The 72,089-nt window shown below is 40.2% G+C and overlaps 1 protein-coding gene across 1 annotated transcript; it reads right to left on the reverse strand.

Annotated features, from left to right (window-relative positions):
- Positions 1-17,469: 17,469 nt before the first annotated feature.
- DIRAS2 (DIRAS family GTPase 2) lies at positions 17,470-50,764 on the reverse strand. Its single transcript, XM_004048239.5, has 2 exons — positions 50,406-50,764; positions 17,470-21,505 (listed from the first exon to the last, which is right to left on the reverse strand). Exon 2 carries the CDS (start codon positions 21,467-21,469, stop codon positions 20,870-20,872), a length of 600 nt encoding a protein of 199 aa, XP_004048287.1. The 5' UTR covers positions 21,470-21,505; positions 50,406-50,764; the 3' UTR covers positions 17,470-20,869.
- Between the last annotated feature and the right edge of the window lie 21,325 nt (positions 50,765-72,089).

A 72,089-nucleotide genomic window follows, 5' to 3' on the forward strand; every position in this document is an offset into this window, starting at 1 on the left:
CACCCTGGTTATGCCTCAGTGCTACCACCTCCCCCAGCACCCTCCTTCATCCCTTCTGACCACAGGAGCCCAGGTTCAGTCTTCTATTTTTTATTTATATTTTTATTTTTTTTGAGACAAGGTCTCACTTTGTCACCCAGACTATAGTGCAGTGGCATGAACACAGCTCACTGCAGCCTCAACCTCCCTGGCTCAAGCAATCCTCCCACCTCAGCCTCCTGAGTAGCTGACACTACAGGCATGCATCACCACGCCCAGCTAAGTTTTGCATTTTTTGTAGAGATGGAGTGTGACTATGTTGCCCAGACTTATCTCAAACTCCAGAGCTCAAGCTATCCACCTGCCTCTGCCTCTCAGTGTTGGGATTACAGGGATGAGTTGCCATGCCCAACCAAGACTCAATCTTCTTGCCTTTCATTCATAACACGGGCATCATCCACTCTAACCCTGGGGGTTCCTCCACCTAAACTGTGTGTAGAATGGGACAGATGCCCATAGATCCATTTCTTAACTAGATCCACAGAATTTGATGAAGCGAAGATTCACAGTTCACAAACAACTCCTCTCTATTTTCTGTAGGTTCCTCTGTTGCCTACCTGTTGTCATTCCCTTATTATTATTATTTGTATTTACTACAACTTCTTTGAAATAGAAAGTGAAGATACTCATTTTGAGTGATGTAAAAAGAAAAATTCATTTTCTATAAAACTCAAAGGTGGTTTTCACTTGCCATTGAAACCTCCTAACTACTATAGCTGAAGCTTGCTTTTCACCTTTGCAGCCATATCATATTTCTCAAGGAGCTCACCAATTCCTATCATATTTACTGACTACATTCTATAAGAAACTAATATTAATAAGGAATTTCCAGTCAGATATTCATGGTGCTATCAGTCCACCATGTTATTAATATCTTTCAAACTGGGCGGATTATTTTGGTATTTTGTGCTCCTATCTACCTGTTTTTTCCACATAGGTGGAACTTGCATTTATGAAGAAGTGTGGGTACTATTGCCATGGTTGAGCGTGTTTTTGCAGCTTGCAGAGGATGACTGTATGCAATACAACGTATCACTAGTACCATTCTCTTTTTAAATCAAGTTTCTTTTTTCTGTACTTGATTTCTGACTGGTTTCCATTTCCCACTTTTTATTTTTTTGTTTGTTTGTTTTGGAGGTTGCAAGAGGTAGAAATACAAGTATTGTCAAATTTTGCCAGGGTTTCCATGGCTGCTAACTGCATTCATGTTTTTTTCTTGATACTGCATAATAAAGTAGATATGATGTACATAATTTCAAATGCCATCTAATTATGTTTCCCCATAGAGTTAGACAATGTGGAGGCTAAGTAAGTCTCTTTTCATTCAGATGATCTAGAATTCTTTTTCTTAAAAATGGTCCCCCTTTCCTCCAACCAATCACCATGGCAACAAGTTCCAATATCTAGAATTCACTCTCCGCCTGGATGCTGCTCCAGCCTTGGATGCACCCTGGGACCTCATTAAAACCACCTACCCTTGCCTCACCTTTCCCACCTTAGCTGGTGCTTTTATTAACAGGAAATTAAAATATCTTTCCTCTATCTAACTCATATAGGGATATTTCTGCCTCCAAAATCTTATGCAATGGGACTTCCTTCAGCAAGCTCTTCTGATGAGACTTTGATTATGATGTTATCTAAATACACAGCCAGTTGGATGCTGCATGAAATTGAACATAATTGAACAAAATAACTGGTGAATGTAGACCAAAATGGCAGGGGTGATTGGCTATGCAGACAGCATCTTACCCAAATGGTACATGGTCTCATTTTCTACTCTCAGTAGAGAGGTTTTTTTGTCCTCCTTTGAAAGTGCATATTCTCAGTAAAAACTATGAATTCTATGAGGATGGAATCCACCAATAAAAGGATTAATTCCAGTTTCCCATTGTATTTTCACTGACTTTCAATGGAGACCCTGTACCCAGCTAGAATGCTGGATGTTTGGGTGATCATTAGTGCTAATCATAGCTATTTCCTTCTTCACTGGCTTCCTCCCTCTAGGAACATGGTGGGACTGTATTTTCTGGCTCCTTTGAGCTTGGGCAAAGACATGTGACTAATTCTGGCCAATTACTTATGGACAGAAACAATGTGTGTCATTTCATTCCAGAGAATAAAGGCTACATTAGCATCTTAGATCCTGTTGGAGGAGTGCCCCAGCTAAGGAACAGAGGAAAAGCAGCAGGACAAGAAATGAAATTTTGTTGTTTTTAGGCACTGATATTTGGGGGTGTTTGTTATCACCATATAACATAGCCTATGCTGACTGGTATGATAAGGAAGTTCAGTTCTTCAGAACTATTTTCAGACTTACTTCCAGAATTGTTTTCTGACACTAGGCAGAGTTAGTTACATTTAATGAGCAGAGGAGAGGCCAGGAGAAGGAATTCATCCAAGTCACATTTAAAGGCAAGAACAACTCCACATTACAGTTACATGAAGTGGGGCAGCCAAGGCCTAAACAGTGCCTTGTGGCTCATGGCACTCATGGGTCCAGTGATCCTCAGCTAGAGTCTCATTTCTTCCTGGAGGATGAGAGAAGTTTGATTCCTATCAGAATTCAAATGGAATCTATTCAATTTGACCAAAAAATGGCACAGATAATTCTGAAACAACACCTACAACATTTCCCCTGCTGTCTCCTGTTGCTGCTTAATGGAGACTATAAACCCAGGTAGAATGCTGGGACGCTGTGTGGCCATTATTTTCTCCACTTGAGTCAATAAATTTTGGTGTTAAATTATATAGCAAAATAGTAAAAATGTACTTCTACTAAGAGACTGATAAGTTCCTTACTGCCATACATAGGGTCAGATTTTCCAATGTGCTAAACTCTCTTAAACTCTCCTGAGACTTCTCTCTAGATAAGTGAATAGGCTTTTTTTCCTTCTCAGATCACTTATGCCATGCTTTGCTCATACTTCATACACAATTAAGATGATGAATCAGTTAGGGTTTATAGAGGGACAGAACAAATTGAATATATCTATATATATAAAATATATAAAGGGGAGTTTATTAATTATTAAGTCACATGATCTCAAGGTCCCACAATAGGCTATCTGCAGGCTGAGGAGGAAGGAGAGCCAGTCTGAGTTCCAAAACCAAAGAACTTGAAGTCCAATGTTCAAGTGCAGGAAGCACCCAGCACAGGAGAAAGATGCAGGCTGGAAGGCTAGGCCAGTCTCTCTTTTCAAGTTTTTCTGCCCACTTATATTCTAGCCTTGCTGGCAGCTGATTAGATGGTGCCCACCCAGATTAAGGGTGGGTCTGCCTTTCCCAGCCCACTAACTCAAATGTTAATCTCTTTTGGCAACACCCTCACAGACACACCCAGGATCAATACTTTGTATCTTTCAATCCAATGAAGTTGACTCTCAGTATTAACCATCACAGATGCTAAATTAATGTCCAAGGCCCAAGGCACTGGGATATCCCAATTGAGTTGTCTCATTCTCAAAAATATGAGTGACATGTAGCTGCTAATCTCTAAGGCCTTTCCCACTCCCCTGCTTCCCTACTTCATCCCCATTCTTGGTAGATGATGGTCTTAACTGAGAGCCTAATCAAACCAAGAATTAAATTTTCCCAGGTTTTCATGTACTTAGGAAGTTTCTAATGTTGGGTGGTGCCTAGGGGAAATTTTGGTGGGGAAATGGAGGGAAGACAGAAGGAGTTGAGCACAGTTGGCCAGGACTGGAGGATCACCTAATGTGGCATCCCACCTTGAAGCTTCCTTGTAGCTATGATACCCTTTGAACCAAGGAAAACTAACTTTCTTTATCATGAGTGAGAAAGAGATGGGGCCCAAATGGCATCTGATACACTTTGCAATAATGCTTCTTGCAGTGACTTGCAGACAGAGATATGCTGTAATAATTGAGCTAGCACATAGCATAATCTGCTGTAGCCGCTGCACAATTGCAGAATCAGACCCATCGGTGCTGTATTTGACCAAGAGCAGCCATGGAGGGAAAAATATCTATTTCCCACTAGACTAATTATGCTAATTTTATATTAATTGATTGAACGGTTTTACTTGAAGCTTCTGTGGAATTTTGTTTTTGTGTTAAAGTTGCATAAAACTATAAGCTGAAGAAGTTCAGCAAGTGCTGCATTTGGACATACTAAGTAACGTTAAGTACACATAATATAGATCTCCACCCAAGGTTCACAATCTTTTTTTTTTTTTCCAAAGTTACCAGTTCATTACTCAAAGTAGAGAAGTGCTGTTTGGGAGGAAATATTTCAGATACTGGGCAGCCGCTGAGGGCAAGGGAATAAGGGGGTGAAGTCCAGAGGCAAGCCCCTTTCTGTGGATGGGGTGGGGTTTCATGAAGAGTTGACGGAGACATTCTGACAAAGGCAGCAACCAAGCCAGGCTAGGAAATGAGGACGCTTTCTATGAAACAATCTCCTTTAGTTGCCCCAATTGTTCAATAATGTCTGATATGGAATCAAAACACAGAGTTGTGTCAGGGATTATGTCAACAATGAAGGGACAAGGCAGTGTTGGCCCCTTCCCCTTTCCTGCCAGAATACCAATTTCACAAGCTGTGGCAATGTGTCCAGCTCACAGCTGACCCTCTCCCTTCCCATTCCTCTACAAATTAAGGCTACAAAGAGTATCTCTGAGTATAAGATTATTTATAGTCTTATAAATAGACTGGTAGGTGGGTGGCCCTGTGAGGCAGTGCTGGGCAGTGAAGGATGAGTGGAGGTTGTTAGGTGGGGCTTCCAGAAAGCTCCAGAAAGCAGAGGAGTTTGACTTGGCTGGCAGGATCTCTTTTCCCCTTTGCCTTTCCTCCCGCTGGCCACCTAGAATATGGCATAGCAATTGGTGCTGCTGCAGCCATTTGCAAGTAACCAGGATGGCGAAGCCTAGAGAAATCCTGAGGACTCCTGGATGCTTCCTGCAGACTTCCTTATGACTCAAGAGGAAAACTGTGCTCAAGCCACTGTCATCGGGGGTTTCTTTCAGATGCAACTGAGCACAAGCCTTCAGGAGAAGGGCACCCCTGCTTGTCATGCATCATACTCATCAGGTGCCGCGTCATGGGGAGGACAGGGCCTATCATGAAGACCTTGGCCCACAGCAAGGTGACCAGGAGCCCCTGGCCAGTCCCGCAGCGGAGGAGGAGGAAGGAGGTCTGTTGACCTCAGGAGGGGCCACCTGGGTCTCCATCAGGAAGAGTGAGCAGGAGCCCACCGCACACCTCTTTTCAAAGAACTCAGAAGGAAAGGGAACCTTAAAGGAAAGGATAAAAATAGCTATTTCAAATTACCTATATTTAGCACCAGTTTGAGTTCTGGGTGAAAGAAAGTAACAGCAGATTTTAAAAGAGAATGTGAACAGAAACAGTGAAAACGTAACCTAAGGAAGAAAACCTATAGCAAAGTCGTTCTAAACTACATATTTCAATTCTCGTTGATTATTAGAAAGCATGATGTTACAATCAGAAAAATAAATAAAGACATAAAGAAATAGTGTTCAGGTTAGAACCAGGCAAGGTGCTGGATACTATCTTGTGCATCCTGCCTGGGAACAGCTCTCACTGAGTGAATATAATCATGTCTGTTACATGTGACTGTTTACCATTGACAACATTGTGCCAAGTCTTTTACCTATGTGTGGTTTCATTTAACCTTAAGAGATATTACCATAATTCCCAGTGACAGTTGAGGAAACTGGGGTGTGGATCTGCCCCCAATCATAGCTCTCGATGACTTTTGACATTGCTATTTTCTATCTACCTAAAAAAGCTGCATCGCCTGCAGCAGAAACAAACAGCCCTACTCTAAAGACACTACAAGGCTTTTTGTTTTAAATGTGATTGTAAAAATCTCAATTAGAGGAGTCTTCAATTAATTGAGGGATCTGAGTAATCTAATTTCCTGGCTTAATTGAGCACTAACCGGAAAAAAAAATTCCCATTAAAATGCACTTTTTAAAGTATATAAAACACTCACTTTCTTGACTTAGTGAACCTGATTTAAACTTTTTTGATAATTAAGTCACTGACAGTGCCTCAGGGTGGCTATACTGACAATCGCTTCTCACCACTCTGTGCTGTATCCGACTGTTAGGTTTTTTCCGCTCTTCTACTAATTAAGGCTACAAAGAGCATCCCTGAGTGTAAGATTATTTCTTTTATATTTCACATTAGTTTCAGATATGCCTAAAGTGGATGCTGGGCCAACAGGGTTATAATTTTTTTTTAATGCTTCCAAAAATGTTCCCAAAATGCAGCACAAATTTTTACCACATTGTTTCCAGGTTATAATTCTTTAAAACTCTTCAAATATAATTTCTAAGGATGAATTTAACAATCAGCTGGTAACTGAGAAGCTGGGAGATCTGCAAGGAAGGTTCTTGTGAGAGGACGATGAAGATGGAGAGCACCGAACCAGGAGAGGAAGGATATGAAGAATGACGGCATCTCAAAGGGGAGGAGTTACATGCTTTGTGCATTGCAAGCAACGGTGTGCTGGTGAAATGTTAACAACCAGTTCTCCAGAGAAGAAAAGGGGAACCCTGATTTGTAGCATTGGCCAAGGTGGAAATAGTCCTGCGACACCCCATTTCAAGTCACAGGATGCAGTTGAAAACCTGCGCACCTTTGGGTTTGTGACCCAGTAGGAACTGTCCTCTAGAACATACTGACTGCAAGGAACCAGGGTACCACTGGGAGGGACAGTGAAATATGCATCCTTGGATGTGGTGTGCTGCCTTCCTCCGCTCGTACCATGCAACAGTCTGGACACTTAAAGGCCCCCTAAACAGAGGTCTCGGGACCTGGATGCACTTGTGGTCTCTCAACCATGGGACAATTGAACAGACCCCACGGGAAAATGTCGTATGCTTGGGGGTAGCAGTGTCCCCAGACACTAGCATGTGCTCTCATCTTTTCATAAGGTTGTCACATCTCATTGCCTAGTCACAGTCTTTTATTGGTCCTATTAATATATGCCTACCAAATTAGAAGCTCCTAAGTCAAAGGAAGAATGGCTCATTATGAGTGACAGTCAGTGGTTGATTATTTTGGCAGGCAGTTCTGGGCACTATGATTAAAAATGGACCCAGAAAGGGGGAAAGACCTCTCAGTGGACCCTATTTTCAGTGTTTACCTAATGGTAGCCAAAGAGCATGACATACCCAAAAGCCAGAGGTTAAAATTTCAATGAAAAGATGGCAGCAAATGGATTCTTATCTAGTCACTTATTTCATTTGGCTTTAGAAAGTGTCTCCTCATGCTCTTTTTTTCAGCGTTTGGATACATTCTTAAATTATTCACAATATGGCATTGCTTTATTTCTCTAACAAATTTGGAAAAATCGTAAAATATTAGGGAAATGCTGATGATTGAACCATTTTACCTTCTCATGAAATCTTGATGTCCTATCTAAGACAGAGATCGGCAGTTTACTAATCATGCTTTTTTATTTTCTGTATTTCTGATGCTTTGATATCTGGATGACCCTGGAGGCATCCTATGCAGATTAGCCTACTTCTAAAAGCAGTAAATGACTCCCTGTGAGCACACCTCGTGTATGCAAACCAACCAACCCAGCGCCCACCTCCTCCCCCACCTTCTCTCTCAGGTTCTCACCATCTAGGCCACCATCTTCCTTTCCTAATCATTCCAGGGCCAGGCACCAGATGTCCAGAGATAGCCCTCCTGTCCCAGAGCCTGCTGAAATTATCCAAGCTAGCCAATCCTAAACCTGCTTGCCCTGACTTGCCTTGCCTTTCCTGCAGAAGCCACATGATAAAGGCTCTTGTGCAGGTTTCTCCCCTCCTCTCTCAGCCTCCTCACTGACCCTTGTACTTCCCCGGGTGGCCCCACCTGGCATTGCATGCCTCCTCCTCTTAGGAACTGTAACAGCTAACTTTTCAAAGGTAGCCCTCTCCTGATCTGTTGGTTTCACCATATCTGAATAATAATAAAACCTACATTTTAAAACAGCCAGTTCCTCTCAATACCCATATTTCTCTTCTTAATAAAAAATCCCCAACTTCTAGATAAGCGTATGACCTCCAAGATAAAAAAAAGACCGAGCCTTTGCTGATTCTCCCTGGCTATTAGCAGTGGCCACGTGAATCAGGTCAGCTGCTTGCTTACAGTGCTCTCCGAAGTGCTGTGGAGGATGCATGCTTTCTTCTGAGTGCCTCCTCTAGCTGCAGAGGATTTGATGGCTGGGGTTCCAGCAGTCATCATGGGCCATTAGGATGCAGCCCACACTCACATCCTAGAACTATCTAGGATGGGGAAGATGAATTATCTAAATAATCTGGATAGCTCATGATTTCGTGGAACCATGGACTCCTTTCATGGAACAAATAATGAAAATCTGTTTTTTAAGTAACTATTATTTGATGTTTTTCTGTTGTACTCAGCTAGACTTCATCACAGATAATGCACTATCCTTAATAGAAGAAAAACCATAATACCTGTCTGTCAAGGTACTCATTGTGTCTCAAAAATATGTCATTTGATCATGCTACTGATATTATCAATAACTAAAAGAAAACAGTTTTACCCATCTGTAACATCAAAACCATGGTAAGTGCCTTTCCCTCCAAGGGTCACCATGCTCAGTGCTGAAAATCAGGGTGCTCAATCAATCCTCTGCCCCTCCACCTGTTTTGCTAAAAATAGCAGACCACAACATGTTGGTGGACATGATTTAGTTATGTTCACAACTTTCACTATTTCCTTGAACAAGAAATAATACATCAAGGGCAGGAGGCATATTGTTAATCAGCAATTGCTCTGCAAAATAAAGCAGCATGTGATCTGGCATTTAAGTAAAATCCTCCCTTTTCATGCCAGTCACCATGAGTCCCCGCTGGACCTGACCCCAGTGTACTTTCTCAGCTCATATCCTCTATTAAAAAATAAACACTAATTAAACAAATAACAATAACGGAACATCTTCTTATATGGCGTGGATTCTCTGTTGACCGCTCATATGTTCCACCAGCATATGATGAGCTGATCCAAGCATGAAACAGAATCAGCTAACACCCTATTGCTGTGCTCTTCCACATTGTGTGCTTTTAATGTTACATGATACCCAACAATAAGTAAAGGAATTTTAACCAAAGACCAATTGTTCTTTCTTTCTGAGAAATTTTGCAAAAAACTTTGAGTTTGGTTTCATAGGTCTCTGTTATATTACTTATGTCTCTTTCTGCTACAAAATATATAACTTTGGGTTATTTTTCTCTTTTAAAAACTCATTTATTTCACACTGCTACAAAATGTATAACTTGGGTTATTTATCTTCTTTTAAAAACTCATTTATTTCAAATTTTGCACAGTATTACTTTGCATTTGTTCTGTTAAAAAATAAGATCTTGATTGGTGTACCAGTAGTGGTAGAAGTTTAATGAATTGATAAACTTTCATAAAGATCAATGCATTGTCCTGAGGAATCCAGACCCAAAATATCAAATCTTCAGATATTTGTCTCTTATCTCCTATACACACTTTTTTTTGGCATGGGGGACATTTAAAATTTTTCTAAATTTTTATTTCAATAGGTTTTGGGGGAACAGATGGTGTTTGGTTAGAAGAATAAGTTCTTTAGTGGTAATTTCTGAAATTTTGGTATACCCATCACCCTAAGCAGTATACACTGTACCCAATGTGTAGTCTTTTATCCTTTAACCCCCTTCCACCCTATCCCCCGAGTCCCCAAAGTCTACTGTGTCATTCTTATGCTTTTGGGTCCTCATAGCTTAGCTCCCACTTAAGAGTGAGAACATACAATGTCTGGTTTTCCATTCTTAAGTTACTTTGCGTAGCATAATGGTCTCCAATTCTATCCGGGTTGCTGCAAATGCCATTATTTTGTTCCTTTTTATGACTGAGTAGTATTTCATGGTGTATATATATACATATATATATATACACATATACATATATACGTATACACACACACACACACACACACATACACATACCACATTTTCTTTATCGACTAATTGATTGATAAGCATTTGGGCTGGTTCCATATTTTTGCAATTGCAAATTGTGCTGCTATAAATATTCATGTGCAGGTATCTTTTTTGTATAATGACTTCTTTTCCTCTGGGTAGATACCCAGAAGTGGGATTGCTGGATCAGATGGTAGATCTACTTTTTGTTCTTTAGGGAATCTCCACACTGTTTTCCACTGTGGTCGTGTACTAGTTTACATTTTTTTGACTTAGAAAATTATCATACTTACAGACTGACAGATGGACTGTAGGCACAGAAAGCTTCACGGTGCTTTATGACATTATAAGTTTAGTATTTTGCTACTATTTTATCTTGACCTTCATGATTCACTGAACCATGAGTTAGGAATATAAAGGAAAAATGCAATTTAACAAACATAAGAAAGTACATGCAACAAACATGAAAATACACTAGCTGTCATGTCAAAACCCTGCTCAATTCAGTAGGGATGGCACCAGGTTCAAGAGACCAAAGAGACCTAGAGCCAGCAAATGAGACATAGGGTTTTATTTGGGGAATTTTAAATACAGGGACAGTCCGGTGGTGGTGGGCTGAACAGGAGAACCACAATCACTGGCAAAAAGCGTGCAGTTGATTGAGCACCCTCACTGGGCACCTTTCCTCAGCAACCTCCATATGACAACCTTCATTTCTTAAATTACTGCTGTCAGGCTGGGCGCAGTGGCTCACACCTATAATTCCAGCACTTTGGGAGACTGAGGTGGGTGGATTTTTTGAGGTCAGGAGTTCGATATCAGCCTGGCCAATATGGTGAAACCCTGTCTCTACTAAAAATACAAAAAAATGGCCAGGTGTAGTGGCACACGCCTGTAAACCCAGCTACTTGGGAGACTGAGGCAGGAAAATAGCTTGAACCTGGGAGATGGAGGCTGCAGTGAGCCAAGATTGTGCCACTGCACTCCCACCTGGGTGACAGAGTGAGACTCTATCTCAAAAGAAAAAGAAAAGGAAAAAGAAAAAGAAAAAAAATTATTTCTGTCAGGTAAGCCTACCATATACTAGCCAAGATGAAATGCACAATGTTAATAGAGTATCTGCCTCAATGACATGACAAAGGTCCCACTGTCTCTGCAAATGCTGTTGACAACACTACTGTTAGGGACTCAATGGAATTTTGATAAATGTCAATTAGTTTTATATTTCACATCTTTAAATTTATAGGAAGAAACAAACTTCACTACATTTTCCTTGGAAACTATGTAAATCCTTACAGACTACTCAATTGCCGAATGTCTTGAACAATACAGACTTACCAGGCAAAGACAAAAAAGTGTAGAACACCTGAGTACTTTTTATCCAATTGACTTTGTTGCATAATTTCTGTAGTCTAATTTATTTCTTGCTAACACTAGTCAGCCTAAACTTGACAATATTCTTTTTTATAACCTGCTAAAAGGAATGGGAAAAAAAAACACTTTATGAGTTTCTGGCATTTCTTAAATTTCTTAAGAACTTCAACCTCCATTGTACTGTATTTATTTACATTGTACAGATTTTAGCAACTTCTCATTTGAATCTTAGAAGGAAAAAGTTGACAAGAAGGAAATGCTAATCTCTGAGACTATAAACAAAGGTAACACATTAGTCAAGATGGGTTGGGTTATGCCCCAGTAACAAACAACTCCAGAATCTTGAAGGCTTAAAACAACAAAGGTTTATTTCTCCCATAGACTTCAAATCTATCGCAGGTTAGCAGGGACCTCTGCTCCCATCTCAGCCTTGCCCTCACTCTGAAAAGCAAGTCAGGAGAGCAACCCCTCTCTGGAACACTGCCTGTTCCTTGGGGAGAGGGCAATGAAATGCTCCAGCTTAAAATCAGGGGCCTCCTTCACTCACAACTCCATGGCAGAAATGGTCAAATCTCACCAACAAGAGGGCCAGGAAGTGCAATCTTACTCTGTGCCCAGAATGGGGAAGAATGGGAAGACCAAGAGAACTGCACAGGTGATTCTCACCGCGAGCCGTCAGGTGGGTTTTGCTGCTCAATCTAGCAAATGTGCATGGGATACTTATTGGTCCAAAGCATAGCTCAGGTTGTTGAGAGGGTTCAATAATGAACTTGGGGGCCGGGCGCTATGGCTCACGCCTGTAATCCCAGCACTTTGGGAGGCCGAGGCAGGCGGATCACGCGGTCAGGAGATTGACACCATCCTGGCTAACACGGTGAAACCCCATCTCCACTAAAAATACAAAAAATTAGCCGGGCGTGGTGGTGGGCACCTGTAGTCCCAGCTACTCGGGAGGCTGAGGCAGGAGAATGGCATGAACCCGGGAGGCGGAGCTTGCAGTGAGCCGAGATCGTGCCACTGCACTCCAGCCTGGGCGACAGAGTGAGACTCCATCTCAAAAAAAAAAAAAAAAAAAAAAAAGAACTTGGGTTAAATTTCAAACAAGTCAGAATTATGAAGAAATCATTTCTGTATAACAAAACGTCCTACAAGCCAGAAACGTCAAGAAAGCAAGACCCAAGAAACATTTCAAAGAGAGAGAAAATCCTTTTTTTTTTTTGACTTAAATGACTGGGAAAAGCATAGAGGGGGCCATTTGAGGGCAGCCTTAGTATAGGAAAGATGTTCATATGCAGGGATGGACAGGGAGACAGAAAGAAGGGATTTCCAAGCAGAGGAAATAACATAATCAAAGCAGTACATTTTGACACATTCACTCTGTAATTATGTGTTGCCAGTTTTACCGTGACAATGATATCTTAAAGCCCATTCTCCAGCCCACTCTGAGTTCCTTATCCTTATGCTAAGATTGAAATGGGGATATTTGAGATATTTTGTAGTATCTAACTTTGGGGGCTGTTTTATTTCTGTTGGGGTGTGTGCATGTCGTGTGTGTGTGCGCGTGTGCGCTTGTGAACATTTGGAGAGGTACTTCTTGAAAGCCAATGTGTACTTTTTATTAAAAGGACTGCAAAAGATATAGTCTTGATTTTTGGCAAGGGCAAATAACACATTTCACATCTACTATGTTGCCCCCTAACAAAGAAACTGCGTAACTTTCATCTTACATTCATGACAAACAGCTCTGTCTCCACTAGGTTTCTTTTCTGAGCTCCCCATCTCTCCTTATAGAAGTTAAGTTGGAGTATGGTGGTTTCCTCTGTTTTCCTACACCTAAGCTAACTCCATGTTGTTTGAGGCAGACTGTGAGGAGTTAGAAGAGCAAACAAATAGTAGCAACAATAATGATAATTATTATCATTGTGACAATAGAATTTATGTTAAAATGTCTTAGGCAGATGCCTGCCTCTTTGGGCCCCTCAGTGACTTGTGATAGACTAGGATAGGCAAAGACCCCTTGTAGTTAAGAAAGGTAAATGGAAATGGAAAAGTGAATGAGGACAATCCAGAGATGTGAAAAAATGAAGGCACGAGAGTTCATGCCCAGATCTGAAGCAGCAACCTTGGCAGGGCAGAGCCAGTGCCGTGGGTTAAAGGAATCCTGTGGATGTGGCCGCAGCAGCAGCCATGGAGTGCTGAATGCAAGGAACTGCGGCCACGGACCCCACATTCAAAGTATCTGGGGCAACAGCAAGTCGGCAAAGCCAAGGCAGAATTGATGGGGGCATAACCTCCTGACAGGTTCATCTTACCCTCTGCCCAGGGACAGCCGATTTATCAAGGGAGGGCAGTTGCAATAGAGAAAGAGCTTAATACACATAGAGATGGCTAAGCGGTAGACTGGAGGTTTTATTATTCCTCAAATGAGCCTCCCTGAAAATTCAGAGGCTATGGTTTTTAAAAGGTAGTTTGGTGGACAGGGTGCTGGAGAATGGGAAGTACTCATGGGTTGGGTTAGGAATGGCATTACAGGGAGTCAAGGCTGTCCTCTTGCGCTGGTCCACAAGACCAGATGAGCCAGTTTACCAATCTGGGTGGCACCAGCTGGTCCATGGGAATGCAGGGTCTGAAAAATATCTTGAACATCAATCTTAGGTTTTGCAGTGGAATTATTATATATAGGAAAAATTGGAGAGGTTAGAAATCTTGTGGCCTTTGGCTGCATGATTTCTGAGCCATAATAATTTCTAATCTTCTGGCACTTTGGGAGGCTGAGGTGGGTGGATAACCTGAGGTCAGGAGTTCGAGACCAGCCTGGCCAACATGGTGAAACCCTGTCTCTACTAAAAATAAAAAAATTATCCGGGTGTGGTGGTGCATGCCTATAATCCCAGCTAATCGGCAGGCTGAGTTAGGAGAATTGCTTGAACCTGGGAGGCGGAGGTTGCAGTGAGTCAAGATCATGCCATTGCACTCCAGCCTGGGCAATAGAGCGAGACTCTGTCTCAAATAATAATAATAATAATTTCTAATCTTGTGGTTAATTTGTTAGTTTTGCAAAAGTCTGGTCTCCAGGCAAGGAGAAGTTTGCTCAAGGAGGAGCTATTATTATCTATGTTTCAAAGTTAAACTATAAATTCATCCCAAAGTTAGTTTGGCCTAAGCCCAGGAATAAATAAGGGCAGCTTGGAGGTTAGAAGCAAGATGGAGTCTCTTAGGTCAGATTTCTTTCACTCATAATTTTCCCATGTCAGATTTTTCTCACTGTCATAATTTTTGCAAAGATGGTTTTAGGGGCACCTGTCTTCAGTATTTGCAGGCATTGAAGAAGATTGAGGAGTTGTTAAGAATAGAGAGTGTGCCATGCTTAGATCAGGAGGGCAAGGAGGGGTGCTCCAGATGGCTGCTGGGGCTCAGACCCACAACCAGGGACATCACTGCCCAAGTAGCCCTGATGGAACTCCCCAGGGTAGAGCATGTGGGCAGATGCTCTATACCTGAATTACAATTTTCTCTCAATGCTAACCTTGGAAAATGTTCTACATAGAGAAAGCCGAGACCCTCAATACCACTGACTGAAAAAAGTCACTAAAGGGGAACTTGATTTAACAAAGCCTACTCCCATCTCCATCCCGCCCCAAGACTTAGGGAGCTGGCAGGCATTCCCAATTAAACCTGGCTAACAGCAGTGATTCTTAAATTGAATTCCATATCAAAATTACCTACTAACACACAGTTTCTGTGAGGGGTAGGCGGTCTGGTTATCAATAGTTTGCAAAACTCCTTTACCAAGCGATTCTCATGTGCAGCAAAGCTAAAGAGCAAGTAGATTACAGCCTTGCATGTCAAAGTGTGGTCTCGGACCAGAAGCAGGGACATCACCTAGGAGCCTGATAGAAATGCAGACTCCCGGGCCCCACTCGGCCCTGCTGCCTCAGAGGCTATGGAATCACAAGACCCTGAAGTACTTCATTTGCACATTAAAGTTTGATAAGCACCAGAATACCCTTTAATGGTACCTAATAGGGTTGGCTGATTGTCATTGTCTCCGTAAATTGGAGCCCTGACTAATGTTGCAATAATGACCTGAAGCTGGGCGGAGGGTTGGAGTAGGGAGGGGCATGCAGACAGCAAGACCTGGAAAGCTGTTGATAAAGAGGCTGGAAGAAGCGGAAGTTTCTGGTGGTTTTTGTACTTGGGTAGTTTGATTTTCACTTTGCCGCCAGCCTTCCAGATAGAATGCTACATAGTCAGCAGATTTTTGTATATTTCCTCTGAAAGCTCAATATATGACAAGCCAGATCTGTGCTTTGTGCTTATCATTAAATTAACCCTCAGGGCCACCACCCTGCAGACGTTAATCATTCCCACTTTGCAGAAGCACTAAGAGGGCAAGAACCTCCCCAGTGTCACTTAGCCATTCCGTCGCAGAGTGAGGATTTTGTTTTTAGTGTTTGATGGATTTTTCCTGCATCATCAAAGTTAAGCTTTATTTCACAATTAGTGTGGAAAAAGAGAAATAAAGACCAAACAGAAGCAGTACTCAGCAACAATGCTAGGGCAGAAACTGTCCCCACAGGGTTGACAAGAATGGCATGCCAGGTTTCGGATAGAAATAGAATAATAATTAAACATTAATCAGGCTGCACTTTGGCCCACTTCCTTGTTGCTAAAAGTCACGTAGCACTAGATCCTGACCATTTGTATCTCTTTGTTCCTGTAGATAAGATTTCTGGCATTAAGGTTATAAGATGGTTTAAGAATTGATCTGCATCCCTGTTGTTCCCATAGACAGGACCTCTGACATTAGAATCATACGGCTTTTGTTCACGGATCGCTTAAGATTTTTTCAGCCCCCAAATTCCAGCACCCAATTTGAAGACCCCACAGAAGGACGGAATCAGCATGAGATTGCAGCTTCTTCATCCTCATCCCACGACTTCACCTCAAACTCTTTGACCAATCAATGATTTCCACACTTCACGCTGTGGCCCACTCCAAAACCCTTAAAATCACTAGCCCCACAGCCCTCTGGGAGATGGATTTGAGGTTTCCTCCTATCTCCTCGGGTGACCCTACAATTAAACCTCTTGCTCTGCTGCAACCCCATGTCTCAGGCATTGGCTTGTCCCAGACTTAACACCATCATTTTGTCAATGAAAAGAATCAGTCTATAAAATTTTTGAAGACATTTATTCTGAACCTAATATGAGTGACTGATGACCCTAGACACAACCCCAGGAGATCCTGAGAACATGTGCCCAAGGTGATCTGCTACAGCTTCATTTTATACGTTTTAGCAAGACATAAGACATCAATCAATACATGTAAGATGTACACTGGTTTGGTCCAGAAAGGTGGGATAACTCAAAGTGGGGGCTTCCAGGTCATAGGTAGATTCAAGAATTTTCTAATTGGCAATTGGTTGAAAGAGTTAGATTATTATCTAAAGACTGGAATCAATAGAAGGGAATGTCTGGATTAAGATAAGGGCTTATGGAAACCAAGGTTCCTATTATGCAGAAAGAATCAATAGAAGGAAATTCCTCCTACCAGACCCAAACAGTCTATCATTCTTCAGATGTTTTAATGTTAATGCTGGCCAGTTGTGCCTGAATTCCAAGAGGAGTAGGATATAATGAGGCGTGTGTGATCCCACTTCCCATCATGGCCTAAACTAGTTTTTGAGTTAACTTTGGAATGCCCTTGGCCAAGGGAAGCATCCATCAGTCAGTTGGGGGGCTTAGAATTTTATATTTGGTTTACAATTTAATAGCCTGGGGTTGTGGAGGAAAGCAGGATTAAAAAAAAAGAGAAGGGAGTTTGTCTTCACTTCTTCTATTTTGACACAAGTAGGGCCCTGCCCTACTCCTTCCCTCTCTCACCTTAACCTGTCTGGATCTTCTGCTTCATTTCCACCCAGTGACAGGGAGCAATGGGAAAGTTTCACGGGACACCCCAGGGTGAGTTACTGTTGCCTATTGCTAGTTCTGCACAGAGCCTGATATCCTCCTATTGTGGTCATAAGCACATAACAGCTGCTGAGGGGTCACCAAGTCAAGGTCATCCTAGACCAGCTAACCCCTTAAGAAATAGCACCACCTTCCAGCCAGGGTGTCATAACTGTAGCTTTATTGTAATATCTCCCATTATTTCCAGAACATCACTGGCAACTAGAAACTTGTATGCAAGGGTGATTTTTATAACCGCAGAGTAAATAAAATATAATAGAGAATAGACTTGTAACAATAAATACACTTTAAATATAAATATACACATTGATATCCCACACATATAAAAGTCATGCTCTGCAAATACTTTGTATACACACTGTCCTTGTGGGGTATGAATTCCAGGATGCGTCTTCAAGGATTTAAATGTGTCCTATTAGTTGTAGATATTTCCAGAGAACTTATGTAGAAGCAACACATTACAAATTTTGGGAAAAAAAATTAAGTATCACAGAGCAATTTTTAAAATATTTAATACATTTTTGTTCTACAAAGAATGAGCATTTCTTAAATATTACAAACAGTGAAACAAATATACTAGCTTACAGATATGTACAATTTATGACTTTATACTTCAAAAATGCAGGAAGATAAATTATATATTTTATATACATGTAATTTTAGATAGAATGAACAATTCAATATTGCTCTTGTGTTGGTCTTGCTGCATTGTATGCATGCCCATGGCTTGTCGCTGGATGGAGGAGGGGCTCGTGGGGATAGAAGGGAAGTCATGGAGCCCCATGCTCATGCCCAGAGCGCCATCTTCAAAGCAATATTTAATTAAATATTAATTCATTCTGCCTGGGTCAAAAACTGCTGTGCCCATATGCAATGTAGGATGTGTTTTCAAGAACCACAGCTACATATTTGGGAATGGAAACAAACAAATGCTTTAAAAAAATCTGATTCTGTGATACTAACTCCTCAAACTCTGAGTCAATTGGGGAGCTCCTAAAAGATGATTTTGAGATAACCATTGATATCCTCAGTTCAGCTCATAGAAAACGATCTCAAAATGAAGACCCATAATTGAGGCTTCAATAGCCTTCCTAGCCTATAAATTCACAGGCAAAATATGAAGGAAAAAAATGTGTCCTGAATGAAATCAGACTTTCAGTAATTACAAACTTCTCATGCTGATGAAGCCCTAAACACTTAAACATGTAGAAACTGATTTGAAAGGGATAAAAGAAATTCTGACTTACAATCAGTAGAAATGGGATGGTTTGCAGGAATATCTCACATTAAAAGCCTTATTAATACTACAGTCAGTGGCAAAGATCGCATTCTACTGTTAACAAAGAACCCAATCAAAATCTATACGTCTATTTTGGCCATGAAGTTCTGTTTCTTCTTCCATTTAACCTATACCCAAATTAAAACTTGATCATCTCTCTCTCAGAATAGAAACAGAAAAAAAACGTCGGGACAAGTTGAAAAACAAATGTTCCAGAAAATCCGCCAACTAAAGATCTCATTGCGAATGCTGTGCAACAGCTTTCTAGAACAGAACAATCCTGCTTGAGGAATTTGAAGGGGGCCACGGGACTGGCCCAAATGCTCTGCACCCCCAGCTGGCTCCCACACCACTTCTCTGCTTTCTCAGCTCAGCATGAGTGTTCTCCCTGTAAAGTCAGGGCGGTTTTGTTCTAGGAGATCATGGAGTCAAGCAGTTCTCAAAGGCACCTCCCACGCTCTAAACACATCCCAAGGGTGAGTTATTGGGAGACCAGAGAGGATGAGATCAGGACAAGGGAACTGAACCAGAAAAGGCTGAAGAAAACTAGGACATATTGAGAGAGCAAGTGTGCTTTGGGGGATGGAGATGGCCACACTGCTGCTGCTGCAAGCCCTGCATAGGAGGGACAGGAGAAACAGCAGTTGCAGGAGGTGGCCTGGTCAAACATCCCCAACTTAAGCCCTCCCTGTGCTGACACTGCCACCCAACAGCCATGCAGCCCCCACCCCCCCAGGCAGGCCCACGTGGGACTGCAGCTTCTTCTGCCTGCCAGGCGGGTGACAGGAAGATTGCTGAGAGGATGATGCCACAGTTGGGGCCAGTAAATGTTCTGCCAACTGAAACAAACAGGAGATCTAACAGGCACTATCAGTGGGAGTTTTCAGGAAGCCAAGTCCAACCAGGCTCTACGATGGCAGAGCAATTAAGCTGAGTGGGCTCTTCCCAGGGCAGAGAAGCCTGCCTGTCTCCAGCCACCATCCTATCCCCAAGCTAACACAGGAAACCTGAAATGGCTGTAATTTGGCTTGAAAGATTAAAGATGCACACAAAATCATTAAGAGAAAAAGATAATTGTTTCTAGAGTGAATACTGTATTGAACAGCTCTTAGAAGACACGTATAATGGAACATGCAAGAGAATTTACTATTATTTAAATGCATTTTCCAGGAACATATTTCCAATACAGATAGATCATCAAAAACACAGTGAATAATTTCTGTTTCAAAGTATTTCATTAAGGTGCAAAGTGTGGCATATACATGTTTGTGACACTACAAAAACGGATGTGCTTCTGGTTGTCTGATGGCCTTTGCTGGCTGCTACCCAGCTGGGTACAGATCGAGTTATTTAAGAGAAGAAAACCACCTTGGAGGAAAAAAACGTCTAAAAATAGTGAGTTTATTTGCTTGTATTTAAAATCTGAGGGCTGAAAGAAGTTATACTCCTCACAGGTCAAAAGAAGAAAATCACATTTCTAAAACCCTCGATGTATAACACACAGGAACATTATTGCGATGTTTTAATACTGTCACGATATCCTCACTTAAAAACTGAAGAACTTCCGACAGAGCAGCACACTATTAGTGCACTTATCCCTGCACATGAAGATAAATACTCTAATAGCTTAAAATGATACTTCCTAACTAGGTCTAGGTAAGGTGAACACATCCCCTCAGGGTAGCAAGGCTCCTAACAGCCCAGGTGGGAATTAAGAACGGACACCCTTTGGGGGAGAGGCTATGTTTTTTAATCCCCTTTAAAAAAGTGTAAAATGGACCAAGTGTGGTCCACTTTGGACCATCTGATCTCACCTCTTCCTGCCCCTCCCCTCCCCTCCCCCAAAGATGTGATTGGCTTCTGTCTGGGGTTGGTGCAGGTAACTCTAGTTTAACACGCTCTCACATGCACGTAGATGACATTTAGTCCTCTCGGTACATGTTGCTTTGTGGGTACCGGTCCTCCCTCCCACCTTCGGGTGTTCATCGCCACCTTCAGCAATTGCTGGCACCTCTCAGTTCCCGGGAATGCTGAGCGTGTTGGTTTTCACTTGAACCGCCTGGCAGATTCTGTGACTCCAGAGTGGGTGGCTTACTGTTGGTGGTGTGAAACGCCCTCTTAAGGACAATAGGACGCATCTCGATTAAATGCAATGTTTAACACGTGGGCATTATACATGCTACCCTGACGACGGTGGGTGTCATTTCGGGGGAGTGAGGTGCCGGGGACACACAGCTGCTCCTCCCGCAGGAAGGGCCTTCACATGATCACGCACTTGCCTTTGAGCTTCTCTTTCCTTTTCTGCTGCTTGCTCTTTTTCCCGTCGATCTGGAGACTCACGGTCCTGCGCTTCTCCAGGTTGAGCAGCTCCTGGAAAAGCTCCTTCACGTTATGGTTGAGCTTGGCTGAGGTCTCCATGAAGGCACACTTCCATGTGCGGGCCAAGGCCTCCGCCTCGCTGCTCTGCACCTCGCGGCTGGGGCTCTCGTCACACTTGTTCCCCACCAGCATGATGGGGATGCTCTCCACGTCCCCTTTGATCTCGCAGATTTGTTCGTAGATGGGCTTGAGCTCCTCCAAGGACTGCCGGCTGGTAATGGAGTACACCAGGATGAAGGCGTGCCCTTTGGAGATGGACAGCCGCTGCATGGCCGGGAACTGGTGGCTCCCCGTCGTGTCAGTGATCTGCAATGTGCATATGCTCTTGTCGCAGCTGATCACTTGCCGGTAGGTGTCTTCCACCGTCGGGATGTAGCTCTCCCGGAATGTGCCTTTCACAAACCTCAACACCAGGGAGCTCTTGCCAACACCGCCAGCCCCAAACACGGCCACCCGGTAATCGTTACTCTGCTCAGGCATGTTGCTGGAGAGCTCCAACTCTCAGCCAGGACGCACCTAGCAAAGGAACCAGATGTTTGAGAGAATTAATAATTAAAATATAAAAACATTAATAAGGATAACTCTACCCTCTTTTGATAGCTTAAAAATGGGAGGTGATAGCATTTAAAAAAGCGACAATTCTAAATCCAATAAATTTGGTCAATCCGCCGTTTTCAAAAGGACAGACGATCTACTCAGGGGCTCACTGGAGCCCATCTGTTTCTCTTTATTGGACCATGACAATGAGCATCTTTGCTCCCACATAGGCCCTAAGCCCAGGGAAAAGATGCAAAGTGAGCCCGAGAGGCAGCACCAAGGAAAGGCAATGAGAAGATAAATTAACTATCCCCAAAAAAACACAGACACACATATGCACACACACACATCACCATCATCAACAGCAGCATATCTTTGCTGTTTTACCTGAAGTACTGAGTACCCAATATACTGGTCATCATAATGTGTGTGTGTGTGAGTGTGTGAATAAATACTGGGAGAAGGAGATGAGTGAGGGAAAAGGATGTTCTAATATTTATTCAGTGTTTATATTAACTCATGAAATCCTCACCACTCTGCAGAAGTTGGTGCCATTAGCTCTGTTGTACAATGATGAAACTGGAAACAAGGAAGAGATCGGGAATGGAATGTCTCTGATGTTACACAGCAATAAGAGGGAAGGCTAGGATACAACCAAAGCATTGTGGATGTCAATGCCCATCCCAAAGGCTGTCTGTAGACAGAGCTGGTCCCAGTGACTTGGGCGTTACTCAGTCCATAGTATAGATTGTCTCCATTAAGCATGAAGAGTTAACTAATAAGTGTGGATAGTCATTTCATTCATCAAAATTAAGATGATTATATAAGCTTTATTTTTAAGAAACATAAGGAATCAGGTATTACCAGGATAGTAGCATAAACTACCTTTTAAGGGTCATTAAAAATGAGGAGAACGCAGCAACTCTTCATCACAAACTTCGCCCCTAGTTTAATATTTATTTTTATTCAGGGATGTGTAGATGTGCCTTCTTAATTTACAACCTATCAAAATTTTTTCATTCTGTACCTTCTTTGGTAAGGAATGACATATAACACCAAATAAAATAGAGAATTACACAATTTGGATACATTTTTAAAACTGAAGTTGATAAGTAACATGGTAATGTGAAGCATGGAATTCATTCTTTTCAGCAAGCAGGCATTGTGCTGACTTTTCACCTTTCTAGTTTTAGGGCAACTTTGGAAAAACAATAAAAAGCTTTACTAAAGAAAATAAGTTTTAGAGTCCAGTAAAAATATTAAACATAACTACCAATGGAAGGAAATGCATTTGTGCAGTGAATATGTTCTCCTGACAGACAGAACACCAGGTCAAAGCCCTGGACTGAGGTATTCCACCTTCTCATTTTGCCTCGCGCGTCTGCCTACAAATCTGCTCAATTCAATACTCAGCTGTTCTTGCATGCACTTTGGAATCCCAAACCCTCCAAGAAGCTAAGGAAACATCAGTGCTAACAGAAAATATAAAAGACTGTTAGGAAGTTCATTAACACCAAAAGATGGCAGAAGAGTCTGCTTAGGAGTTTGATGAAGTTTATTAAATGCTTATGAGATAATTATGATTAATTCAAGGGTGAAGCATTGTGATACATTTTTCCACAATTTTTAAAAAAAAAACTCAATCGTGTCTTTGTTTTCTGTCGCTATAACAGAATACCTCAGATGAAATAATTTTAAAAGCAATCTATTTCTTACAGTTTTGGAGGATGGTAAGTCCAATATGAAGAAGCTGGATCTGGTGAGAGCCTTTTGTTGCCTCATAACATACTGGAGGGCATGGCATGATAAGACAGAGCAAGCATGTCAGCTAGGGTCTCTCTCCTTGTCTTATAAAGCCACTGATGCCATGACAGGCATTGCCCAGCCTCCTCATGACCTCATCTATTCCTAAAAGCCCCACTTCCAAATACCGTGAACATACACATTTGAGGATTACATTTCTAACATATGCACTTTTAGGGAACACATTTAAACCATAGAAAATGGCCAATGGAATCTAATCTTAAGCTTCTTTCTACATCCTCAGAATGAAGCTCTCTTTTTGCTTAGAAGGGAGTTTCCTCACTCGTTTTGCCTTGTATTATGGTTATGTAGCTCCAGACTAGAGCATAAGCATCTAGCTGGAAGAGAACATATCTTAACAAGTTCTGCATCCCAATATATCTCAAAGATCTCTTGGTTCACAGCACATACACTCTTTATGAGTTTGCTGAATATGTGGTCAGCTATGTTAAGGTGTCTCCATTATCAAACTGGCAACGAACACATAGGAAGTAAATGCTAAACATAAAATAAAGTATTCATGGCTACAATTATTCATTTACCCAGAGAAATATCCACTGAGCTTCCACTAAACCAGGCTGTGGACAAGCGGCCAGAAAACAACTGTGCAGAGGACAGACTTAAGGAAGGATCTCTATTCTCATGAAACTCAGAATCAAGTAAAGCAGACATCAATCCAAAAGATAACTTCATAAATATTTAATAAATTATATCATAGCAAGTGCTGCAAAAGAGAGGTCTGAAGGAATTTCATGAAATTTGAGATATCAGGAAGAATTTCACTAAGGAGGTGGCATGGAAGCATGAATCTGAAAGATGAACAGGAGTCAGAAAGTTGAAGGGGTATAAAGTTCAATGTGCACTTATGAGATAGGCCTGGGCCAATAACTCCATAGTGATCTTCAACTCACTAACAAAAACCCAGACTGTAGAGAATCACTTGAACCTGGGAGGTGGAGGTGGCAGTGAGCTGAGATCATGCCACCACACTCCAGCCTGGGTGACAGAGCAAGACTCCATCTCAAAAAAAAAAAAAAAAAATTGTAAACTATTTTCTTCCATGTCAGAACCATTCATTTATTTCACAAGCATTTATAAAATGTCTTCTAGATACTGTGCAAACTCAGTGCTTACCCACCAGCACTCACAGCATTAGAGGGGGGACAAGCATAGGAAAGTATACATTACGCCCCACTTCGCAGATGCTGTGATCTAGTTATCAACAAAGGCAGGATAAGAACCTAGTGGGGAATCTAGCTCTGCCTGGAGCCCTCAGGAAGCATTTCACAGAGGGCTGGAACTTGCCAGATGGCGAAGTGATGAAAGGCATGTTAGTCAGAAGAAAGAACTTCATAGGAAGGAATAAATGGAGGAAATAGAGCTAATGCTCATGCCATGGTAGACAGCTTGTGTAAACTGGCATCCAGGAGTGAATTTGGGGTAGCAAGTGAGTGGTGGCACTCACCATCAATCAAGATAAAAGGCAGAAGAGAGAAGCAGCTTTAGAGAAATGACAGTAAACAACAAGGAGAAAGGAGCTCTGATTGGGTCAGGTTTATGGGACAAATGGGGAGATATCTGGTAGGTGATTGGGATTTAGTGTGAAAGTTCAGCAGAGAGGACTCATCTAGTGATAAATATCTGGATACCATTCATACACAAACAGCACTATAATAAACAAAAATTCTCCAGGGAGAGAGCATGTAGAATGAAAGGAGAATACCACATGCCCAATCTGTTATATGCTACTGAGAGAACTTGGCAAGTTACTTAAACTTTCTGCATTTGAGTTGCCTTAGCTAGGAAATGGATATAATAATGCCACGTTGTTTATGAGACTAATGTGGGGAGTAACACAATGCAATCAAGCACTTGAACAGCTCTCAGCACATAGATTTTTGGCTACATTCAAGAAGGACCATGCAGATAAGGGGTTCATAAAGGAGCAGTATGATGGACAAGGAGAAAAACTCACAAGAGGGCAACTAGCTATTAAACTCATTTAATAAGATTTCAGAATACAACATTCATATAAAGAACCAACTGTATTTCTATACACTCGCAATGAACAATCTGAAAATGAAATTTAAGAAAATAACTCAATTTATAATAGCGTCAAAAAGAGTAAGATACTTAGGAATAAATTTAACAAAAGATGCAAAACATATCTGGAAATTACAAACATGGTTGAAAGAAATTGAAGACATGAATAAATGGAAAAACACCCCATGTCATGTATCAGAGGACTTTTACTGCTAAGATAGCAGTATTTCCAGGAATCACCTACAGATTCAACGCAATTCTTAAAAGCATCCCACTAGCGACTCTGCAGAAACTGACAAACCGATCCCAAAATTTATATAAAAATTCAAGAGACCCAGAATAGTCAAAACAATGTTGAAAAATTACAAGTGAAAAAGCTGGCAGACCCATACTTCCTGATTTCAAACTCACGACGAGGATATAATATATCAAGAAATTGTGGTACTAACACAGGATACACAGATAGACGAACAGAATAGAATTCAGAGTCCAGAAATAAACCCTCATGTTTACAGTCAATTGTTTTTTGACAAGGGTGTCAATAAAATTCAATTCAAAAGGCAGAAGGAATAGTCTTTTCAACAAATGATGCTGAAACTGGTAAAAGAATAAGGGGAGCACCTCTCCCTCACACCATACACAAAACTGACTCAAAATAGATCAAATACCTAAATATAAGAGCTAAAACTATAAAACTCTTAGAAGAAAACATAGGTATAAACCTTGATGACCTTGGAGTAAACAGTGTTTTCTTAGATGTGACACCAAAAGTATGAGCAACAAGATTAAAACTAGGTAAATCTGACTTCATCAAAACTAAAGGACACAATCAAGAAAGAAGTAACCCACAGAATAAGTGAGTATTGTTATAAATCATATATCTGATAAGGGACTAGTTCTGGTACTTACAAAGAACTTCTACAATTCAACAACAACAAAACAACTCAATTAGAAATGGGCAAAAGACTTAAAAAGACATTTCTCAAAAGAAGATATATGAATTTATTGACTATATTTAATAGTCAATAAGAAGATATACAAATAGCCAATAATAAGTCAATAACATGAAAAGATACTCAACATAATAGTCACCAGGGAAGTGCAAATCAAAACTATAACAAGCCTGTAATCCCATCACTTGGGAGGCCGAGGCAGGCAGATCACAAGATCAAGAGATCAAGACCATCCTAGCCAACATGATGAAATCTTGTCTCTAAAAATACAAAAATTAGCTGGGCATGGTGGCGCATGCTTATAGTCCCAGCTACTCAGGAGGCTGAGGCAGGAGAATTGCTTGAACCTGGGGGGCAGAGGTTGCAGTGAGCCAAGATCTCACCACTGCACTCCAGCCTAGCAACAGAGTGAGACTCTGACTCGTCTCAAAAAACAAAACAAAGGCTGGGGGCGGTGGCTCATGCCAGTAATCCCAGCATATTGGGAGATCAAAGTGGGTGGATCACCTGAGGTCAGGAGTTCAAGACCAGCCTGGCCAACATGGTGAAACCCCGTCTCTACTGAAAATACAAAAAAAATTAGCCAGGTATGGTGGCAGGCGCCTGTAATCCCAGTTACTCAGGAGGCTGAGGCAGGAGAATCGCTTGAACCCAGGAGGCAGAGGTTGCAGTGTGCCAAGATCGCGCCATTTCACTACAGCCTGGGTGACAAGAGCGAAACTCCGTCTCAAAAACAAAACAAAACAAAAAAAACTATAAAGTACCGCTTCATACCCACTTGGATGGTTATAATCAACAACAACAAAAAACAAACCCAGAAAATAACAAATGTTGACAAGGCTGTAGGAACATTTGAACCCTTGTGCATTGTGCATTGCTGGCAAAAAATGTAAAATGATATTGCTGTTTTGGAAAAAATTCTAGCAGTTCCTCAAAAGGTTAAACAGAATTATAATATGACCCAGCAATTCCCCTCCTTTGTATATACCCATGATAAATAAAAACACATAGCCACACAAAAATTTATACAATGATACTCATAGCAATATTAAGCATAACAGCCAAAGAGTGGAAACAGCACAAATGTTTGTAACTAATGAATGGATAAGTAAAATGCGATCTACCCATTCCATGAAATATTATTCATCAAGAAAAAGGAACTGGTACATACTGCAACATGGATAAATCCTGAAAATATTATGGCAAGTAAAAGAAGCCAGTAGCAAAAGACCACACATACTGTATGGTTCCATTATATGAAACATTCAGAATTGCAAATATACAGAAAGGGTATTTGTGGTTGCCTAGGGATGGGGTGGGGTAGGGACTGGGGGGAAACAAGAAGTAACTGATAATAGGTACAAGGTTTCTTTGGGGGAAATGAAGTGTTCTAAAACAGTGGTAATGGCTGTACTGTAAAAACCCTGTGAATGTACTAAAAACCGCTGAAATGTACACTTTAATGGGGGAATTATATCTCAATAAAGCTTTTACTTAAAAACGGACAGGAGGAGGGCCAGTAATCCACTGCATATAGTCCATTATCTACTGAAAATGATTCACACATATAGAGCATCAGGTCACAGACCCCAGTATGAGAAATAACCTGTTAAAGGTAACAGACCTCAGCTTTATTCCTACTAGGCAAGTAATTGAAATATCCCAAATATTCACAGTAGAAGATGAACAAACCCTGAAATATTCATACCATGAAAAGCAGTACCCTAAATTAACATATTAATACCTTAAGAAAAAGCAATACAGGCTGGGCACGGTGGCTCATGCCTGTAATCCCAACATTTTGGGAGGCTGAGGCAGGTGGATCACTTGAGACCAGGAGTTCGAGAACAGCCTGCACAACATGGTGAAACCCGTCTCTAGTAAAAATACAAAAAATTACCCAGGCCTTGTTGTGTGCCTGTAATCCCAGTTATTCGGGTGACTGAGGCACGAGAATTGCTTGAACCCAGGAGCAGAGATCACGCCACTGCACTCCAGCCTCTCTGACAGAGTGAGACTCCGCCGTCTCAAAAAAAAAAGAAAGGAAAGAAAAAAAGAGAAAACAATACAAAAAATGATACATGCAACAACCTCTTTGAACCTGACGGTGGCCTGCTGGGTGCTGGAAATATTACATATCTTGATGTGGGTGGTGGTTACACAGATGTTAACATTGTTGTTACATGACCATTATCTAGATTATCCTATCTTATTCATTTAAAATTATCATGAAAATAAAATTTCAAATTTAAAAAATCTTTGAAAACTCAAAAATCCAATAGGATACATTTTCAGATCCCAGTTAGAGGAATAAGAGTGTTGTGAGATCAAGTATGATAGAAATAGAAAGTAAATCTTTGATTTCACAAAGCAGAGGTTAAATAAAGACTGAGAAAATTTTAGTTAAGTGACATTGGGGGGTGTGAAGGGAGTAGAAGTTATGTTACAACAGGCCTGGGAATGATGGAAATGGGAGAGATGGCTAGAAAGACAAGAAATGTAGATTTCTCTTGAAATAAATGTGGAGATTAAGGAAAGGAGAAAGAATGACTAGTATAAGGTAATGCAGGGTTAGAGAGGTAGGAAAGATTCTGTATAGATCTGGTGATGGATAACTGATAGAGCAAATCGTAAGGAAGCAGGAGTCACTGGGGTCTAGGATGCAAATGGCAGGTCCGTCTTCAAGGAGGGGAGGAAAGAGAGAAGAGAGGGCAGGTGTTAGTTCAGAAGCGCAAATTAAAGCTGCCCAGACCAAGCCAAATCACTCAACTCACAAAGAGAGCGTGAGAAAGCCTGATCGCATTTTAATTTTTTTTATAAAAGTACACACTAAAACAACAAAAAAATTGACACCATGTATGTATTTGGTTAAAAAATGTAAGGAGATTATAAAATGTTCTTTTATGCATAGTCAGTCCCCTTCATTCAGGAGCCCCCCAGTTTCTCTTTTCAGAAATAACAACTGTTTAAAAGAATGAGAACTTAGTCATCATCTTCTGATGTCCACAATTATAATTTTAAATCAGGCACTTATTGTTTGAATAAAAGATCTTTGCGTCTTGACTTACTAACTTTGGACCATATCTATCTACAAAATTAACACAATGACATTCCTTCCTCCACTACCCTGATTTTTGTTATAAGAAAAATAAAGTTTGCATCAGCATTTAAGATTTCCAGCTATGTTATTTATAGTTTGTTCAAAATATATATGTGTTCTGTGCTTTGCCACAGCCTGTTTCTAAATCCTACCAAAAGGCCGGGTGCAGTGGCTCATGCCTATAATTCCAGCATTTAGGAGGCTGAGGCAGGAGGATTGCTTGAGGTCAGGAGTTCGAGATCAGCCTGGGAAACATAGCAAGACACCATATGTACAAAAAATACAAAAGTAAGCTAGGCGTGATAGCACACACTTGTGATAGTAGCTACTCAGGAGTTTGAGGCAGGAGGATCTCTTCAGCCCAGGAATGTGAGTTTGCAGTGAGCTGTGATCACACCACTGCACTCCAGCCTGGGCAGCAGAGCAAGACCCTGTCTCAAATAAATAAATACATACATACATACATACATACATTCATACATACATACATACATACCCTATCAATAAAGAACATTAATAGGATTCTGTAACTATTTTTCACTGCAGGAGTAGGTAGTAGGACTGGACCCACTGAGAGAAGGATAATCTTCTTTCATCAAACTTTGCTAATTGAAGAATAATTTTCTATCAGTAACATTTGGATCTTACTTTTTTCTGGAGTTTTTTTTTTCTTTTCCTCTAACTCTTAGCTGCCAATTTTGATATTTCAATTTGTCTCCTTTCAGCCATTTCATGTGCTGGTATAAACAATACTAATAAATTATTTTAGATGGTATTAAAATTTCTGAATTCATGGCCTCTCACTTGATTGATAGAGTCCTGAATGCAGCCCAAGTTCAAATTCTTTCTTCTTCAGACGTTATTTCATTTTTAAGTTTAGCATCCAGGCTTGTTAATGTAAAATCCAAAGCCAGTATGATTATCTTTCCTTTGTAAGAAATTTGTGTTTTTCCTTTCTCTTTGGAAGAGTTAGAGTTTTCTCTCTAACCTTGGAGTTATGAAGATTCACAAGGATCCATTCGAAATTGCTTTTTGAGGGCTGGGCGGGGAGAGATGGGATAAAAACCCAATTTTTCCCAAAGCCTGGGGACACTTTCTTCTATTTTAAAAAATTACAACATTCCAACCCCTATATCTTTTCTCTTTCTGAAACTTCTATTAGATGATAGATTGATTGTACCTATTCTCGATTTCTCCAGCATCTTCTATTTTTAATAACCTTTCTTGTACTCTGATTTTCCCTTTTTCATAGAAGTAGTTTCTTATCTTAGGAAATGTGATACCATGCTGAATTTCAATGAGAATGCTCATTGTCATTGGTTGTGGCTGTTCTCCTCGCTTATCTGAGCTCTCTGGGTCTCTGTGTCTCTGTGTGTTCATTTTAATCCTTCTTTTTCATCTGCTCGTTTCCCCAAATGTCTGCTGGTCTCTGGTTTTCCATTTGATTTATGAAAGAATCATCACATTGGCTGGAAGAGGTAGCTGGAGTGTGAGTACTCTTGAAGATATGCAGTTCTGTTTATCGACAGGCCATCCCCTGAATGGGAAGGCTGGGATGACTTGATACACACCCCTGTTAATTTCCTTTTCTTGAACTTGGTAGCTAAACTGTCTCAACACTCCCTTATACTCCAAAAAAGCTTATACATAGACAGATAGAGGAAGGAAAGGATTAAGAAAATAAAAAAAAAATCCATCCCAAAGTGCATAAAATACAAAAATATATGTCAAGAATTCAAAATGAGGCCTCCTAGGCAGTGAAAATCAGTATTAGGCTTATAGGGCCTAGATTCCGGGAAAATGCATTTTGATTTGCTGAGTGACACAAGTTTCCTATTCAATAATATTTTAGAAGAAACTTGAATTCTTGTGAATGAGATAGAAGCCTGATCTCAGGCAAAACAAACCCACAGCCTTTATCTGTATTATACCCTAAATTAATCCTGCTTCAAAACACAGTTATGGAGCTGGGCATGGTGACACACACCTGTAACTCCAGCTACTTGGGAGGCTGAGGCAGGAGGATTGCTTGAACCCAGCTGCTCAAGACCAACCTAGGTGAGACAATGAGACCCTGTCTAAACAAACAGTCAAAACTGGAGGGAAAATTATAGAATGGAAGAATTCGGATCTTTAAGAGTAAATGTTTGGAAAAGGTTGATAATTTAGTGTACTATTCTGCCCTAAATGTTCTATCTACAGCCTAAGCTAGAAGGTTTACAAAGCCAAAAGGTTTACAAAGCTAAAAGGTTTATACAGATTGTCTCTGCTCAATTACTGACTTGGTTTCCGTGAAATGTTATTAGCTTTAAACAAATCTCATATTTGAAGTTGGTACATGGGAGCCCCTTAAAACTCTTAATAATACAAAGTGAATAATTGTCATTAAGAAACAACAATCAACAAAATGTAAATTCTTTAGGTAGGAAAGTGTACTTTTATATATTTTTAGAATCTTGATTTAAATAAATGTTTACTTTCTTAGCTGAATCTAAAAAATGATAGATTTGTTAGTGGGAAATGTTTGATCATAAAGGAGACTTAAACATCCATGGCTCAACTTTATCCAGAAAAGCAGAATGCTTTTCCAGGAATCTTGTATTGCAGTGTTATAAAGACATCTTCCCTGGCAGTGGGGCAGGTACGGAAGCAAGAGACACATCCAGAGGGTCTCAGCCGCTCATTTCAAGATGCATACTACCTGCAAGAATGAAGTCAGTGGAGATAAATGGGGCACTTCTTGGAATGGCGGGGGATAGCACAAATTATTTTTAAGATTTCATATCCAAGAGGCCAATAAGCCCACAGCTTAAGTATACAAATAAGTTTCACTTATATTTGTCTAGAACAATTTCATTTGGGGAACATATGATGGTCAAAAATTCCAAAAAGCCAAATAAAACATACTTAATGACACTTTTTTTTTTTTTTTTTTGAGATGGAGTCTCACTCTGTCGCCAGGCTGGAGTGCAATGGCACGATCTCGGCTCCCTGCAACCTCTTCAGCCTCCCGGGTTCAAGCAAATCTCCTGCCTCAGCCTCCCGAGTAGCTGGGACTACAGGCGGGCGCCACCACCTACCTCGGCCTCCCAAAGTGTTGGGATTATAGGCGTGAGCCCCCATGCCTGGCCGCTTAATGACACTTTTAAGACTGCCCAGAGCCTAACTATATTTTGGGCATTTTCTGATTTATTCATTTTCTATGTGAGTAAGGAAAACAAAAAGGAAAATCATGTGAATAACAAACAAGATTGTTGTCTTGGTCAAGGGACTGGTGACCAATGACCGATGCAGCATACTAACCTCTGCAGGGAAATAGTTACACAAAGATACAGTCAACTGGAGCACACGAATCTGCATGTATGGAAAATAAAGTATTTGATGCCAGTTATGAGGGCTTGATGCACTACTGTGTGCAGCTCAGACTACTTAATTCACTGTCAGCCCGTGGGCTACCTGTGTATTCTTGGTTAGGTGAATTTCTAGTGTTAGCCACCTAAAAGTTTACAAAATTGGCAAGGTACAAAAAATGATTCTTTCAAACAATCATGAATTATTTTGTTTCTCATGCTTTTGGTGTCATTTGAGAATCCATTACTGAATCCAAGGTCATGAAGATTTACTCCTATGTTTCTCTTAACAGTTTTATGGTTTCAGTTCTTATGTTTAGGTCATTGATCTATTTGAGTTAATTCTTATATATGGTGTGAGATAGGGGTCCAACTTCATTATTTTACATGTAGATATCCATTTATCCCACCACCGTTTGTTGAAGAGATAATTCTTCCCCCATTGAATGGTGTAAGTCCCCTTGTCAAAAATCAGTCAACTATAAAGGTGAGTTTATTTCTGGACTTTCAATTCTATCCCATTGCTCTATATGTCTGTGCATATGCCAGCACCATCCAATTTTGTTTACTGTAACTTTGTAGTAGATTTTGAAATTGAGAAGTATGAGTCTTCAACTTCGTACTTCTTTTTCAAGATCTTTTTATCTATATGAGACCCCTTGTAATTCCATACAAATAGATAAATTCGGCTTCATCAAAATTTTAAAAATTTGTACAACAAAGGGCATTACCAAGAAAATTAAAAGAGATCCTTCTTGGCCGGGTACGGTGACTCACGTCTGTAAGCCCAGCACTTTGGAAGACTGGGGTGGATGGATCATGAGGTCAGGAGATCGAGACCATCCTGGCTAACATGGTGAAACCCCATCTCTACTAAAAATACAAAAAATTAGCCAGGCGTGGTGGTACGTGCCTGTAATCCCAGCTACTCAGGAGGCTGAGTCAGGAGAATCGCTTGAACCCAGGAGGCAGAGGTTGCAGTGAGCCGAGATTGTGCCACTATACTCCAGCCTGGGTGACAGCACAAGACTCTGTCAAAAAAAAAAAAAAAATAGAGAGATCCTATGGAATGGGAGGAAATATATATCTGAAAAGGATGTAGTATACAGAATATATAAAGAAACTCTTACAACTGAACAACAAAAATACAAACAAGCCAACTAAAAAACAAACAAAGAAGTTGGGTGCAGTGGCACATGCCTATAGTCCAAACTACCAGAGAGACTGAGGCAGGAAAATGGTTTGGGCCAGGAGTTCATGTCCAGCCTGGGCACCATAGCAAGACCCCATTTCTTAAAAAAAAAAAAAAGACAAGAAACTTGAATAGATATTTCTCTATAGAATACATACAAATGGCCAACAAGCACATAAAAAGATGTCAACATCATTAGTCATTAGGGAAATGTAAATCAATGAAGTACCACAATGAAGTACCGCTTCACACCCACTAGAATGGCTATTTTTAAAAAACAGAAAATAAAAAGTGTTAGCAAAGGTAGAGAGAAACTGAAACCCTTGTACATTGCTGGTGGTAATCTAAAATGGTACAAAATCTGAGGAAGAAATCAAAGACAGAATTACTGTATGATCCAGCAATTCCACTTTTGCTGGAAAAGAAACGAAAGCGGGGACTCTAATAGATATTTGTGTGCCCATGTTCACACAGCAGTATTACTCACAATAGCCCGAAGGTGGAAGCAACCCAAATGTCCATAGAAAAGATGAATGAATAAACAAAATGCAGTATACATAGACAGGTGATATAGTTTGGATATTTGTCCCTGCCCACATTTTGTGTTGAATTGTAAGCCCCAATGCTGGAGGTGGGGCCCGGTGGGAGGTGTTTGGATCATGGGGGCAGATCCCTTATGGCTTGGTGCTGTGTTTGCAAAGGTGAGTAAGTTCTCACAAGATCTGGTCATTTAAAATTGTGTGGCATTCCTCCTCCCTACACCCCCAACCTGCAACTCTCTATTCCTTCTGCTTTCACCATGTGAAGTGCCTGCTCCCTTTTTGTCTTCTGCCATGATTGTACGCCTCCTGAGGCCTCCCCAGAAGCAGACACCGCTATGGTTCCTGTACAGCCTGCAGAACCATGAGCCAACTAAGCCTCTTTTCTTATAAATTATGAAGTCTCCGGGATTTCTTTATAGCAATGCAAGAATGGACTATGGCAACAGAAATATTATTCAGCCTTAAATGGGAAGGAAACTCTAACACATGCTACAACACGGATGAACCTTGAGGACATTATGCTAAGTGAAATACGCCAGTCAAAAAAGACAAATACTGTATGACTTCACTTATAGTGGGTACATATAGCAGTCAAATTCACAGAGAGAAATAAGAATGGGAGTTGCCAGGGGCTAAGGGAATGGAAGAAGGAGAGTTGTTGTCTCATGAGTATGGAGTTTGGGTTTTGCAAGATGAAAAGATTCGTAGAGATGGATGGTGGTGATGGTTGCATAACAATGTGAATTTACTTACTGCCATTGAATTAATTACGTGCTTGAAAATGATTTAAATGGAAAATTGTATGTTATATATATTTTACCATAATAAAAAGATATGACTGTATGTATAAACATTTTTAGCAATAACCGAACCATGAATTAAAGATAATGTCCATAACGAACATAATTGGCAGTGTTAGCTAGGCAGACAGCTCCTCCTTATTCATCCACACTATACAGTAAAAACAGCAAGGGTCAGGGGTTGTGGGGCAAGGGGAGGGAGAGCATTAGGACAAATACTAATGCATGCCGGGCTTAACACCTAGATGGCAGGTTGATAGGTGCAGCAAACCACCATGGCACGTGTATACCTATGTAGCAAACCTGCACATTCTGCATAAGTAGCCCAGAATTTAAAGTAAAATTTAAAAAAAAGAAAAAGAAAAAAAATTGCAAAGGTCTCATCTAATCCAACAAGATGAACAAAACAAAACTAATATCTTGAGAAGACCAATTAAAATGCACACCTTCATGCTGGCCTTAAGTTCCTACTGTATTACTGACTGTGTGAAGCCATCACTATTAGCCACGGCATCTAACACTCAGCCCCTAGACCTGTGCTGCCCACACAGTGCCACTGGCCCCTTGAAATGCAGCTGGCTGAACTGAAATATGCTGCCCTGGATTTTGAAAACTTAGAATAAAAAGTTGTTTTTAACCTTATTCATAAATTCTGATATTGATTACAAGTTGAAATGATCAGCTTTCATAGATTTGTGAGTATATCAGTACTTTACTGCCAGCCACAGCTGTGATCATCTTGCCATTTCAGACTGGGGAGACTAGGTGGCCATTGTCATTGCTGATCCTGTGAGAATGTAAAACTGGATAATATATGAAATGCAAAATAAAACATAATTTATACACACACACACACACACACACACACACACACGTATATTTTTTTGAGACAAGGTCTCACTCTGTTGCCTAGGCTGGAGTGCAGTGCCTCACTCATGGCTCACTATAGCCTCAATCTCCCGGGCTCAGGTGATCCTCCCACCTTAGCATCCACAGTAGCTGGGACTTACAGGCTCATGCCACCACACCTGGCTAACTTTTTGTATTTTTTGTAGAGACAGGGTTTCATCATGTTGTCCAGTCTGGTCTCGAAATGCTGGGCTCAAGCAATCCACTTCCCTCGGCCTCCCAAAGTGGTGGGATTACAAGTGTGAGCCACCTTGCCCAGCCTAAAAATATATTACTTTTTTTTTTTTTTTGAGACGGAGTCTCGCTCTGTCGCCCAGGCTGGAGTGCAGTGGTGCGATCTCGGCTCACTGCAAGCTCCGCCTCCCGGGTTCACGCCATTCTCCTGCTTCAGCCTCCCGAATAGCTGGGACTACGGGCGTCTGCCACCACGCCCGGCTAATTTTTGTATTTTTAGTAGAGACGGGGTTTCACCGTGTAAGCCAGGATGGTCTGGATCTCCTGACCTCGTGATCTGCCCTCCTCGGCCTCCCAAAGCGTTAGGATTACAGGCGTGAGCCACCACGCCTGGCCAAAAATATATTACTTAAAATTAATTTCATCTTTTTACTTTTTAAAATGTGGTTACTACAAATACAAAATTACATATGTGGTTCACACGGTCGGTACTGCTGGAGAACATAAAAACAAATCTCTATACTTTTTCCAGCACAGTTTAATAACACATAATGCTTAATCCAATGTGTTACAAAATTTAAATAAGCTTGATTTTTAAAAAATGCTTAGAATCCTCTTTTGAGGTTTTCTATTAATAGTGAAAGGCAAAAATCCACGAGCCACTGGAAAAACATTTTCCCGCTGTGGTAAAATATATACAATAATCCACCGGAATGTATGGTACAAACTAAAATTCACTTCCTTCTCAAAATCTTATGGGAAGACATATAGAAAAAAAAAAAAAAAACTGCTGACGGTGTGAAAAAAACCAATACAGTTGTTCCTTGGTATCTGTGAGGGATCGTTTCCAGGACACCTGTGAATACCAAACTTTGTGACACTCAAGTCTCTTATATGTAATGGAGTAGTACTTGCCTATAACCTATGCACATCCTCTTGGATACTTTAAATCAGTTCTAGGTTACTTATCATACCTAATACAACTTAAATGCTATGTAAATAGCTGTTGTGCTGCATCATTTAGGAAATAATGACATGAGAAAGAAAGTCTACATGTTCAGTACGGGCACAACCATCTTTTATTCCCATTTTTTTTTCAACTGATTGAATCTGCAGATGCGGATGCCACAGATACAGAGGGGCCAACCCTATTAGAAGTTACACACAGAGCTTTGCTAAATAGTTAGGCAAAAGTACAAATGTTCCCAATAAACCTCAGCTCATTTATTATTTGCTAGAATGATTCTCTTTCAACAATAAGATACTTTGATACATATATTCTTCTTTCAGTGCTTATTTATGTACTTATCTCTGTTCTTTTTCTCTCTCTCTCTCCTACTCCCTACTCGAATATCAATATCTTTGTCTCAGTCAATAGCAACAGGAAGGCAGGGACTTTTGGTTCATTCTCCAGCACTTCCGTGCCTCTAGCCCAATGTCAGGTACATCAGAAACACTCAGCACATATTGACTATTCGCTGTGGAAATACATTTTTGTGTGTGTGATCCAACAAAGGAAAGTTGTAGCAGCGAAGAGAATTCAACTATAAAAAAGTAAATAAAGTGTTTTGAAAAACTCTGCTTAAAACCACTCAAAGGTTGGCAACAGCAATTGAAATAAAAACTTACACAAAGATATGTGATAACATGATAGAGGTGAGTTTACTGCATCATTTATCACTACACTATTGCAGAAAAGATCTTGAAGCCAAAAGTAGGCAGGAGCTACTGGATAGCATGCACTTGGATATGTTATTTTTCATTTATAAAAATCAGACTTTAAAAATACAATAGAGTCTTTCCAATACTTTACATGGAGATGTGCAGCAACCGTGAAAGTATTTTCTATCACATAATGGTTTGCTAGTTACTCTGTAGCAAAAAAAAAAAAAGAGTTGCAGAACTAATATCAAGGTGCGTATTTTTCTTTTATACAAAAAGCACTGTTTTAAGTTTATTGATGTTTTCTGCTAGGTAGGTCTTCAGTAGCATGCTATATAGCAGAGCAGGTATTTTCCAAAAATATGCATACTTTCTTCATCCCTGTAATTTAAAGGTGAGAGACACAGTACCTGCTTTGGAAACCTAATCATCCTATAGAGACAGCATTTTGGAAAGGGACATATAAAAATGATTCCACCCTTACATGAGATAGCCCACAGCAATGTAAATGTGTTCTTAAAATTAACTCTCCAATCAGCACAATTAAGAACCTGAAAATCAAATTTATAAATTAATTTTAAAGGCTGTCCAGATGCAGGATTTCCTTGAGTGTGGAACCATTTGGCAAAAATACATGAATAAAATATATTTTTTATTACATATCAAAAATATGTAGTGAGTATCAAAGATGATGAGAGACCAGGGAAGGACCCCCTGAAAAGTTGATATGTTAGCAAAAATTTGAGAGAGGTAATGGCATGAACTCTGTGGAAACCTGTGTGTGGGTGGTGGGGTTCTTCTGGCAGAGAGAGCAGCAGGTGCAAACACAGACGCTTGTCCAACATGCTCAAGACACATGGATAAATTCTTGAATGGAGAGAGAAAAGCAGATGAGGTCAGCAAAGTAAAAGGGCCGGGACAGGCAGGTCATGTAGAGCTTTGTAAGCACAGGGAAAAGGTCAACTTTTATTCTAAGAAGAACAGGAGACAGCTGGAGGGTTTTGAGCAGAGAAGTGATAGGGTGGGACCTCCATTGTAAAAGTACCCCTTTGAGGGCCTGCAGGCCAAGGGTCAGGAGTGGAGGCAGGATTCCAGTCAGAAGTCTCCAGCAACAATCTTGATACGTGCCAAGGGTGGCTTGTACTAGGGTAGAGGCAGCAGGAGAGGTAGATCAGCACCATCACTGCAACTAGCTCGCCCGTGAGAGAGCCCACACCCTATCTTTGCTACTCTTCCTTCGCTGCTACTCTACTCACTCAGTCAGTGGGGGCATCTGAGATGCCATATCATTCATATACCTGCACCCTCAACTGCAAACCCATGGCCAGGGCCTCTCCCTAAAACTGCCGGCTCATACACCCCTCTCCTGCCTCAACATCTCCCCCTGGGTGCCATGCACACATCCCAAATAGGACATGTGCAAGTCTAAACACCCTGTAACACCCCAAACTGCTCCCCTATAGTTTTCTTTGCCTCAGTCAGTAGCAACATTATCCCTCCAGTCACCCAGGCCAAGAACCTTGAAGTCCTCCTTACCTCCTCTTGTTCTCTTATACTTCAAGTCCACTCATCAGCAACATTTGTCAGTGATATCTTCCAAACTCTTCCAGACCCCACCATGAATCACTTTCTCCATTGTTAGCAGGCTCTCCAGGCATTATCATCACTTACCTGCATGACTGCAGCAGCCTGCTGGGTGATCAGTTTGCCTCAGGCCCTGAGCCTCTCCAGTCAATTCTCCACTCAGGCTGCAGGACACGTCATTCCTATGCTCAAAACCCTCCATCATTGGCCGTGTCTCCCTGACAGTAACAGCTAAGGGGCTCTGCTCCACACCTTACCCTCATTCCCACCATTATCCCCCAGCTCACTCAATTCCAGCCACACTATATCCTTGCTCCTGGACTCACCTGGCATGCTTCTGCCTCAGGACCTTTGCCCTGGCTGCTCCCACTACCCAGACCCTCTTCCCCCAGGTAATCAAAGGCCTCACTCTCTTGCCTCCCACAGGCCTGTGTTAAAATATCACCGGCTCAATGAGAATTTCCCTGACCACCCTATCTCAATTTTCAACCCTATCTTCAACCCAGTAGTCTGTGGCATCTTCCCACTTTATTTTCTCCAGCTTACATTTGCTTTAGAACATAGTATGTAATTTCCTTTTTAAAAAATTTCTGTTTACTTCCACTATATTAAATGCTCCTTAAGGGCTTTTTGTCTGTTCCATTCATTCCTGTCTCTCAGTACTTGAACACTGCCTGGCCCATAAGAAGTGTGCAAGAAGCATTTGTTCAGTCCATGCATGAATCTGTGTTTTGCTTCTAATGAGCACACTGGGAAGGGCAGGCTAAGCAACTTGCGTTAGGCAAGAACAGCGTAAGCAAAGATCTCTGGCTTCACCTCTACTTTGCTGTAACATGTGTTTCTGTGGGCTGGGCAGGATCTCAGATGGGGCTTCCAGGCTGCAACCACAGAACACTAGTGCAGAACATGCGGCTATTTCACTGACAGGGCAGTGCTGCTACTTGGTGATATCCATGGCTCTCTGTTGTAGACGGATTAATGAAGCCAGACCAAGACCACGTGCCCCAGGCAGGCCCTGGGGAAGGAGACAGCACGGAGCCTTTCACATACTGGAAGGAGAGTGCCACCGTGGGTTGCCAGGGGAAAGCCATGTGAGGCGAGTCTGGAAAAGAGGCCACGCTGACATCACATGTGGCTTGTAGAGGGCAGAGGGCAGCCACTGAAGGGGCCCTGGCTTCCCTGTCAAGTGGACAATTTGGTCAAAAACAAAGGCAGCTTGGGCTAAGGTGAGAGCAGAGGAGGCAGAAAACAATTATGGTGACATCAACAGCAACTAGTGATGGGTCTGTGAGAAAAGGGGTTGAGGTAGACTGGAGGAGAAGGAAGCATCAGAGAAAACTCCTAAGGTTTCCATCTTACAGAACTGCATAGCTAGGATGAGATGATTTGCTGAGAGAATCCTGGACAAAAGACAGGTTTTATGGGAGGAATCATTGGCTTAATTTTCAGGATGCAGCCCTCCAAGTGCCTTTGGGACAGTCAGGGGCTCACATCAGGTAGACAGGTGGATACATGTCCAGGGCTAGCTATAGTATCTGGGATAGGAATGCACATTTGGGAGCTACCTGCATTGAGGTACGGATGGAAGCCAAGTGTGTGGATGAGATCGTTTGCAAGAACAAAGAGAAAGGAGTGGATGACTTGGACACAGCCTCAAGAGACTCCATAATTTGATGTTTGGTAAAAGCAGTGGATCTGCTTTTGTGAAATGGCACTAAGAAGTGAAGTCAAATGAGAACTGGCGAGTGCCCACTGGATGCAAAGCAATGCAAGTCACTGGTGAACCTGGCAAGAGGCGCTTCAATGGCACCACAGGGTAGAAGAAGATTGCAGTGGATTGAGAAGTAAGCATAAAATGTAGAAATTGAGATAGGCAGCTCAGAAACACTTCCTGAGACTTTGGTTGTGAATCAGAGGAAAGATTGTGAATTGGTGGCTACATGGTACACAGTTTTGATTTGTTAAGTTTTTAAAAATTAATTTTCAAATACAGATATATAGACATGTATACATTTTAAAGAGAAGGTAACAGCTGAATTTACTAGCAAGATCAAATGTAAGTTCCTGCTGAGGGTCAAAAGGAAGTGCTATGGTCAGAGTGGGGAGGCTCCCTCTGGTCCCCCCTAGAAATGCAAGGGTGTCCAGTCCTGAAAAGGTCCTCCTGTGCCTGTGGAGCATAAGAAGAGTGATGGAAAAAGAGTGAAGTGACCTTGGATGATATCTGAACATGAGGTCAGAAGGAAGACAATGAACCAGGGGCCAACACCCTTGCTGAGTGAAGAACAATTTCCAGGAGGTCAGAAGAGAGCAAGGGCATACAGTAAGGACCTAGGAGCCATTAATCAATGAAAATTTATTTGTGTCTGCTCCATGGTGACCAGGCAGGTTAGCAATAGGAGGGAATAGTTACCAATGTGTCTAGAATCCAATGATCAATAACCTCATACAGTCCTAATACCTGAGGAGCTCTTGGCAGGCTTCCAGTCAAGGCCAGGATGCCCAGGATCTTTACACAGATGAACATCTCAAGGCTAGAAAAACAAGAATATCAACCAAGGCATGTTCTTTCATATCCAAAACCATATGAATTCAAAGTCAGGAACTCCTATGGGGAGATGAGTCTAGTCAACAGAGGAAAGGAACATTGGCAAAAGGAGGAAAGTGGATTTAACCAGATAAAAAATAGAGTCCCAGTTGGTCCAATGAAAACAGAAAGATGTATAGGAGAAAAGGGAACATTTTAACATTCATTTGAGAGTGTGAGCTCTGGTAAATTAGAAAGGGCTGAAGCTGAAGCCAGAATTCCATCCAGAAATAAAGTACAACTCTAAGACAATGGGCTTCGTGCCAAGTTGTAAAAGAGAGGAATAAACCTGAGACACTGAGAAAGAGGAACCACTCAAATATTCATCAGATAGCAACGACCCAAACAGCCTGAATCCTTATTACCTAGCTAGAATCCAGAGGTTCTAGGCAAGTTTCATCTTTAAGACACCTTTTGACTTACTTAGCTCTTAGTAGCCCCGTTTTACAGATAAGAGAACTGAGGCTCTGGGTTAAAGTCACAGAGAATTGTTGCACAACTAGTGACAGAATCCACATTTGAACTCAAGTTTAGGTAAGTCCAAACACACATGGAAGAGGAGCAGACAATCACAAGAGCCTAGGGGACCAGAAATATGGTCTAGGCTTCGGTTAAAACAAGGAAGCTCTGGATGAACATTTCACGCCGTGCAGGTATCTGGGGACAGAATCTTCATTAACGTTTTAGTGCACCTAAGCATAGTAATCATAGCTAATCTGGGAAAGCACTCAAACCAACCCAAATTAGTTAGAACTGAACAAGGAGCGCTGGATTCTAAACTGTTGCAGAAGGAAGTCTTTCAGACTAACCTAAAATATTGCGAAGCAACTTTGAAACTCATAAAATATTCATTTAAAAAATGCAATGATGATGTTAGGCAGCTTATATTGGATAACTGTGTCTGTTTTCTGACACATCAGAAATGCTCTACATGCGTCATATAAGGTCCACACCAAAAGCTGAACTCTGAACAGCTACACCACAAGGTCAAGAAAACACGTGTTTGGAGGAAAACATGGGTTATACTTACATCATGGGATATTTAATTCATGATTTGGATGTAGCCTTAACAGTAGGGGCAAAAGTGTCCTCATAAGCCTGATCAGAGAAGGCCCAGGCCATGGGAGACTAGAGTCAGAATAAGGAGTCTCATTTGTCAGTCTTTGCCAGTCTTAAGAGAAGGTAATGGAAGACAAGATAATATTTAGTATTTACATGTCTTTCAATGCTGGGGTAAAAGACTCACAGTTTCTAATTAGTATAAGTTTCCTATTTAGTACGAGTGCTACAACCAAGAGGTCTGGGTTCCATCTGCAGTCTCAGGATTCCAGGGCAAGACCCTTCTGCCCCGAACATAGCTTCTGTTTCCATAATGGAAGTGGAACAATTCAGTGGAATCTGGAATTGTCCTAAAGGTTAGAGAATACAACTGAATATTCTTTTTTTTTTTTTTTTTTTTTTGAGACAGAGTCTCGCTCTGTCACCCAGGCTGGAGTGCAGTGGTGTGATCTTGGCTCACTGCAAGCTCCGCCTCCCGGGTTCACACCATTCTCCTGCCTCAGCCTACTGAGTAGCTGGGACTACAGGCGCCTGCCACCACACCCCGCTAATTTTCTGTATTTTTTAGTAGAGATGGGGTTTCACGGTGTTAGCCAGGATGGTCTCGATCTCCTGACCTCGTGATCCACCCACCTCGGCCTCCCAAAGTGCTGGGATTACAGGCGTGAGCTACCTGCATTGAGGTAGGGATGGAAGCCAAGTGTGTGGATAAGATGGTTTGCAATTATGGTGCCTGGCCCTGAATATTCTTACAGAATGCCTCTGTAAGAATAAACATATCACCAGAAAGTTACCATGCAAAAATCAACAATATTTTGTTTGAAATGCAACAAAATATGACAAAGTTGAACATTTCTACAATGTGGTAACTTCATTGGCTCATTGTTTCACATTAACTCACAATGGCAACTTACTCAACATGATTTTTTTCTCAATCACCAGAAATGGTCTCTTGTCAAAAGCATAAATTGAATGGTAGTGGAACATTTAGCATGTGATTAAATGATTTGAGTGGTCATTGCTAAGGGAGCAGCATTGTGATCAAGTGTTAACAAAATGGTACATAGTCAAAGAGAGACAGATATCAATTGATAGCTATTTAGTCAGAGGATAGACAAATACATGGAACTATGGTATACACAGTGTTTCATGTACAGTTGCTCCTCAACTTACCATGTGGCTACAGTCTGATAAACCACTCATAAGTTGAAAATATCATGTCAAAAATGCATTTAATACAACTAACTTACTGTATACCATAGCTTAGCCTTGCCTACCTTAAACGTGCACAGAACACCTTCATTAGCCTACAGTTGGGCAAAGTCTTCTGGCAACATAGTCAATTATAGAGTATCAGTTGTTTCCCTTGGTGATCATGGGGATAACTAACAGCTATGGCTCACTGCCACGGCCCAGCATAGTGAGAGAATATCATAAAATATATCACTGCATATCACCAGCCCAGGAAAATATCAAAAATTGAAGTACAGTTTCTACTGAATGTATATAGTAGTCCCACCATTGTAAAGTCAAAACATCATACATTGAAGCATTGCAAGTTAGGAGCCATCTACAGATTTGTTCATATTAGTATATATAGAGCCAGATTGTGTTTTTTAACAGCTTCAGAAGACTCTGCTGAGGGATAAGCTATCATTTATTAACCACCTTCTTGCTATTTTCAGTCTTTTGCTCAATGAAAACCTTATACTTAAATATTTCATGTGTCTGAGCCTATCTGTAGAGAAAACTCCTGTAAATGGAACTGCAGAATCAAACGGTAGGTACACTTCAAATTGGGTAGAGATGGCCTGTTGCTGTTGAAAATTACTATCAAGCTCTCCATCACCTGTCCCATGAAGGTGTATGAGTGCTATTTCCCCAAACCTTGCATAATATGGTGTATTATCAAACTCTTTGATCCCTTCCATTGAAACAAGATGTCTGTTTCTCATTACTGAATTAATTGCATTTACTTAATTTGGGTGACATTGAGCATCTTTTCTGTTAAAAGTGATTGGTATTTGTATCTTTGAAACCGGTGTGTTCTTGTTCTTTGCTCGGTTTCTAGTAGTTTGCAGGGATGGTATTATCTTAGATTAAGGCCGTGGCTCTCCAGCTGTGCTTGAAAGATCAGCACTGTCCCCTTCACTGGGACCTTGTTAGAAATGCCTGTTCCCCGTTGAGTCAGATCAGCTGAATCAGAGTCGCATGGGTTTGAAGTCAGCAATCTCAGGCTTAGCAAGGCCATCAGGTGATTCTGATGCTTACAAAATTTGAGAACCACTGTATTTTAAAAAATTAGGCCTCATCTGAAATATGTTGCAAATATCTTTCCTTTGATGTTATCTATTTTTAATTGTCTTCTGGACAGAAATTTAAAATTTCTGTACATCCAATTTAACAAACTTTTCCTTTTTAGTATTTCAGTTTGAGTTCATCCTTAAAAAGTCCTCCCCTACTCTGAAACCACTAAAAATTCTCCCATATTTACCTCTTCGTTTTTTATGTTTAAATATTTGTTACAACAACTTGATTTATTTCTGCATCTTGAAACTATTATGTATGTGGAGGAATTTAAACTAGTATTTAAAGAATGGAAGAACAAAAAAGAGAGGCACAAAGCATTATATGTAAATCTGGCAAAATTAAAAAAATAGATAAGCACATGGTTTTCATGATATTCAGAGAAATTCAAGTTCTTTTCAAAATCTAGGTTACCCAGCCATTTCTATTATCCAGTAGTTCTATCTCTTCTTGGCTTGCAAACATTTACACAGACCTTACTCAAAAGCTAATGTCAGTTTTACATTTTGTGGTCTGCTACCATTCATTCTGTAATAAGAACCCAGTGAAGGCCAAAGAGGTCCCAAGAGAGAAGCACAAAGGTAAAGAGAAGGAAGCAAAAGGCTTAGTCAATCCCTTTTTAAGTGTCAGATGATTGTTTTATAGGCAAGGAGGCAATGAAATACTCCATTGATCATGTGTATGTGTGTGTGTGTGTGTGTGTGTGTGTGTGTGTGTGTGTGTATGCACATAATTGGGGTGGTAGGTAGCTGGGTGATAAGGCTGGGGAGATGAGTCTAAGTTTGTACAAAAATGGCACTAAGCTGGATTTTTTTATGCAAAATAGAGAGGCTGAGTGGACTCCACCTGGATTTGCCCTCGATGAAGAAACCTGGATTCTGACCACTTTTCCTTTTTGTTCCGCATCTTCTAGAGAGAAACTCCCAAACTCAAAAGGCACAAAAGTGCTCCAATAAAACAGAGTGTAAGGATGACAGAGGAAGGAAATCTTCCTCCTTCAAAGGCTCCTTTGTCTGAGCTCTGATGATTATCTAAAGATGGTAAAGGAGGAAGGGCGTGTGTGTGTTTATTATGGGAAGGCCTAATGGAAAGTTCTTGCGTTCTTATTTTCTCAGAAAAATAATCACTTTGCAGACATTAATTAGCTTTAGAAAAATATTGCCCCAGATCCTTTCATACAAAACGCTGCCCTCTTTAAGTCTCCTATCATAATTTCTGAGACAGAGAAGCACGTGATGGAAATTGTACCCACCCCACGAGCACTCACTGATCATGGAGGTGTTCAGGGACTAGATAAAGAAATGGACATATTTTCATTAAGGTCATTAATTTCTGTGTTTCAAGAATCCAGTATTCATGGGTCAATTATAAAGCATGAGATTTCACCCTAAACTTTATCTAATGGTGTCAAATAGAGACAAACATTGAAAATACTCATACCAGTAAAGCATAATACTAAAAGATCTGTGAAATATATTTTATTGCATAGTACAGAATAGCCCACTAGCTGTTCATTAGTTTTATAATGGGTTTGCTGCTGCTTGTTCAGTAAAAGAAATTATATGAGAATTGAATGACCCATAATGGGACTTGCGGGCTAAGTTTCTGACCTCTGCAATCAAGAATAAGGTTGAAGCAAACCCGGGGGGGCAGTACTTCTTGGGATAGAAGTTAGTAGTGGTGCAAAATGATGATGCCCATCAGGCATACCTGTTTCCTTTGTTTCTGCCACAATAAACCCCTAGGCTGCATGTGGGTTGGATCCCCCGTATCTACTCACTGGTTATTTTTCATAGAATCACAGGAATTATTTGATCTAATCCTTTTGTCTTTCTGATAAAGAACTAAGTAATAGGTTCAAGACAGCACCACAGTTAATGGCAGGAAAGAGAAGGACACATAACTCACAGCAATCTGAGATCATTTGTATATTTATTTTTGATAGCGCTTAGTTGGTGATGGCGCCGAACATTTTAGCTTTTAAATTACCGTCAATTGAGTAATGATCTATAGCTGTGCTGGACAATACAGTAGCCATCAGCTGCATGGGCTATTGAGCACTGGAAGCACAGCTATTCCAAATTGAGATGTCTTGTAAGTCGTCAGCAGGCATTTAAAAAAGGTAAAATATCTTACTAGTATTTTGTATGGATTATATCTAAATGGTCATTTTTTATATGCTGGCTTAAGTATATCATTAAAATTAATTTCAGCTGTTTCTCTTTACTTTTCCATTATGACCATTAGGACATTTTAAACTGTGCACATGACTCACACATTTCAATTCTATTGTACAGTACTGATTTATAAGAAAACACTTCACTGCATTTAGGAGACAGCTATACGGAATCTCTTTCCTAAATTTGCCAGTGGCTGAGAGCAAAGAAGGAGAGAATGAGGGAGCATTTGTTTTTATTACTTCATAGAGTCCTTCCCCGTCAGTGAGGAGAGGCTTGCAAGCCATATCATATAATGAAAACTAAAGCATTATTTGACACCAGTTAAATAACTTTCAGTTCATGTTTAAATATGTATGAATTAGTAAATTTAACTCTTAAAAAGCCATCAGCAATTTTGACAACATAAGAACCATCGTATTCCCTTTTGATTGAGCAGCTGTTTCCCTGGACAAATCATAACCAAAATCAGTGTCCCACAAATCAGTTCTGCTCTTAAAAAGACATCTGTCCACTGTCAATACTTATACCAGGTAGATAGACTGATGATAGGTAGAGGCAATCCACCATATGAGTGAGAATTGGGGATGGTTGTTACCTGAATTGAAAGTTGCAGATCAACACCAAACACTTTTTTTACTTAAAACAGCTGGCCGGCAACCACTCCACCCCAGACAACCGAATGCTCCTCTCACAAAGAAATTCTCTGGTGGAAAAATGTATGGCATTTGTCATAGGGAAATGATGATTTTGCATAAATAAATAGGTTAATTTTCAACATATCAACTCTGGTCTCCAAATTAGAAGAAGAATGAACAATACTTTTTATTATCACAGATACACTCTCTTTTTGACAAAAGCACCCCAGTTGTTTCTTAAAAGGTTTTAATTTTTCAGTAAGATATGCAGTATTTACCACTGAAATAATACATTTCCAATACAGTAAAAGTCGTGTGTGGTGTATAGGATACGAACAACATACAATAAATAATTTTTTTAAAAAAAAGGTCTCCTCCACTCTTCTCATGAGGAAACTGCTTTGCTGAGAATGCTGGGTTGTTAGACACAAGCTGAAAAGTGACTTCCACAACTTGGCATTCAATCTGTATGTTTTCTGAGTCGCCTCTTAGGAACAATTCTATTAAAGCTGTAACAAAGAAAGATTCTGGAGGTTTCTACAATAACCATGAACACATACTTCCCAACTGCAGGGATCACTGAAGTGTGAGCAGCAGTTCTGTGCCTTGGTATAGACAGCAATACCCCCTCCTTTCTCCTTCCTTTCCCTGTGCTTGCCCGGGACTCTTACCAAATTAAATGCCATATGGTAAATGGGATGAAAATGTTTCCTTGCCACTGTGTCTTTTATTTCTATAAAATGAACTATATGTCTTCCTGTCCCCAGCCCACAAAGCCTCCTGCATTTCCAGAGATAGACAAAATTGTGGACAATTTTCAATTTCAGGCAACAACCAAGAAGAAAAAAAAGTATGATTCCCCTATAAATTTGTTAAATTTATTCTAATTTTATCCTCCCCTTTTCTCTCCCTCCCACTCCACCTCCTCAAATCCAAATGTCACTGGAAATGGAGCGCATTGTGACTGATTTGAAATGTAAAATGCTCCAGAATTTTAGCGTTACCTAGAAAATCTTCCTCAAAAATAATATTTCTGAAAATTTTTAGTTTGAAGCAGAAAAGTTCTGATATGCTGGACTAGCTTCTCACATCTGAAGGGATCCATTTAAAAGATAACAAGGGCAAATATGTAAAATAAATTCCTAGGGAAGGCAAGCTGTGTCTCTGCACAGTAGGAAGAAACTGAATTCCACCACAATGTTGTATTCCAGCATTCAATGGATGTAACAGATGTTTCACAGAGCTTCTAGTTTAAAAGTCTCCCAAACCCACATAGAATGTGAACCGGAGTTTTAAAGAGGAAAAACAGCATTTTTCAAGAGAGAAGGAGAGAGGCAGGTTCCCACACCGCCAGAAGCCAGCACTGCTTTTCAGGCGAGCCTGGGAGCTGTCAGCAGTCATTGTCATCTGATGGGAAACCACAGTCTTACAACTAAGGACTGGATGCAGCCCCTTGCCCATCTTCTGCTCTTACAACAAGAAAGCGGAAAGGAGCACATGTAGATATCATGAAACACATTCTTTAAGAAGACAAACAAAAGATTTAGACAGGTCTCAGCCAAGCGCATGAAGTGAAGCAGTCGAGGATGAAAGCATGCCGAACCAAACGGCAGTCTCTAGCGTGCTTGGCTTTTTTCTCACTTTAGACCACATCTTCTTACTCTTTTCCTAAATCCATTAAACTTCCACATTAACAGAAACACCTGCACAGTAGAATTTTCCAAAACGGTAAATCCTGTTTTGGAAGGAATCCCTAATAATACGTAAGATACAGATTTTTTAAAAAGAACATGTTTTAGACAAGGGCAGCATGATGCTCACCCTCCCTAACAAGGATACAGAAATGCAGATTTCTTCCCCTCTTACCAACTCCAGTACACGCTGACTCGCCCTCCCTGAGAGCGGTAATCCCTTTCCAGCGGCTGGCAAACAATCATGCCAAAGCCGCCCGTGCCCCAATGCGGACGCAGCGAAGCCACTGCAGAAGGGGGAAATTGGTTACCTGGGGAAGAACACAACTCCGCTCAGAGCTTCTTCAGAGCTCCACTCGCGCAGGACGGGGCAGCGCAGGGTGTGTGGATGCGGCTCCTCCCGGAGGCAGGCGCAGCGCACTCCCTCCCGCCGCCGTGACGATGCTGTCAGCTGCTCGCTCGCCGTGCGCCCTGCACCGCCCGCCGGCCGTGCTCCCTGCGCCCAGCGCCCTCGCGCTCCACCCGCTCGCAGCCCCTGCACCTGCGCTGGCCTGAGCAGCGCCGGCCTGGCACTGTCACCGCCGCTGCACGCTCCTCCTACTCTCTTCAATCTTTGCCTTCTCAGATGTGCCAACTGCTGCAGAGGCTGCTGCTCCCGCTTAAATGGCGCCTGCTCACCTCCAAAGAGCTTTTAGGTGCCACCTACTGCATGCTCTTGGAATAGATGGCGAGGACTGGAATTTTCTGATAATTTAAAGAATTAAAATAATTCCATTGAAAGGGAACCAGATTCTTTTGTTCGCATTGCCAACTATAATCGCTACTAACCATATAGACTTTTTTTTTCCATTTCCAGATTTTAACTTTTGAAAACCGACTCATTTAAAGGCAGACGAAATGCCCTGCCCCATACCATAGCCAACCACACAGCGGAGATTAATATATTCTAATTTAATAGGATCCTATGACAACACCACCATTGGCAAGCTTGGATTAGAATTGCTTTTTCACTGAGTGGTTTCACATTAGCATGTCAAGCAAATGACCACGTTTATTTCCTGACATTGATAAACAATTTTGTCAAAGACGCGTTGATTAAAAAACAGGTGAATCAGCAAGAAAAAAGATTAATGGCTAACAATTCTGTGCAGGCATTTTTAAAAGTGCTTGAGTATAACATTGATCCATGTTAAATTTAAACTACAGACTGAAGGAAGATTTCTTCTCTTGGTTATATTACTCATTCTTTTGTAATACCAAATATGCTAAAAGACTTGAGCAAAATTAATATTCTGTAGTTCTTTACATTTGATTTTTGTTGTAGAATCCTATTTATCTGTTTTAATCCCGTCTTCACTTTCTAAATAATTAAAACATGTTAACCTTTGAAGTTCATTTCCAAAGTAAAATTCTGCCCTGCTATTCACAGGAAATATGCGTTTTTAAAATCATACTTAAAAACTACGCATTTTACAACTTATAGTCAAGAAAACTTATTTTATTCCCCAGTTCATCCTAATTCTGGCCTTGATCCTACAGCCATTGGAATATAAAAATAAAAATACACTCTTTTTACTAAAGTCATTTAAGGCTACTTCAACAAACCTGCCCCTACACTAATGATGTCTAAAAGTAGAGTGGTCACACTGTCCTCCACAGTCTCCTCTTCATTACAAAGGAATATATGGCCACTCAGAAACCCATCCCAGAGGAGGCTCCAAATATGATGACAGTGGATTCTGAGCACTGCCTGATGCAGTTTCTGGGTCCTGAAACAACCTTCCAGTTTTACAAGTCAGGATGTTGTTTTCCATGACAACCAAAATGTAGGTTATCAGGTTAAATGACAAAATGGAATTTAAGAACTAAACAAAGGAGGGTAAAAAGATTAAATAAGCAAAAATCCAGTGCTAGCATGGAAGCAGGGAGAGCAAATCAGGAGCTGATAAAGAGAGCCAGTTCTATGCTGAATATCCCACAATGCAGAAGAAGCCTGCCTTTTGCCGCATGCCATCATTATTTGTTCTGAGAATGTGAAGCAGAGGCCCAAAGGCCTCATTTAAACAAGGAGCAACTCACTTAATATGATGTCTCTGGCCCCTTTGGCACTCCCCACAATCCCTAGACTTTCATCAGCCAGAAGGAGCAGATTGCTCCCAAATTCCTCCTTTAACTTCCCCTTAACTTACATCCTTCTAAGAGCCTGACCCATTTGCTTCTAGGCTAGGGGCTCCTGACATCTGCCTGCACATTAGAATCAGCAGGGGAGCTATAAATACATTTTAAAACAGGGTCCAATTTCCAGTCCAGCTCATGCCACAACTGGCACAGGACCTCCGTGGATGGGACGCAAACATCCATATATTTCAACGTGTTTATGTGAAGTTGCTGTTCGTGTCCCCCGAAAATTCATATGCTGACATTCTAGTTACCAACTTGAAGAGGTGGGACCTCTGCACAGAGCTCTCATGAATGGGATTAGTGCCCTTATAAAAGAGGGCCCAGAGACCTAAGGCATCGTCTATGAACCAGGAAGCAGACTCTCATTAGACACCAAATCTGCCTTGATCTTGGACTTTCCAGCCTCCAGAACTGTAAGCTATAAATTTTGGTTTTTTATAGGCTACCAAGTCTATGTTTGTTTGTTTTTTAATAACAGCCAAGAGTAAAACAGAGGTTAAGGTCAAGAACCATTAATCTAATACAAACCTTTGTTACTCAACCTGAATTCACGGATCTGCAGCATCCACATTACCAAGCAACTTATTAAGAATACAGACTTTCAATCCCCACTCCAGAACTTCAATCTCAGATTCTGACTTTAATAAAATCTCCGGGAGATTCCCAAGTTTGTTAGAAGTGGAGAAGCTCCAAGCCAGAGTACCTCAAATGCTTCAATATATCAGAATCACCTTGGAGGAGGGGGCTTGTTAAAACACTTCCAGCTGGGCCATGGCCTGGTTTTCTGATTCTGTAGTTCCGGGGTGGGGTCCCTGGTAATGCTGATGCTGCTTAGAGCAGGAATCCAGATGAGCTATGCCACTCAGGTCATTCAGAGACCAGCAGCAAATGGTGGTGGGCTATTCAATCCTGAGGTGGAAGAAACATAACAGTCCTCCATTTTGTAAAGTAAATCAATCCAGTGTCACTCCTTTTGGGGAAGCCCCATCCTTCTCCACAGTCTCACGGGTGCACTTTCCCCAGAGTCTTTAGGTGGCTGTAAAAAGAGCCTCTTCAACCGAGTTCCTGCTTTGCTCTCACAGCTTAGGACTCTGCAAGCTTACACTTGGCCCTTGTGCAAATGAGAAGACGTCCCCTCTCTTGGTGGACACAACCCTTCCCTCTGCTCAGACAGTGCGTGGCTTGAGGGGCAGAAGACCCTTTGTGCAAAGAACTTCCTGGACAGGTGCAGACACTCTGGATACCCAGCTGGGTGAGGGATACACCTGCTGAGCCCCAGGCCACTCTCACCCTCTGCTGGTCACCTTGAATGTTATACAAACTGCACATCCCTCAAGGTACACATCAGCTCTGCTCCCCTACCAGGCCAGCATGGTCTGTGTGATGGCTCATAGCTCCATTTATGACCTTGGTCCACAGAGTACCAGACACTGCCAACAAAGAGGAAGAGCCAAATTCTGACACTGGGGACACAAACTAAGGGAGAAGGCAGTAGATGCACTGATCAGGTGCTGAGCAAGCAAGCATGCAGTGAATGAAAACACACGCCTTTGGACTATGTTCTCCATGGTTTCTTTGTCTTACTTTTATCCTGTTCTCCCTAAGACAGTGGTTCTGGGGACCAGCAGTATCAGCAATTCTGGTAAGTTGTTATAAATACACATGTCAGTTCCACCCTGGACCTATTGATTCAGAAACTCTGAAGGTGGAGCCCAGCTATCTGCTTTTTAGCAAACATTCCAGGTGATTCTGGTGCACAGCAGAGTTTGAAACTCATTGCACTACAATTTTTTTTAATTATACGTTTAGCAAATGCCCTATCAACATATCTCCTGTAAAATTCTTGAAAAGTTACCATGCTGGTAGAATGTGCTCAAGGGAACAATGCACCCCATCCGCTGTGATGTTTCTGGTAGTGAAGACTCAGCAGATTTTCCTGACATCACAACATTGGTTTCTTCCCAGCTGTCCCTTCTAAAGTTCTACCATGCAAGGGTGGGGCACACTTTTCTGCTGCCCAGAGGACACTCCATTTCCCAGCAGTCTTGGCACCAGCCAGGATGTCCACCTCCAGGACTGGCCTAGGTCTCTCTGTACTTCAAGCCCCAGTCACCATGCCCTCCTCAACATGGTCACTCCATCCTAATCTCTGGAGGAGCCAAATCCTGGAAACTAAGGTCACAGCCCTGAAGTGCAAAATGCTCTGCAGATTGTGGAGAAAGGAAGCACATAAAGGTTTCCCCCCAAAACGGAAGAAGAAAATAAAATTTTCCTTTCATTCTTGTCCATGAGTTTACTGGTCCAAACATAAGAGCTCTGAAGTTGGGGTGGCCCTTCAAAGATAGCCCACATTGAGGCAAGAAAGCCACTCTGGATCAGTCATTTTCTGTGTGCTGTCTCTCCTCACTCCTTAGGAATGTAATCTTGGGCAAGTTGGCTGTCTTTGGTAGAAGGTAATGTCAAGGAAGGGAGTTACCTGAGAGCCTTCAGCAGTGATACTCCAAAATTATAGATGTGTGATATATTTATAAACTAATTTTAGTGCAACGAGTTTCAAACTCTTCTGTGCATCAGAATCACCTGGATTGTTTGCTAAAAAGCAGAGTGCTGAGCTGCACCTTCGGAGTTTCTGAATCAGTAGGTCCGGAGTGGGACTGAAATGTGTATTTCTATTGTATTGCCACTGGTGCAATAAAAGCTTCAGTCCTGCGTGATGGATAAGGTGGTGCCCTGTGGCATCCCCCGGAGTCCCCAAGAGTGACTTTTAGAGGATGGTGTCATTTTGTTGCAAATAAAGAACCTCAGAGGTAGGTCTCCTTTGCAGCAGATAAAGCTAGTGTTATTCCATTGGTTTCAATCCTGATTCTCTATTTTTAATCATCCCTTCAGGCTGTACCATCCAACTGTACTAGGTGCTCTTAAGTTTAACAAGGTTTCACCGTTCTTCTTCCTTCCTTCCTTTGATACCATGTGTGCCCCATTAAGAGTGAGGCACCATGCTTTCTATGTGTTCTTAATCTTTTCAGCTTACCCAAGCTACACAGATGCTAAAGCTGACATCTGTTCTCTGTAATCTCAGAGAGTTTCTCATCCCTGCCTTATATGAGGTTGACCTAGTTTTCTTGGCCTACTCAAAATATTAGTGAGCACGAACAGATGATTATATGCATAAAATGTAACTCTGTGCACTAACATTGCTCTGTGCCTTCCTGGATCCAACCCATCTCACTCCTCTCGTTCCCTCCTCCCCAGACCTTCCACTATATCCTCTGGAATGCCAATGTCCTATTCATCGAATTCCTTGGAAATTTAAACTTCTTTGGGGAAGGACTGTTCTCCGGGTCCCTGCTTCTGGTCACATCTCAAGCAGTTCTCCTTCCTCTGGATACATGATCTTTTCTGGGCCATATCTTCCCCTCTCAGCTGCAAAATCTTGCATCTTTTTGGATGATGTCATTCTCTTCCCTTCATCCTGTCAGCATCTGCCATCCTTTTGGCCTGGTGGTCTTCCTCTACCTGGCTGCCTGAAAGATTCGCCCCATGTCTGGCCTCTATTGTCATGGTTCTCCTTTTCCTCATTGACATTTCCTGCACCACAGTCCAGCTGTCCCAACAATAGTCATATCCTTCTCCCTGGCATCACAATAGAATATGGGTTTCAAGCATCCTAATTCCAGTCCAGTCACATAGCTATGCCTCCTCTTCAGCAGGCCTATGTCTCCCCTGTGCTCAGGATCTCTTCTTTCTAAGTGTCTGTCTCTTCCACACCCTCACTTCTCATTGTTAGATCTTCTCCATTTTTATAAGAGGTAGCAAAAAACATTTTCTGTCTCTCTCACTCATTTGTCCCCTCTGAAAAATCAAAAAGATTGAAGGAATTACCAGGTAAGTATCAGTTTCCTAAGTGGTCTCCCCGACCTATGTGATCTCCAGTCTGTTCCCGTAGCAGCCAGGATGAGCAGAGCAGGATATTCTAGAGCTTTGAGAATCAAGCCCAAACCTTCATCTGGCTTATAAAGCTCTCATGATCCAGTTGCTTGCTACATCTCCAGTTTTATCTCAGGTCATCTCCCCTACTCACAGGTGCCAATGAGCCTGGCTTTCTTTCAATTCTCAAAATTCACCCTGCCCCCTCCTCCTACTGGGGCTGCTGCACATACCATTACTTGGCTCTATGTGCTGTTATGGCCATGGCTGTTTCACTGGATTCCTTGCCTCCAATATACCCCTAAAAATCTTGTCCACAGAGAGGCATTCTTTGATCAACTTGTTTAAAGTTGCATCACCTTCTGCTTTGGATTGAATTGTGTCCTCCAAAAAAAGATATATAAAATACTAACCCCCAGTAACTCAAAATGTGACATTATTTGGAAACAGGGCTGTTACAGATAGAATAGGTTAAGAAGAGGTTATACTGGAGTAGGATGTGCCGCTACAGGGAACGCACCTTATAGAACACATGACTGATGTTCTTATAAGAAGAGACAAAGAGACACACAGAGAGAAAACCATCATGTGACAATGGAGGTAAAGGCTGGAGCAACGCATCTACAAGCCAAAGAATGCCAAAGATTGCCAGCAAACACCAGGAGCTGGGAGAAGTGAGGAAGGATTTTTCCCCAAGGCTTTAAAAGGAACAAGGCTGAAACCTTGGTTTTGGACTTCAACCTTCTAGAACTGTGAGACAATACCTCTATCTTTTTTAAACCATGCAGTTTTGGTACTTTGTTACAGATGCCCTAGCAAACTAATATACTTCCTGATATGAACTAAATATTTGTAACCCTCCCCCGAATTCATATATTTGAAGCCTAAATGCCCAATATGATAGTATTTAGAGATAGGGACTTTGGAAGGGAATTAGACAATGATGGGAGAGCCTCATATGAGGAGAGACACCAGCACACTCTCTCTCTACCACATGAAGACACAGCAGGAAGGTGGCTATGTGCAAACCTAGAAGAGAGCCCTCACCAGACACCAGATCTCGTGGCACATTGATCTTGGAGTTTCATGCTTCCAGAAATGTGAGGTTTAAATTTCTGTTGTTTAATCCACAGTCTATAGTATTCTGTTATAGCAGCCTGGACTGCCCAGGACACTTTCGATCATGCAGTCCCTAGTTTCTGCTTCCTTTATAGTCTAGGTTATGATATCCTTATTTTTGTATATTCGTCATTTATATGCTTATTTTTGTCTTCCCCTTTATTCTGTAAGCTATATGAAGTTAGACACCATGAGTCTCTCTCATCATTTCTTCAGCATGTCAGGTTGAAAAAAAAAATTGAGGGAGGATTTACATAACTGCTACCTCCCTCACTACCTAGATTCTAAAGCAATAAAGAATATACACACTAATATACAGGAATCAAAATACTTGAGCAAGATGGCAAACTAGGAACTCCAGTTTCTTGTTCCATGTAGAAATATCAAGCAATAACAGACTGAGAGAACAGCTCAGTGAAAGTTCTAGAAACCAGTCAAGGATCTGTAGCAACCAAGTGAATGCCCAATCAAGAAAAAGCAAACTCTAAATAGTAGAAAATGGCAATGTGTTTGTGCTCACCTTGCCCCATTCCCTCCCTAGCAGAGTGCCAAAGGAAGCCACTCAATTCCTGGGATCTTTCTTGGGAAAGAAGTAAAAGAATAGAACTTGTTTGCAGTGTTCTAGCTTGTCTGGGGACCATCCAAGGAAGGGGTTTCTGTCTTTCCTGACTCAGCAATCACACAAGAATAATGGAAGTTTGGATAGTAGGTCAGGGGATATTGAAAGCAGCAATGTGTGTTGGAATGCCTGAAAACTACAGGGGAACTTCAGACCCATAGATATCTGGAAGGAAGATATTACAGGCAGAGGACCACAATATGACAACTAAGGCCAGGGAAGAAGAAGGGGTGAAACCCCTAGGAAAATTAGGACATGTAAACATAGTCATGTATATAGGGGTACTGGGAAAACAGTACATACACAGTCCTAGGGAAGATGCATCCCCAGAAGAGCCACAGAACACCTTACATCGCCATGCCAAGCTGATTAATAAGCATCTATCCTGCACAGAGGCAGTCTGCAAAGTCTGCAGTGTGGCTGTCTTTATTCAAATGCCCAATTTTCAACAAAAATTCAAAAAGGATACAATGAAACAGGAAAATATGGTCCATTCAGAGGAACAAAATAAATCTATAAAAACAGATTCTAAAGAAACACTGGCTTCAAACTTACTAGATAAAAACTTACTAGACAAAGACTGTTCTATATATGCTCAAAGAGCCAAAGAAAACATGGACAAAGAACTAAAGGAAATCAGAAAAAAATGATATATGAATGAAATTAGAATGTCAGTAAAGAGATTATTAAACAGAACCAAATCAAAATTCAGGAGCTAAAAAATACAATTACTGAATTAAAAAATTTACCAGAAGGCTTCAACAGCAGATTTTAACAAGTGGAGAAAAGATTCAGCAAACTTGAAGACAGATCATTTTAAGATATCAAGTCTCAGGAGCAAAAAGAAAAACAAATAAAGAAAAGTGAAAAGAACCTAAGGGATTAATGAAGCACCATCAAGCAGACCAATGTATACATTAAAGGAACTTCAGAAGAAAAAAAGGAGCAAAAAAAAAAAAAATGACCTAACTTCCCAAATTTGAAGAAAGACATGGATATATAAATGCAAGAATGGCAACGAGCTCCAAGTAGACTAAATCCAAAGAGACTTAACTGATACACATTATAATTAACTGTTGAAAGTTGAAGACAAAGAATGTTGAAAGTAGTGAGAGAAAAGCAACATGTCATGTACAATGGATCCCCAATAAGATTATCAGCAGAGTTCTCAGCAGAAACTTTGCAGGCCAGGAGGCAATAGGATGATGTATTTAAAGTCCTAAACATAAAACAACTGTCAACAAAAACTTTGTATCTCCCAAAACTCTCTTTCAAAAATGGGGGAGAAATTAAGACATTCCAAGGTAAACAAAAATTGAATGAGTCTATTATCACTAGACCTACCTGAAAAGAAATCCTAAAGGAAATTCTTCAAGTTGAAATCAAAGGATGCGAGACAGTAACTTGAAACCATATAAAAATTTAGAAATCTTTGGTAAAGTTAAATACCTAAGGAAAAAAAATTAATAATATTATTGTAATTTTGGTTCTTGACTCCCCTTACTATTAATTTAAAAGACAAAATTAATTTTTTAAATAATTTTAATAATAATTTTTTTAAGTAAGGGAGTTCTTGACTCCGCTTACTATTATATGATTTAAAAGACAAAAGCATAAAATAATTACAAATCTATATTAACGAGTACTGTATATAATGGATACAAAATACGTAAAGATGTAATTCAGTACATTTAATAATATAAAGGGAGGGCAGAGCTGTAAATGACTAGAGGACTTCTTTTGTCGTACACAATTGAAATTAAGTTGTTACAAGTTTGAAATAGATTTTTATAACTTTAGGATGTTATATGTAATCCCCTGGTAAGCACAAAGAAAATATCTGTAAAATATGCACAAAACAAAATGAGAAAAAAAATCAAAATATGCTGCTACAAAAAATCAACTGAAAACAAAGGAGGGCAGTAGGAAGAAAATGAGGGCCCCCCAAAAACCTATCATACATATAGAAAAAAATAAAGTGGTAATAGTAAGTTTTATATTATCAATAACTACTTTAAACTCTCCAATCAAAAAGCGTAGATTGGCAGAATATGTAGAAAAATAAGACACAACTATATGCTATCTACAAAATATTCACTTCTGGCCTAAGGACATGCACAAGTTGAAAGTGAAATAATGAAAAAAGATGTTCCATGAAAATAGTAACCAAGAGAGCAGAGGTGGCTATACTAAAATTAGAAAAATAGACTTCAAGTCAAAGACTGTTATAAGAGATAAATATATGATACAATGATAAAATTCAATTTATTAAGAAAATATAACAATTATAAAAATATATGCACCAAACATCAGAGCTCCAAAATATAAAAAGCAAATATTAACATTAAGGGAAAAATAGACAACTCTACAATAATAGTAGGAGACTTCAATATTCCATTTTAAATAAAAAATAGAACAACTAAATTAAAGATTAATAAAAAAGCAGAGAGTGAACACACTGTAAAACTATTGGAACTAGCAAACATATACATAGCACTCCACCCAACATGAGCAGAATTTAAAGTATACATGCAAATTTCTCACTAGATTATACATTAGGTCACAAAATGAGTTTCAATATTTTTTTAAAAGGTTGATTGAAATCCATAAAAGTATCTTTTATATTCACAAAGGAATGAAACTACAAATCAATGGCAGAAGGAAAACTGGAAAATCCCCAAAATAAAAACCAGTGGATCAGAGAAAAAATCACAAGAGAGATTATAAAATAGCTAACATAAATGAAAATAAAATCACAACATCTCAAAAGTTACGAGATGCAATAAAAACAGTGCTAAAAGAAATTTATAGCTGTAAATGCTTATAGTAAAAGTGAAGAAAGATCTCAAATTAACAACCTAAACTTTATGCCTTGTATTAGTGTGTTCTCACACTGCTAATAAAGACATGCCCAAAACTGGGTAATTTATAAAGAAAAGAGGTTTAACTGACTCACAGTTCCACATGGCTGAGGAGGCCTCACAATCATGGCCAAAGGCAAATGAGGAGCAAAGTCACATCTTACCTGGTGGCAGCAAGAGAGCGTTTGCAGGGGAAGTCCCCTTTATAAAACCAGCAGATCTCATGAGACTTATTCACTATCATAAGAACAGCACCCGCCCCATGATTCAATTACCTCCACCAGGTCCCTCCCACAACAGGTGGGAATTATGGTAGCTACAATTCAAGATGAGATTTGGGTGGGGACAAAGCCAAACTATATCGTGTCTTAAAGAACTAGAAAAAGAAGAACACACTAAACCCAAAGCTAGCAGAATGAAGGGAGTAATAAAAATTAGAGCAGAGATCAACCAAATAGAGAAGAGAGAAACAATAGAAAGTTAACAAAACTAAGAGCTGACTTTCTGAAAAGGTAAACAAAATTGACAAACCTTTAACTACATTGATAAATTTTAAAAATGAGAAGACTCATATTACTATATTCAGAAATGAAAGAAAAGACATTACTATTAATATTATAGAAATACAAAGGATTATAAAAATGTACTATAGACAACTGTATGCCAAGAAATCAGATAACCAAGATAAATTAATGAATTTCTAGAAACACAGCCTAATAAGACAGAAACATGAAGAAATAGGAAATCTGTATATACCTATGACTAATGAGGAGATTTGATCAGTAAGCAAAAACTTAACAAATACGTAACAGCCAATTCTTCTCAGTTGGAATTATTAGACAGGGAATTTAAAACAACTATACTTAATATGCTAATGGTTCTAATGGGCAAAGTAGACAACATGCAAAAACAGATAGGCAATATAAGCAGAGAGATGAAAATCCTAAGGCATAACTAAAAAAAAAAAAATACTAGATTTAAAAAAAAAAAAAAACTGTAGCAGAAACAAAGGGTACTATTCATGAGCTCATTAGTAGACAGGACACAGTTGAGGACAGAATACCAGAACTTGAAGATATGACGATAGAAGCTTCCAAACTGAAAAGTGAAGAAAACAAAGCCTGAAATTAAAAAAAAACTGAATAGCCAAGGACAGTAGGACGACACAGAAAGAATACTCTATGCATAATGGGAATACCAGAAGAAGAAAGAGAGAAAGTAACAGAAGAAATATTTGAAAAAATTAGGGAAAAATGTTATGACATTAAATTTAGCAATGACACCAAAATATATGACATCAACAGAACAGGCAACAAAATGAAAAATAGATAAATGGATTGCATTAGAACTAAAACCTCCATGCATCAGGACCCAATCAACAGAGTAAAAAGGCAACACACAGAATGGGAGAGAATATTTGCAAATCATACATCTGATAAGGGGTTAATATCCAAAATCTAAAGAACTTCTACACCTGAACAATAACAACAAATGACGGAGAAATGTGCAAGAACTCGAATAGACATTTCTCCAAGGAAGATAAATAAATGGCCAATAAGCACATGAAACAATGCTCAACATCACTCATCATTAAGGAAAAGCAAATCAAAATGAAATGAAAATCACTTCACATCCATTAGGACGGCTAATTTAAAAACAAACAAACAAACAAAAACAAAGGGGCCGGGCGCAGTGGCTCATGCCTGTAATCCCAGCACTTTGGGAGGCCGAGGCAGGCAGATCACTTGAGGTCAGGAGTTCAAGACCAGGCTAGCCAACATGGCGAAACCTCGTCTCTACTAAAAATACAAAAATTCGCTGGGCGTGGTGGCAGGCGCCTGTAATCCTAGCTAGTAGGGAGGCTGAGGCAGAAGAATAGCTTGAACCTGGGAGGCGGAGGTTGCAGTGAGCCGAGATTGCACCACTGCACTTCAGCCTGGGTGACAGAGCAAGACTCTGTCTCAAAAAAAAAAAAAGGAAAAGAAAAAGAAAGTAAACAGAAAATAACAATTATTAGTGAGGATGTGGGGAACTGTTGCTGGAAATGCAAAATGATGCAGCCACTCTGGAAAACAGTATGATGGTTCCTCAAAAACTTCAACGTAGATTTGTCATATGATCTTGCAGTTCCACTTCTGGATATATACTCAAAAAATTGAAAGCAGCAACTTGAGCATATATTTGATATATTTGTACACCAATATCCATAGCAGCATTATTCACAATAGCCAAAATGTGGAAAAAAATTCAAAAGTCCATTGACAGACAAATGGATAAACAAAATGTAGTATAGATATATAATGAACTATTACTAATCTTTCCAAAAAGAGGAAATTCTGCCACATGCTACAACATGGATGAGCCTTGAGAACATTAAGGTAAGTGAAACAAGCCAATCACAAAAGCCAACACACAAATACTGTGTGATTCCACTTGCATGAAGTGTCTAGAATAGTCAAATTCATAAAGACAGAAAATAGAATTGTGGTTGCCAGGGGTTGGGCGAAGGGGGAGCAAAAAGTTATAGGTTGATGGAGACAGAGTATCAGTTTTGCAAGATGACGAGTTCTAGAAACTAATGGTGGCAATAGCTGTGCAACAATATTAATGTACTTAATGCCACTGAACTGTACATTTAAACATAGTTAAAGTAGTGAATTTTATGTTATGTGTATTTTACAATTCTTTTAAAAGCATATACAGAAGTGAAGCAGAGAACAAAATAGCGCTATCATCATTTAAGGCTGGTATTACCAAATATGTCTTATATCTTCAGACAAGTGAGCTTACTGTTATACTACTGAACTCTTGAGTTTAGAGACTTGCCTGCCCAACCACAGGCTGCTTGGAACTCCTGCCAGCTGTGTCCCGCTAGGGACCTGGCCCTGTAAAACTCTCAGTGGGGAGGAGCAGAAGAGAAAACATATGCGTCCCACAGTCTAAGGGACATCAAGGTGAATTTGGACCCAAAGCAAAGGGAGACTAGAAATTGAGGAGAGCGCCATTTGATGTCTTCTTGCATTTGGTATAATTTGTCTCTGTTTTGCACCATGACCTTGTTAATACTGTCCCTCCACCCCTGCTTCCACCCCACCCAGATATTCTAATTACGTTGGCCCTTTTTTCCCATCTCTCTCTTTGTGAAAGGGAACATTGCTTTAACATAGCTTATCCATTTTTTATTCGTTCTTGCTATGGAAATATATATTTTTTTCAAAGATCTCTTTTCGGAAGGCTGCTGGCAACTTGATCTAATTTGGACTGATTGTTTTCTGGGCTTGCTGGAACTCTGAAGTGGATTAGGAAGGGAAGAGACTAGAGACAGAGAGGCAAGTCAGGTGAGACATCAGGAATCGCAGAAGGGAGAGATGAAGGGCTGAACTGAGGCAGCGACATAACACAGAAGTCAGGCAGAATTCATACTTAAGGAAGTAGACTGTCCAAGGTTTGACGGCCGGAGATGGGAGAGCACAAATGTATTCTCAAGTTCATGCCTTGCTGGATAGATCCTGGTACAATTAAAACTAGTTAGAAGGATTTGGTTACTCTAGATGTTCACTCTCTACTGTATAATTTTTTAACATTAAGGAATTTTCTTAAAAAAAAAAACCTAATTACTGTAATCCTAGCACTTTGTGAAGCAGAAGCAGGCTGATTTCTTGAGTCCAGGAGTTTAAGACCAGCCTGGGCAACATGAGGAGACTCCACCTCTACAAAAAAATATAAAAAATTAGCTAGGCATTTTTAAGGTTTATCCATATTATAGTATGAGTAAGAATTATTTGGCTGGATGCGGTGGCTCACGCCTGTAATTCCAGCACTTTGGGAGGCTGAGGCGGGCAGATTGCCTGAGGTCAGGAATTTGAGACCAGTCCGGCCAACATGGTGAAATCCTATCTCTACTAAAAATACAAAAGAAATTAGCCAGGCGTGGTGGCGTGAGCATGTAATCCCAGCTACTTGGGAGGCTGAGGCAGGGGAATTGCATGAACCAGGGAGGTGGAGGTTGCAGTAAGCTGAGATTGCACCACTGCACTCCAGCCTGGGTAACAGAGTGACACTCCATCTCAAAAAAAAAAAATTATTTACATCTGAGTAACACTCCATCATATGTATACAACCCATTCACTTACCCAGTTACCTGTCAATGAACATTTGGGTTGTTTCCACATTTAGCTATTGTGTTCATAGGCATGCTTTTATGAACATTGGTGTATGAGTATCTTTTTTAATTCCCTGCTTTCAATTCTTCTGGGTAGATATTCGAAAGTGGAATTGCTGGATTATATGGAAATTCTGTTTGATTTTCTGAGGAACTGCCATATTATTTTCCACAGTAGCTGCACCGTTTGACATTCCTACCAACGGTTCTCTACATCATTGACATCTCTTATTATTTTCTCTTTCGTTTTTTATATTAGCCATCCTAACAAATATGATATCTCATTGCTGTTTTGGTTTCTATTTCCCTAATTATTAGTGATGTCAAACATCTTTTCATGTGCTTAATGGCCATTTATATATCTTACTTGTAGAAGTGTCTGTTGAAGTTCTTTGCCCATTTATAAACAATTTTCTTGTCATTGAGTTGTAGGATTTCTTTGTATAATCTGGTTATCATCTTTTATCCTTTATCAAATGCATGATTTGCAAATGTTTTCTCATTCTGTGTGTTGTCTTTTTACTCTGTTGATACTGGCCTTTGAGAAACAAAAGGTTTTCATTTTATGAAATTCAATTTATCTACATTTTTGTTGCCTGTTTTGGTGTTGTACCTAAGAGATCATTGCCTAATTCAAGATTACAAGGATTTATTTCTATGTTTTCTCCTATGAGTTTTGTTTTGTTTTGTTTTTGTTTTTGTTTTTGTTTTTGTTTTTATATGGCATTTTGCTCTTTTTAAAGCCCAGGCTGGAGTGCAATGGTGTGATCTTGGCTCACTGTAACCTCCACATCCTGGGTTCAAGTGACTATCCTGCCTCAGCCTCCCGAGTAGCTGGGATTACAGGCACACGCCACCACGCACAGCTAATTTTGTATTTTTAGTAGAGACAGGGTTTCACCACGTTGGCCAGGCCAGTCTTGAATGCCTGAACTCTGTTTCAGCTCTAGGTAAGGTTAAATCATTCTCCTGTAATCTGGACTGTCAGATTCCCAGGGTGGATATTGTTCAGAGGCAGACATTTCCCCCTCTCACACTTAGGGAATTTGAAGTTTTTTGGCTATCTCACAGAGTTTGCAGCTGCAAGCTGCTTCTTTCAAAGGATCTGTGAATTCTTACAGCCTTCCTGGTATGTTCCCATGATGGTTCTTGGAGCAAAAGTTTACAATGTGAGTCTCCACATGCTGTCTGTCTGTCCAAATGGAAGCTGCATATTAGTCCTATCTTCTATCTACCATTTTCTTCCCTAATCCCCTCTAATGTACCTTTTGATTTCTTTGATACAATTTAAGAGTGTGTAGTTCTTACAAATTCATGGATTTTTCAGTTTTACTTCTATTATTGTTTTACAGTTTCATTCCATTTTTATCAGAAAAGATGCTTTGTATATTTACAATTTTTTTAATTAATAAGGCTTGTTTTGTGACCTAACACATGGTCTATCCTAGGGCATATTTTATATTTGCTCTTGAGACAAATATGTATGCTACTGTTATTAAGGGCAATGTCCTATATATGTCCATTAGGTCCCAAGGGTTCGTATTGTTGTTGAAGTCATCGATTTTCTCATTGGTCTTCTGCTTGGTTGTTCTATGTATTATTGAAAGTAGGGTATTGACCCTTTTAAACATTATTGTGAAACAATCTATTTCTACTTTATTTCTGTCAATATTTGCTTTATAGATTTTGTAGCTCTGGTGTTTGGAGCGTATATATTTTTAAATGTTATATCTTCTTGGTGTGTTAACACTTTATCCATAAATGATGTCCTTCCTTGTCTCTTGTGACAGTTTTATACCTAAAGTCTCTTTTCTCTTATAAATATAGGGACCACAGCTCTCCTTTGGTAACTATTTGCATGGAATATCTTTTTCTATCCTTTCCCTTTCAACCTATATGTGTTCCTAAATCTAAGGTAAATTTCTTATGTAGAGCATATGGTTGAAATCTGGTTTTGTTTTTTTTAATCTATTTTTCCAATTTATACCTTTTGATTGAGGAGTGTAATTTATTTATATTTAATGGAAGAAAGAACTTAATTTTACCATTTTGTTATTTGATTTTAATATGTCTTACAGTCCTTTTGTCTGTCATTCTCTTCATTACTGCCTTTATTTGTGTTTAGTTAATCTTTGTAGTGATACATTTTACTTCTTTTTCTTCTTTCTGTGTATTTTCTTTTTTTAACTTTTATTTTAAGTTCAGGTCTACACATGCAGGTTTGGGACACAGGTAAACTTGTGTCTTGGTGGTTTGTTGTACAGATTATTTCATCACCCAGGTATTAAGCCTAGTACCCTTCATTTATTTTATTTGTTTTTCCTGATCATTTCCCTCCTCCCACTCTCCACCCTCTGATAGGCCCCATTGTCCATTGTTCTTCTCTATGTGTCCACGTGTTCTCATCATTTAGCTCTCACTTATAAGTGAGGACATGTGGTATTTGGTGTTCTGTTCCTGTGTTAGTTTGCTAAAAATAATGGCTCTGAAATCCATCCAAGTCCCTGCAAAGGACATGATCTCATTCTTTTTATGGCTGCATAGCATTCCATGGTGCATATGTACCACATTTTCTTTATCCAGTCAATCACTGATGGGCATTGGGTTGAGTCCACTTCTTTGCTATTGTGACTAGTGTCACGATGAACATACATGTGCACATGTCTTTGTAATAGAACAAATTACATTCCCTTGGGTATATACCCAGTAATGGGATTGCCGGGTTGAATGGTATTTCTGTCTCTAGGTTTTTGAAGAATTGCCACACTGTCTTTCACAATGGCTGAACTTATTTACATTCCCACTGACAGTGTATAAGCATTATTTCTCTTCACAACTTGTCCAGCATCTGTTATTTTTTGTTTTTTTAGTAATAGCCATTCTGACTCATTCTGACTCACTGAGATGTTATCTTACTGTGGTTTTGATTTCCATTTCTGTAATGCTCAGTGATGTTGAGCTTCTTTCATATATTTATTGGCCACATCTACATCTTCTTTTGAGAAGTGTCTATTCATGTCCTTTGCCTACTTTTTAATGGGGTGGTTAATTTTTTGTAAATTTGTATAAGTTCTTTATAGGTGCTGGATATTAGACATTTGTTGGATGCATAGTTTGCAAAAATTTTCTCTCATTCTGTAGGTTGCCTGTTTACTCTCTGTTGATAGTTTCTTTTTCTGTGCAGAAGCTCTCTGGTTTAATTAGATCCTAGTTGTCAATTTTTGCTTTTGTTAGAATTGCTTTTGGCGTCTTCATTATGAAATCTTTGTCTGTGGTTGTTTTCCAGGGTTTCTATAGCTTTGGATTTTACATTTAAGTCTGTAATCTATCTTGAGTTAATTTATGTATAAGGCATAAGGAAGTGGTCCAATTTTAATCTTCTACATATGGCAGGCTAGTTATCTCAGCATCATTTATTAAACAGGAAATCCTTTCCCCATTGCTTGTTTTGGTCAGGTTTGTCAAAGATCAGATAGCTATAGCTTTGTGGTCAGATTTCTTTGTTCTCTATGCTGTTCCAGTGGTCTACGTGTTTGTTTTTGTACCAGTATCATGCTGTTTTTGATACTGTAGTCCTGTAGTATAGTTTGAAATCAAGTAACATGATGCCTCCAGCTTTGTTCTTTTTGCTTAGTATTGTCTTGGCTATTTGGCCTTCTTTTGGTTCCATATGAATTTTAAAATAGTTTTTTTCTAGTTCTGTGAAGAATGTCAGTGGTAGTTTAATAGGCATAGCATTGAATCCATAAATTGTTTTGGGAAGTATGGCCATTTTAATGATATTGATTCTTCCTATCCATGATCATGGAATGTTTTCCAATTTTTTTGTATCATCTCTGATTTCTTTGAGAAGTGGGTTGCAGTTCTTATTGTAGGGATCTTTCACCTTCCTTGTTAGCTATATTTCTAGATATTTTAGAAATATATTTCTAGATATTTGGTGGCAATTGTGAATGTTAGTTCATTCCTAATTTGGCTCTTGGCTTGACTGTTGGTGTATAGGAATGCTAGAAAGTTTTGCACATTGATTTTGTATCCTGAGACTTTGCTGAAGTTGTCTATTAGCTTAAGAAGCTTTTTGGGCTGAAACAATAGGATTTTCTAGACACAGGATTATGACATCTGCAAACAGGGATAGTATGACTTCTTAACTTTTTGTTTGGATTCCCTTTATTTCTTTCTCTTTCCTGATTGCCCTGGCCAGAACTTCCAACACTATGTTGAATAGGAGTGGTGAGAGAGGGCATCCTTGTCTCATGCCGGTTTTCAAGGGAAATTGTTCCAGCTATTGCCTATTCTGTATGATGCTGGCTGTGGGTTTGTAATAGATGACTCTTATTATTTTGAGGTATCTTTCTTCAGTGCCTAGTTTATTGAGAGTTTTTAACATGATTGGATGTTGAATTTTATCAATGACTTTTTGGCATCTATTGAGATAATCATGTGGGTTTTGTCTTTAGTTCTGTTTATGTGATAAATTACATTTATTGATTTGTGTACGTTGAACCAAACTTGCCTCCCAGAGATAAAGTCTATTCGATTGTGGTGGATAAGGTTTTTGATATGCTGTTGAATTTGATTTGCCAGTGTTTTGTTAAGAATTTTTGCATCAGTGTTCATCATAGATATTGGCCTGAAGTTTTCTCTTTTTGTTGTTGTTGTATCTCTGCCTGGTTTTAGTATGAGGATATTGCCGGCCTCATAACATGAGTTGTAGAAAGTCCCTCCTCCTCAATATTGTGGAATAGTCTCAGTAGGAATTGTACTAGCTCTTCTTTGTACATCTGGTAAAATTCAGTTGTGAATCATCTGGTTCTGTGCTTTTTTTTGCTTGGTAAGCTATTTATTACTGCCTCAATCTCAAAGCTCATTATAGGTCTGTTCAGTGATTCAATTCCTTCCTGGTTCAGTCTTGGGAGGGTGTATTTGTCCAGGAACTTATCCATTTCTTCTATATTTTCTAGTTTATGTACATAAAGGTGTTTATAGTATTGTCTGATAGTTGTTGTATTTCTGTGGGGTCACTTGTAATATCCCCCTTGTCATTTCTGGTTGTGTTTATTTGAATCTTCTCTCTTTTCTTCCCTATTAGTCTAGCTAGTGGTCTGTATCTTTTATTAATTTTTTTCAAAAAAAATGGCTCCTGGAATTGTTGATTTTTGTAATGGTTTTTCATGTCTCTATTTCCTTCAGTTCAGCTCTGATTTTGATTATTTCTTGTCTTCTGATAGCTTTGAGCCTTGTTTGCTCTTGGTTCTACAGTTCTTTTAGTTGTGATGTTAGGTTGTTAACTTGAGATCTTTCTAATTTTTTTTTTTTTTTTTGAGACGGAGTCTCGCTCTGTCGCCCAGGCTGGAGTGCAGCAGCACGATCTCAGCTCACCGCAAACTCCGCCTCCCAGGTTCACACCATTCTCCTGCCTCAGCCTCCCAAGTAGCCTGGCTAATTTTTTGTATTTTTAGTAGAGACGGGGTTTCACCGTGTTAGCCAGAATGGTCTCCATCTCCTGACCTCGTGATCCATCCGCCTTGGCCTCCCAAAGTGCTGGAATTACAGGCGTGAGCCACTGTGCCCAGCCCTTTGTAACTTTTTAATGTGGGCATTTAGTGCTATAAATTTCCCTCTTAACACTGCCTTAGCTGTGTCCCAGAGATTCTGGTACATTGTATCTTTGTTCTCATTAGTTGCAAATAACTTCTTGATTTCTGTCTTAATTTCATTATTTACCAAAAAGTCGTTCAGGAGCAAGCTATTCAATTTCCATGTAATTTTATGCTTTTGAGTGAATTTCTTAGTCTTGATTTCTAATTTAATTGTGCTGTGGACTGAGAGACTGTTTGTTATTATTTCCGTTATTTTGCATTTACTGAGAAGTGTTTCACTTCTGATTATATGATCAGTTTTAGAGTATGTGCCATGTGGTGATGAGAAGAATGTATATTCTGTTGTTTTTGCAGGAAGAATTCTGTACATATCTATTAGGTCCATGTGGTCCAGTGCTTAGTTCTGGTCCTAAATATCTTTGTTAATTTTCTGTCTTGGTGATCTGTCTAATATTGTCAATGGGGTGTTAAAATCTCCAATTATTACTGTGTGGGAGTCTAAGTTTCTTTGAAGGTTTCTGAGAACTTGCTTTATGAATCTGGGTGCTCCTGAATGCATATATATTTAGGGTAGTTAGATTTTCTTATTGAATTGAACCCTTTACCATTATGTAATGCCCTTTTTTGTCTTTTTTGATCTTTGTTGGTTTAAAGTATGTTTTGTCAGAAACTAGGAATGCAACCCTTGCTTTCTCTGTTTTCCATTTGTTTAGTAGATTTCTCTCCATCCCTTTATTTTGAGCCTATATGTGTCATTGCATGTGAGATGGGTCTTTTGAAGACGGCATACAAATGTGTCTTGTTTCTTTAACCAGCTTGCCACCCTGTGCCTTTCAGTTGAGGCACAGCCCATTTATATTTAAGGTCAGTATTGATATATGTGAATTTGATCCTGTCATGATGTTAGCTGGTTGGTTATTTCTCAGACCTGTTTATGTGGTTGCTTTATAGTGTCGCTGGTCTGTGTACTTCAGTGTGTTTTTGTGATGGCTGTTAATGGTCTTTCTTTTCCATATTTAGTTCTTCTTTTGGAAGTTCTTTTAATGCAGGTCTAGCGGTAATAAATTCCTTTAGCATTTGCTTGTCTGAAAAGGATCTTATTTCTCCTTCATTTATGAAGCTTAGACTGGGTATGAAATTCTGGGTTGGAATTTCATTTCTTTAAGAATGTTGAATATTGACCCCCCCAGTCTCTTCTGGCTTGTAGGGTTGAGAGGTCTGATAGGCTTCGCTTTGTAAGTAACCTGACTTTTCTCACTAGCTGCATTTAACATTTTTTCTTTTATTTCAGCCTTGGAGAATCTGAGGATTATGTGTCTTGAGGATGATCTTATTGTAAAGTATCTTACTGGGGTTCTCTGCATTTCCTGAATTTGAATGTTGGCCTCTCTAGCTAAGTTGGGGAAATTTTCATGGTTGATATCCTGAAATATGTTGTACAAGTTAGTTCTATTCTCCCTGTCTCTTTCAGGTACACCAATCAGTTGTAGATTTGGTCTCTTTACATAATCCCATAATTCTTG

This window comes from Gorilla gorilla, chromosome 13, assembly GCF_029281585.2.
Source record: "Gorilla gorilla gorilla isolate KB3781 chromosome 13, NHGRI_mGorGor1-v2.1_pri, whole genome shotgun sequence".
In the NCBI taxonomy this organism is placed as follows: domain Eukaryota; kingdom Metazoa; phylum Chordata; class Mammalia; order Primates; family Hominidae; genus Gorilla; species Gorilla gorilla.

Excerpts from the sequence above, each read along its gene's own strand:
- DIRAS2 (XM_004048239.5), bottom strand. The coding sequence starts at position 21,469 with ATGCCTGAGCAGAGTAACGATTACCGGGTGGCCGTGTTTGGGGCTGGC.